The sequence below is a fragment of the Aythya ferina genome (genome assembly GCF_964211825.1).
Source record: "Aythya ferina genome assembly, chromosome: 2".
Classification (NCBI taxonomy): Eukaryota; Metazoa; Chordata; class Aves; order Anseriformes; family Anatidae; genus Aythya; species Aythya ferina.
The window spans coordinates 86,218,728-86,290,816 of NC_140297.1; the positions used below are offsets into that span (position 1 = coordinate 86,218,728).

Here is a 72,089-nt window from a genome sequence, read left to right on the forward strand (position 1 = left end):
GGCATCTGATAGTGTACCCAGGTGCTGGTACTGGGTGCTGTGGGGCTGGGGCTGCTGCATTAGATGGGGTCAGGGCTGCCCTGTGCCAGCTTCGGTGGCCCCAAAACAGGGCATGCGTGGGCCCTTTGGTACAACAGTATGGGGAAGAAAGGGCAGAAAACACCAGACAGGCAGAGGGTGGGGAGATAGTGGGAAACCTCAGGGTGAGAGGAAGGGGAGGTGCCCCATTTAGAGCAGGCACACCCCTGAGGGGACTGCAGCCTGTGCAGGACTCCAGAGCGTAAGAAAGGCATGAGAAGGGCAGCAGAGAAGAAACACTACACAGTTACCCCAACACTGTCTGCATCGCTCATTGCCTTCCTGAAGGGACCGAGTGTGAACTTCAGCACTGATAAGAGGGAAGGAGAGGTGCTTGAAGTGAAGTGGAGCCTGGGAAAGGGGGACAAGAGGTATTTTAATGTTTATTTTCTTTGTTCCTGAGTACTCAAACCAGTAATTAAATATTTATGGTAATTGGAATAAATTAATTAAATTCCTCAAGTCAAGTCTGTTTTTCCAGCAGCCAGAGAGCATTTTCCCAGACTTTACTTTGACCCGATACCTTTCTCACTCCTATGCATCTCCTTTTCTGCCTTATCCCACTGGGTGTGGGGGGTGCAGTGAGAAAGTATATGGGTGGGTGCCTGGCTGCCAGCCTTGGCCAGCAACCCAGAGAGTGATTTTAAAACTCTTTGACATTTTAAGCAGAGATGCTGAACTTTGAGCATAAACCAATTGTGAGAGAACAATGTTAGTGGAATCATACATTTTTGAATCTCATTGCTATTAATGAGAGTTAATATCATTGCCACTGATATGACATTGAGATATTTAGGGTTTCTGGAACTTACACTACTGCAACATGGAGATAAAACATGACTTTAGTTTACTAATGTTTTGTTGCCAAGTTTTGAACACTAAATAGAACACTACAAAGAACATATGCACTCAAAAATCTTTTTAAACCTTTTCATATGGTATGTACAAACCAATCTTGCTTATAGTCAACTGCCTTTCTAAAGATGATACGTAGCAGATGTATTGATAGAGGTGTTGTTATACCTTAAACATTAAAATTACACACCTCTGGTATTTGAAAAGCCATTTATTTATTTATTTATTTATTTTACAAGAGCATCTAAAATTTCCATACAGAAACTATTTTGGGCTCCATTTATATTTATATAAATTTAGATTTATATATAATAAAAATATATATAATAAAATATATTTATATTTCACATTTATATTTTTATCTTTGCTATATTAAAAGACAAAAAATGAAGTTGAAGAGAATGTAATTAATGAGGTTTTAAGTGCAAGACTGTGATTTTTGTTTTTCTTTTGCAAATTTGTTTTCTTCTGTGTGGGAGAATTTTTTTAAAGAAATTGATAGGCTTTTAGTTCAGAAAAAAAAATGATCCTAATAAAAAGTTTTACATCATATAAAATATACTATGACTCTTAAGAGTAATCCTGAAGTTTACTTTTACATTATAAAAATGATCTTTTGTTCATTTTTGGCACATCCATGCATGATGCCAAAATCTCATCTGGAAATCGCTTACAGGGAATTTTCATAAGAATTATGAACAAATGAATACCAGGTTCATAATAGGACTTTTATATTCTAGTGTAATATTACCAGGAATGATATAAAATTTAGCATCTCTACTAAAATCCAAATACTGTAAACAAGTATATATACCCACCATATATTGAACTGAGAGCTGTCTTTATTCACCTAGAATGACACCCTTTTCTGAGCCTTCCTAAACCAATGAAGCTTACAGTTCACACTTCTTAATTACAAATTGTATTAGTTCTTCTGCATTTTCCCAGAAACTTAGACTTTACAAGAGTACTAGTTTGTCAACTGTATAAAATCCTTGTCAATTTTTCTCATGTTGGAATCTGAGAGTATAGAATCATTAATGGATTTCAGATACAATGTATGAAGTCTAGCTCTGATCCCTTGCACGTATCTTCATGTAGAAAGTTGCACACAAGATTGAAAACTAATCTGAAAACCATGTTTTTACGATTAAAATAAACAACTTCCACTATTACTGGTAGATGATCTATTACTTAACTATCCCATTGAACTTGATTACTTAAATATATAATCTTTCTAAGTACAAAACCAAAAAAGATTTAAAAGTGTCCTGATTTTTATTGAGTTTCTCTATTTCAGATGTTCCTTCTTGACTGTGCTTCCCCCACAATCTAACACCAATTTTTTCCTATATAAAGAAAAAAAAAATAAATTCAAAAATCCCTACCTTTTCTTTTCTTTGCCTTGCCTTGCCTTGCCTTTCCTCTTTCCTCTTTTTTTTTTTTTTTTTTTTCTCTGTTACAAATCACACACCTGAAACATAGCTAGCTAACTGTCTTAGAGAGATAACCTTATTAAAAAGCCACTGCAACAGTTTGTGTAAGCCAGTCATCCAAGGAGAAACATTCACCAGTCTGGTCAATCTGAGAACCTGGCACAGATATACAATATTCTGTGGCCCACTACAAACTAAGTGTATAAGCTTGATGGTATGGGGAGAGAAAGCCTGCCAAACCACTATACTATTGCCCTCCATAATACTCATTAAAAGAATTAAAAAAAATAAAAAAGTCTTGCAACAGACCTGGTATCTGAATCTGACACTAATCCCCAGAATTAACATGTAATGAGACTCCTATGGAATGTCTTTGTGGCATTTTCAAATTCCAATTAGCACAGAGTTAATCCTTGTTGTGATGCTTCTTTTTTAATTATTATTATTTTTATATCAGTGCACAGAGTTACAATCTTCCTTAATTTCAGCACTTCTGACTTCTGAAGACTTGATTTTACTACATTACTCCTCTTTAAAAACACTTCTGGTGGCCATCTGTACTGATCACATTTTGAATGATTCCTAAAAGTATGGTCATAGTGTAAGGAATGTTTCAGCAATTCTTGTCAATAGAGGGCTTAAAGGGTAAACCTTGAGTCTCTGATATCTGGGGGGGGGGGATTCTGTGAAGTATTGTGACTATTGCATGGGACACTATGCAAGTCCCTGATATCTGTCCAAGAGATTAAGGAGAAGGGGAAAGCTGGAGGACGACTAAAAGACAAAGCTTGCATGGGACGCTGCGAAAGTCTCTGACGTCCGGCCAAGATGGACAAAGGAGAAGGACAAGGACAAAGCCTGGGAGGAAGGTCACGAGCCTTCAGCACGAGAGACCCCCAGAGGGACCACCAGAGACTGATACGCATACACCAGAGGGAGGGTTCGGAATCCGGAAACTAATAATAATAACAACCCTGCCTTTTCTAGAAGTAGTAATGAACATGTATTAGCCTAGGAGCATAAAAAGCAGTTGCCTGATGTAGCGTGTGTGCATGTTGGAGGAGCCCAGACTCCCCGCGCACCCAGCGCTCTTTACTTGCCTTTTATTAACCCCATAAATAAATTTCATAAAGCTAAGTTGACTAGGAATTTATAACAGTATGATGAAAAATGTTGCACTCCAAGTTGGGAAGGGGAGAGGAAAATGTTCATGTATATGTGACAATTGTACTCAAACAGCTGATTACACCTTTGCATACACCTTTTAAGGGAAAACTTTAAACCTGAGAAGCAACAGGCAATTTTCTACGTTTCCTGATATGATATCATGATATATGATATAGGTATGATATCAAAGGATGATATCATGCCTATAGTCTGCTGCAGGCTGAAAAGTAGCCTGTACCTCAGGTACCGTTTTATGCCTTTGCTTTTGTTACTACATCCCTGTAAGTCTTCAAAAGGGAAATTATCTTACCCAGAAGAAACACCGTCCAGAAGACACTTGAGTGGTTGGGGCTTGAATTCTCACTGAAACCAAAGGCAGGTATCTTACTGACCTGAAGAAAGGCTTGTTTAGTCCTGAAGGAGTGTGAAAGAGACATGTGTCCTTGTATCTGAAGAGGAGGTGAAGGAACAGCTGGTGCAAGGAACACACAAATCTGTTGCACCAGACTAATAGGTGGTTGGCTCTGAGCTGGGAGACTGCAACAGAAACACAGAATTATCTAGGTTGGAAGAGACCTCCAAGATCGCCAAGTCCAACCTCTGACCTAACACTAACAAGTTCTCCACTAAACCATATCACTAAGCTCTACATCTAAACATCTTTTAAAGACACCCAGGGATGGAGACTCAACCGCTTCCCTGGGCAGCCCATTCCAATGCCTAACAGCCCTTTCAGTAAAGAAGTTCTTCCTAATATCCAGCCTAAACCTCCCCTGGCACAACTTTAGCCCATTTCTCCTCATCCTGTCACCAGGCATGTGGTAGAATAGACCAACCTCCACCTCGCTACAGCCTCCTTTAAGGTATCTGTAGAGAGCGATAAGGTCGCTGCTGAGCCTCGTCTTCTCCAGGCTGAACAAGCCCAGCTCCCTCAGCCGCTCCTCGTAGGACTTGTTCTCCAGGCCCCTCACCAGCTTCATCACCCTTCTCTGGACCTGCTCAAGCACCTTGATGTCCTTCTTGTAGCGAGGGGCCCAAAACTGAACACAGTACTCGAGGCACGGCCTCACCAGAGCGGAGTACAGGGGGACAATCATTTTCCCAGCCGTGCTGGACACACTGTTTCTTATGCAAGCCAGGATGCTGTTGGCCTTCTTGGCCACCTGAGTACACTGCTGGCTCATATTCAGCCGACTATCAACCAGTACTCCCAGGTCCTTCTCTGCCAGGCAGCTTTCTAACCACTCAACCATCTTCAAACTTCCAGATCTAGAGGAACACTTTGGCTGCAGCCTAAAAGCCATGTGTACAGAAGCTCCCCCAAGCCAGCTAATTTTCTCCCTGCGACCTGCCAGAAAACAGCTGTCCTGGTTTCAGTTAGGATAGAGTTAATTTTCCTCCTAAGAGCTGGTAGGGTGCTATGTTGTGGATTGGGATGAACACGCTGATGTTTTAATTGTTGCAGAGCAGTGCTTACACTAAGCCAAGGACATTTCAGCTTCTCGCTCTGTCCTGCCAGCGGGCAGGCTGGGGGTGCGGCAGGAGCTGGGAGGGGACAGACCTAGGACAGCTGACCCAAACTAGCCAAAGGGTTATTCCATACCCTCTGACATCATGCTAAACAATATATAGGGATGGCTAGCCAGGATGGGGGGGCCGTGTGCTTGGGGATAGGCTGGGCATTGGTCAGCAGGTGGTGAGCAATTGCATTGTGCATCACTTATTCTGTACACATTAGTAGTAGCAGTACTATTATTATTATTATTGTGTTTTGTTTTGTGTTTTTTTTTTTTTGTTTGTATTCCTGTCTTAAGAAACTGTCTCTGTCTCAACCCACAGGCTTCGTTTTCCTATTTCTCTCCCCCATCCCAGAGAGGGAGGGGGGAGGGTGAGCGAATAGCTGTGTGGTGCTTAGCTGCTGGCCGGGGGAAACCACAACAACAGCAATGTAGTCATGTAACCAAATTAAAGCCAAAACTTTCAGCCTGGTCCTTGACCTGAATAGGGAGTGAGGATCCGGATCCTGGCATTTATACGTGATAGTTTATATGCAGCCAAAGTAAATACTGCAGTCAGAGGTCATGGCACTAGATTTTGAAAAGTCCTGTATAATGCAGAGATCTCAGAAAAGTAAATTTAAATAACATTAACATCAAGAAAAGTCTTTCTGGTTGCTATATTCTTTATCTGTTGTGACTAGACAGTTGAAAATCTATGACGGCAATTTTGCCTTTTAGGTCATTTTCTTTTTTCTTGTATTTATTTATTTTATTTATGTTTATTTATCTTATTTCAACAGGCTTTGTACTAATTTTCCTCACAGAATGACTAGCAGAAATATGACCCTTATGTGCCTTTTGTAATTAATTCATTAGGTCAACTCTAACCACTAAGTCCCTTGTCAGATTATTTCTATTAGAGATAAGGAGCAATTGAACCTAAAACATTGAAGCCAGGTTGATGAGCTTATTCCACAAGGTCTCTTGGCTCCACCCTTGTGAAGTGAAATCTGCCAGGTGGGGATCATTTGACCTTTGGAAGCATGAGGATTTATGGGAAGAATTGCTACTCCAGGGGAGTTTGAGGTTCAGATTACTTAGAGTGCTTTTCTACTGTCCTGGTGAAATGGACTTAGTATTCCTGGCTTTTTGAAGAAAAAGGCTGCTTTTTCTTCATGTTTTCTACCATCTCTGTGAAATAGTTTTGGAGACACTATGAGCTAGTTACATTGGTGGTGATGTCTCAGAACCAGGAAAACCCTGGTGGTGCTACTTCCCCGTGAAGTAGTTTGGCAGTGACTGAAGTTCAGAAGCTGACAGGTAAGTGTTCCTGGGTCCTAGAGTTGTTTTGTGTTGGGGAGCTTGAGGACTTCCTTCACCTTGTCTGTTTTCAGTGAAGTTACTTCCATGGATTCTCAGTGGGTCCCCCAGTCCGAGCAGGCTGCCCAGGTAGGCATCCAGGCAGGCCTTGAATATCTCCAAAGAAGGAGACTCTACAACCTCCCTAGGCAGCCTGTTCCAATGCTCCGTCACCCTCACCATGAAGAAGTTCTTTTGTCTGTCAGTGCACAACTTCCTGTGCTCTAACTTGTAGCCATTGCCCCTTGTCCTATCCCAATGAACCACTGAGAATAGGTTGGCTACATCCTTCTGTCCCCCACCCCTCAGATATTTACATATGCTGAGGAGATCCCCTCTCAGTCTGCTCTTCTCCAGGCTGAACAGACCCAGGTCTCTCAGCCTTTCTTCATAGGGAAGATGCTCCAGGCCCCATATCATCTTTGTGGCCCTCTGCTGGACTCCTCTCCAGCAGGTTGTCCCCCAGCCTGTACTGATACTTCGGGTTGTTCCTTCCCAGGTGCAGGACTCTACACTTGCTCTTATTAAATCTCATTTGGTTTCTTCCTGCCCATCTCTCCAGCCGGTCCAGGTCTCGCTGAATGGCAGCACAGCCTTCTGGTGTGTCAGCCACTCCTCCCAGTTTTGTGTCATCAGCGTACTTGTTGAGGGCAGACACTATTCCCTCATCAAAGTCGTCAATGAAGATGTTGAACAAGATTGGACCCAGCAGCAACCCCTGCGGAACACCGCTAGTCACAGGCCTCCAGCCAGACTCTGCTCTGCCAATCACCACCCTCTGAGCTCAGCCAGTCAGCCAGTTCTCAACCCACCTTGCCATCCACTCATCTATCCCACACTTTCTCAGCTTTGCTAGTAGGATGTCATGGGAGACAGTATCAAAAGCCTTGCTAAAGTCAAGGTAGATGACATCCACCGCTCTCCCCCCATCTACCCAGCTGGTGATGCCATCATAGAAGGCAACGAGGTTGGTCGAGCACGACTTCCCCTTGGTGAATCCATGCTGACCACTCCTCATAACCTTCTTCTCTTCCAATTGCTTGGAGATGGCATCCAGAACAAGCTGCTCCAATACCTTTCCAGGGACAGAGGTGAGACTGACTGGCCTGTAGTTTCCCGGATCCTCCTTCCTGCCCTTCTTGAAGACAGGAGTGACATTGGCTATCCTCCAGTCTTCAGGCACCTCACCCATTCTCCAGGACCTCTCAAAGATGATAGTGGTTCAGCGATCACTTCTGCCAGCTCCCTTAGCACACGTGGATGCATCCCATCAGGACCCATGGATTTGTGTGCATTGAGCCCACTCAGATGCTCCCAAACCACTCCCAGCTCCACCAGGGAGGAGCCCTCCATTTCCCAGACCCTTTGTCCTATTGCCAGGGGTGAGGAGTCCTAGGGGAGTGTCCCTGAAGCAAAGGCTAAAGCAAAGAAAGTATTCAGTATCTCTGCCTCTCTGCCTTCTCAGCGTCTCCTGTGACCAGGACACCCCCTCATTCAGCAAGGGACCCACATTGTCCCTAGTCTTCCTCTTGCTGTTTACATACTTGAAAAAACCCTTCTTATTATCCTTTATCTCTTTCACAAGCCTCATCTCTAGGTGGGCTTTAGCCTTCCTTGTCATGTCCCTGCAGGACCTGACAACACATCTATGCTCCTCCCAAGAGGACAGGCACCTTTTCCACATTTCATAGACCATCCTCTTCCTTTTGATCTTATCGATGAGCTCCTTGCTCATCCACATGGGTTTCCTGCCTCCCTTCCCCAATTTCCTATTCTTCGGGATGCACCGATCCTGAGCATGGAAGAAGTGCTGCTTAAATGTAGCCCAGCCCTCACAAGCACCCTTGCCTTCTAGCAGCCTATCCCATGAGATACTCCCAAGCAGGTCCCAGAAGAGGTCAAAGTTGGCTCTTTGAAAGTCCAGGGTAGCAATCCTGCTTTTAGCCTTCCTTTGCCTAGTTCCATCTGGAACTCCACCATCTCATGGTCACTGCATCCCAAGCTGCCCCCAACCTTCACATCCCTAACAAGGCCATCCCTGTTGGTAAGAACGAGGTCCAGGAGCACCCCCCCCACCTCGCTGGCTCCTCCACCACCTGCGTCAGAAAATTGTCCTCAGCACATTGTAGGAACAATTCGGACTGCTCGTGCCTGGCCAAGTTGCTTACCCAGCAGATGTCTGGGTAATTGAAGTCCCCCATGAGGACCAGCGCTCGTGATTGTGAGGCTACTGGCAGCTGCTCATAGAAGGCCTCATTGACTTCCTCCTCCTGATCTGGAGACCTGTAGTAGACCCCAACTGCTGTGTCTTTCATACCAGCCCACACCTTAATTCTTATCCACAAGCTCTCCACCTGTCCTTCACCTTCCCCCAGCTGGAGCTGGGTACACTCTAATTGCTCCCTCACATAAAGGGCAACCCTACCCCCTCCCTTCCCCAGCCTGTCTTTCCTAAAGAGGACATAGCTCTCAATAACAGCATTCCAGTCATGTGAGCTGTCCCACCATGTCTCAGTGATTGCAATGAGATCATGGCCCTGCGACCGAACACAGATCTCGAGCTCATCGTGTTTATTTCCTATGCTCCATGCATTGGTGTACAGGCACTTTAGGGAAGCAGCAGGTACAGTTACCCCTGGGGGGAAGCAAGAAGAAGATACTGGCCGGGGGATCAGGAACACTACCTTCTCTGAGGAGCCCTCAGACAATCCTACGGGAAGGCTCAGAAGTTTTTTCCCTGTCTTCAACAGTGACAGCAGTGATAACTTCCCCCAGCCCTTCTCTGTCACCTTTAGCTCCCCTTCCTTCCCCCATCAAACCTAGTTTAAAGCCCTGGTAATCAGCTCAGAGAGCTTGCTCCCCAACACACTTGTGCCCAACTTGCTCAGTTGGTGTCTGTCCGTAGCCCACATACTCGGCCTCTCAAAGGATGGCCCAAGATCAAAATACCCAAATCCCTGGTCCAGACACCACCCCCTCAGCCAGTCATTTACCTGTCCTGTTCTGCTCCTTCTATCTGCATCACAGTCATGCAGTGGGAGGACAGAAGAGAACACTACCTGCACCCATGATCCCTGCAACAACCTCCCCAGGGATGCAAAGAACTTTTTAATATTCTTCATTTTTCTAATAGCAGCTTCCCGGGATCCAACCTGAATGACTATGAGAGGATAGTAGTCCTCCAGTTTAATGAGTCGTGGCAGAGCCTTCCTAACATCTCTGATATGCACCCCAGGAAGACAGCACACTTCTCTGGCTAGGTTATTTGGGTGGCAGATAGGAGCCTCAGTGCCCCTCAGCAAGGAGTCCCCAATCACCAGGATTCTCCATTCTTTTTTTTTTTTTTTTTTTTTTTTTGTGGCACAGGTTACAATGCGGTGCTCCATCCGGCCCTGATCCTTATGTTTTGCACTTCCCCCAATCTTGACTCTCTTCTCGGGGTTGCTTCCCAGGTTCAGACTACTGTCCAGATCCTCAGCCTCTTCTGCAACCTCCCTGAGAGCCTCAAATCAATAGATTTGAGGGTGGTAGGTAGGTGGCACCATGGGTGTCGGGGGCAGGTATCTCTTTCTGCTCTGAGCCGAGACAAGGGTCCAGCCCCTTGTCTCTTCTGGACAGTCTGGCCCTCTGTTCTGCATGTGTACAACGGGGGCAGCCTCTACCCCTTGTCGGGACATAGGAGAGGGCTGCCGAGCAACAGCAGGGGCGGGCAGACCCCTCCTATCTGTCACCCTCAGAAAAGTCCCCAGTCCTGGTCCCCCCATAGACGGGCTCCCTGAAAAAAAAGTGTGAAAGGCGTCATTGTTAATAGTTTCTGAGGTAGGGTCAGGGGAAGATGTGTTTTCCCGCTTGTTCATTCTCCCTTTCTTCTCCTCCAGGCGAGTTATGGTAGCCTTCCAAAGCTTCGACTATCTTTGGGATGTTCAGATGAGCACGTTCTTCTCGGTATGTGTCCAGAATGCACTTGAGGTTTTGTCAAAGGTTAAAGAAATCCTAAAGCGTGTCATGCACAGATGTGTTGAGAGGTAGGAGAGTTATGTGTGGCAGGGGGAGAATATCTGGTCCCCAGAGTCCCAAGCGTGAATGCTGGAAGGCACTTTGAAATCATTGCAGGTTGTTCTTGTTGTCAATTGCCACGTAAATTAAGGCCATGCAAGTACCTTCTACTGTTTCCTATTCCCTTTCATTTTTTGTCTGCTTAATACCAAATATTACAGATTTGTTGAAATGCCTTAAAACAACATTACTTTTTAATTAACAACTTTTTTTTCTTTTTTCTCTCTAGGTCTGCCATTAGCTGACAAAGTAGAAAGGTGTGCTTTTCCCTTTTGTTCTTGTATAGAGTTAGAGGCAATGGCAATTTAATCCGCGACTGAGGTTCTGCAATGGTGCAAGTCTATCCTACTGCTTCAAGTTCAGTGATGCAACTTGAGTTTACGCTAATTAACTTTCAGGGATTGAACCAATTTAAAGCTTTTGGACTATGACAATTCTTGGAAAACATTCCCACAGGTTTATTTTCTTCTTTTACATTTGTTTGCTATCTCCATCTCTTTCAAAGCAGTCAGGATTGGTTTGCTTCTCTGTTCTCTGGAAGAGTTCTCTGCACTAGGAACCATTGTTAGAATCAGAATCCTGATCTAAGAGTATTGTAAGGAATGTTCCAGCAATTCGTGTCAATAGAGGGCTTGAAGGGTAAACCTTGAGTTTCTGTTGTCTGGGGATAAGAGAACAAAGGGGTCTCAGAATAACTGCTAACTATTGTGACTATTGCCTTGGACACCAGGCAAGTCTCTGATACCTGGCCAAGATGGACAAAGGAGAAGGACAAGGACAAAGCCTGGGAGAAAGACTTTGAGCCTTCAGCACAAGAGACCCCCAGAAGGACCACCGGGGACTGATATGCATATGCCAGTGGGAGGGTTCGGAATCCGGAAACTAATTATAATAACCCTGCCTTTTCTAGAAGTAGTAATGAATGTGTATTAGCCTAGGAGCAGAAAAAGCAGCCGCCTGATGTAACGTCTGTGCATGTTGGAGGAGCCCAGACTCCCTGTGCATGCAGCGCTGTTCACTTACCTTTTATTGACCCTATAAATAAATCTTAAAGCTAAATTGACTTGGAATTTATAACAGTCGGTTACTGTAAACCAGACCACTACTTTAAAAAATTCTGGGCAAAACCAAACACACTTTTGAGCATGTCATCTTCATTCATAATGCTTCAAGTAATTACAGAGAGCTGGGAAGCCAAAAAGCCTGAGAAGGACCTGAAGGGATAATGCTGAACATCTCTGGATGACAAGGCTTCCCAGATGGCTGCTCCCTCTTGATACTGAGCTCAGCACAACACAAAGTTCTGCAACTGAAGAAGAAGGATCCTGCCCGGCCTGCTGCCAGTTCTAGGATGCAGAGAAGCCCCTGCTCCAGCCCAAGGTCACCATACAGCACCAATGCAGTACCTGTGTACCTCAACCAGCAGCCCCCTCTTCTGACAGCCCTGGCTGATCAGGTTGGAAATATCTCACCTGTGTGATAGGTATTAGTTCAGACTTCTTCCTGATGTCTTATCTCAGCAGGAATTATAGGACCTTGTTTTTCATGGGAGTGAAATCTTCCTTCCATCTCAGAGAGAGGCAGACCCTTCTGCCTCCTGTGTCCTACCATACTCAGAAAAATCCTGGCTAATGAGTCCAGCTGCTACTGAGCTGGAACCATACATCCATAAATCTCTCACACAAATAACTGCAATAACTTTTTTGTCGGACATATTTAAGCACTATAATGTTATGGTGCTTTTACCCTGCTTGTCAGCTGAACTCCACCACAACAACTCTCTCACTCCCCCTCCTCAAAGAAAAAGGAGGAGAAAATACGATGCAAAGGGCTCAAGGGCTGAGATAAGGACCAGAGATCACTCAATAATTAGTGTCATGGGCAAAACATAGGAATATTAATATTCTTTATTGTCTATCACTAACAGACTAGAACAGTGAGAAAATAAAAGCAAACTACAACCACCTTCCCCCCCCCCTTCCACTCTCTTCTACCTCCTCCCCTCGAGCAGCGCAGGGGAATGGGGGCTGCAGCCAGTCCCTAACACTACATTTCTGCTGCTCATTCAAGGTCCCTCCCTGCCCCTGCTCCCCGTGGGGTCCCTCCCAGTCTGATTCTGTGGGGGCTGCCCACAGGCAGCAGCTCCTCAAGCACTGCCCCCACACGGCTCCATCCCACGGTGTCCGCCCAGCCGTGGGGGACCCGTGCTGGAGCAGTTTGCTCCTGGGGGATGGATGGATTAGCAACACTCTCTGTTGCTAATGCGTATGTCTCAGAAACAGCTAGAGAAGTATCACTATGCTCAAACTGACTTTAATTAGAGTAGTTCAAAAATTATTCCTTGCTCCCCTACATCTGTGGAAGGTGTGTGATAAATCTTTTCTTGAGAAAGGATTACAGACAAAAAGAGCTTGATTCTGATACGTAGCTCATACTTGTAGAGCAGTTCACCTTTTATTTCCATGTAAGAAAAAAGAAGGTGAAATCAACAATTCTCTTCCTCTGAGCTCGGAATATGAAATAACCCCAATTATCCAGGAAGCCTTAATAAGGAAACGATGCATTTCTTGTTTCTTCGGAAAACTATCCATCTTGTTTCTTCGGAAAACTTTTCCAGTCCTTTGCAACTGCGGTGGTCTGAATCGGGTGGGCAGCCGAGTTCCACCACGGCCGCTCTCTCACTCCCCCTCCTCAAAGGGAAAGGGGGAGAAAATACGATGCAAAGGGCTCGAGGGCTGAGATAAGGACGAGGAGATCGCTCAACAATTATCGTGATGGGCAAAGCAGACTCAGCATAGGGAGATAGTAAGAGTTATTGCCTACTACCAACAAGCTAGACACATGAGAAACAAAGGAAAGAAACCAAAAACGTCTTCTCCCCATCTGCCCTCTTCCACCTCCTCCTCCTGAGCAGCACAGGGAAACAGGGGACTGAGGGCTGCGGTCAGTACCTTATGCTTTGTCCCCGCCGCTCCTTCTCAGTCCCTCCCTGCCCCTGCTCCCCGTGGGGTCCCTCCCACGGGATGCCGTCCTTCCCCAGCTGATCCCACACGGGCTGCCCACAGGCAGCAGCTCCTCAAGCACTGCTCCCACACGGCTCCGTCCCACGGGGTCCATCCATCCATCCCCCAGGAGCAAACTGCTCCAGCATGGGTCCCCCACGGCTGGGCGGCAGCTCCCCCCAGACCCCCTGCTCCTGCGGGGGCTCTCCATGGGCCGCAGCCTCCTCCAGGCCACATCCACCTGCTCCACCGGGGGCTCCTCCACCCACGGGGGGGCTGCAGCGTGGAGATCTGCTCCATGGGGGACCCATGGGCTGCAGGGGGACAGCCTGCTCCACCGGGGGCCTCTCCCTGCACAGCCCGCAGGGGAACTGCTGCTGCCTGCCTGGAGCACCTCCTGCCCTCCTGCTGCACTCACCTGGGGGGGCTGCAGGGCTGCTTCTCCTCTCTTTCGCCCTGTGAAGCAGCTTTTTTTTTTCTTATTTTTTTTCTCCTTTCTTAAATATGCTCTCACAGAGGAACAAACAACATAATTTCTTGGCTTGGCTCTGGCCAGCAGTGGAGCCCTTATCTAACATGGGGCAGCTTCTAGATTCTTCTCACAGAAGCCACCCCTATGGCCCCCTGCTACCAAAACCTTGCCACGTAAACCCACCAGAGCAACTCTTTCGGTGAAGAAATTTTTCGCAATAACCAACCGAAACCTCCCCTGGTACAACTTAAGGGTTTTTGCTCTTCTCTTGTCACTTGGGGCTTGGGAGAAGAGAACGATCCCCACCTCTCTGGAGCCTCCTTTAAGCTTACTGTAGAGCACAGGAAGGTCTCCCCTGAGCCTCCTTTTCTCCAGGCTGAACAACCCCAGCTCCCTCAGCCGTTCCTCACCAGACTTGTTCTCTAAACCCTTAACAAGCTTCAGAGCCCTTCTCCGGACACGCTCCAGCACCTCGAGGTCTTTGCTGAACACAGTGCTCGAGGTGTGGCCTCACCAGAGCCGAGCACAGAGGGACAACCGCTTCCCTAGTCCTGATGGCCACTCTGTGTCTGATACAAGCCAGGTGTAGAGATATTTATATATATATATATGCAGCACTAGTACATGTTCCTTGGAAAACCGGTCAAACTCTCTTCAAACCCCATAAATTGATGGTTTCCTCTAACTGGCACTGACGCTTCAGCTGGATCCTCTAAATCCCATTTTACTGCTTCTGCTTCCTAAGCAGGTGACAGAAACTCCTAACCGGAGAGCAGAGGAGTTGTAGTTCTGTATACAGGAAATATGTGGAACTTTTGAAGATGCTTCCCTTGCTCAGCTGCCATCCCTACGTTAATCAATCACCCAATCTTTTGCCTTCCAGCAAAAGTCTTGATGCAGTTCTTAAAGTTATTTCTGAAAATCCTCAGCCACCTCTGTGCATGCCAAACCTTTCATGGCACTGTGCAATGCGCGGATGGCAGCGATAAATCAGGTTGTGGAATGAATGGCAACGTGTGGGGAGGGAATTTTCAGGTGGCTTCGCGCTGTTTCACAGGTCCCTGAATTAGAGGTAATGAGCAAAGAAGCGGTAGAAACAAAACCTTGAGCAAGGCTGAGATCAAGAATTGGCCACAGTGTTAAAGAGGACCTTTGGGCAGTGGGCAAGTGCTGGCTGGCTGTCGTGGTTCCGCTCGAGTGGGCAGCCGAGCTCCACCACAGCCGCTCTCTCACTCCCCCTCCTCAAAGAGGAATGGGGAGAAAATATGTGAAAAGGGCTCAAGGATTGAGATAAGGACGAGAAAATCACGCAATAATTATTGTAACGGGCAAAACAGACTCGGCATAAGGAGATAGTAAGATTTATTGTCTACAACTAACAAGCGAGAGAAGTGAGAAAACAAAGAAAAAAAAACAAAAGCACCTTCCCCCCATCCACCCTTTTCCACCTCCTCCCCCCGAGCGGCGCAGGGGAACGGGGAATGGGGGTTATGGTCAGTCTACAGCACTTCTTCTCTGCCGCTCCTTCTCGGTCACTCTCGTCCCCTGTGCTGTGGGGTCCCACCCACGGGATGCAGTCCTTGATGAACTGATCCGGCGTGGGCTTCCCACAGGCAGCAGCTCTTCCAGAACTGCTCCAGATATGGGTCCGTACCACGGGGTCCATCCCTCAGGAGAAAACTGCTCCAACCTGGCTCCCCTACGGGCAGCAGCTCCTGCCAGATCACCTGCTCCTGCGTGGGCTCCTCTCCACGGGCTACAGGTCCGGCCCGGAATCTGCTCCGGCAGGGGTCTTCCACAGGCGGCAGCCTCCATCAGTGCAGGGCCACCTGCTCCACCGTGGTCTCCTCCACGGGCTGCAGCGTGGAACCCTGCTCCACCGTGGTACTCCATGGGCTGCAGGGGGACATCCTGCTTCACCATGGTCCTCACCACAGGCCGCAGGGGACTTCTGCTCCGGCGCCTGGAGCACCTCTCCCCCTCCTTCCACACTGACCTTGGTGCAAGGCTGTTCTCCCACTCCCTTGACTCTCCCGGCTGCTGTGTGGCGCAGCGTTTTTTCCCTGTCTTAAATATGCTCTCACAGAGGCGCAAAACAACATCGCTTATTGGCTCGGATCTGGAAAACAATGGGGCCCTTCCCAAACATGGGGCAGCTTCTAGATCTTTCTCACAGAAACCACCCCTATGGCTCCCTGCTACCAAAACCTTGCCACGTAAACCCACTACACTGGCTCCAGGCACGTGTCTGAGGGTCTCTGACCAACTGTATGATAGATTTGGGCGCGTGGACAGCACGGGGGGCTAAGGGGAGAGGACATGTAGTAGTGAAAAAGGGCAATAAACGCCTCCTGTTCAAGAGCCATCAGGAGTCTGTGTCTTGCATCCCTTCAGCAACACAAATATTTAGCTCCAGATCCAAAATGTCATGTATTTGGCAATTTTATTTATGGTAGCACTCCCCACCCCTCCCATCCCCTCTTTTCCCTCCCCTCCCCTCTTTTCCCTCCCCTCCCCTCCCCTCCCCTCCCCTCCCCTCCCCTCCCCTCCCCTCCCCTCCCCTCCCCTCCCCTCCCCTCCCCTCCCCTCCCCTCCCCTATGCTCCCTGTCCCTACACTCTGCTACACTCCCCTCCCCTATACTACCCTACACACCCCTACACTCCCCTCCCCTATACTACCCTACACTCCCCTTCGCTACACTACCCTACATTACCGTATGCTCCCCTCCCCTACGCTCCCCTACACTCCCCTCCGCTATCCTACCCTACACTCCCCTAAACTCCGCTCCCCTACACTACCCTATACTCTCCAACGCTCCCCTCCCCTCTACCACGCTACACTACGCAACACTACGCTATGCTACCCTACGCTATGCTATGCTATGCTACACTACCCTATCCTAGCCTCCCCTAACCTCCCCTACACTATCTTCCCCTCCCCTGCCCTCCCCTGCCCTCCAATCCCCTCCCCTGCCCTCCCCTCCCCTCCAATCCCCTCCAATCCCCTCCCCTTCCATCCCCTTCCCTCCCCTTCCCTCCCCTCCAATCCCCTCCCCTCCCCTCCAATCCCCTCCAATGCCCTCCCCTCCAATCCCTTCCAATCCCCTCCCCTCCAGTCCCCTCCCTTCCTTTATTCCCTCCCCATCCCTCCCCTCTTGTCTTCTTCTCTCCTCTCTTCTTTCTTTCGGGTAACCTCAAATCGCTTCAGTCGTTCTCATAGCTCATATCCCTGGCTGATTCACGGGAACCCATCAGCAGCAACCAGAAGCGCTCCAGCTGCTGTGTCAGTAGGCGAGCAACAGTCTCCAACTGGGAATCGCTGACTTTGTTCTGTGGCTCAGACAGGTGCCTTTCAGTTCCACCGTGGCCTGGACGTGTCTTCTTGCTGTGTCCCCACCTACATCGCTGTTCTGCTTAGAAGCAGCAGCAGGGTTTTGAAGTAGTCCCACTGCTTCCATTTTCAATGGTTTAGCTTGGCTAGCCGGGTGGTGTCTGTCAATAGAAGACAACAAAGAGATTTTGGTTAGAAACAGCTAACTGAGTAGTTCCTTTGCACAAGGGCAAGGAATATTTACCCCTTCCTAATGGAGACTGCAGTGTCAGAGATAATGACGGGTCCTTCAGAGAGCTTTGAAATATCCCTTGGGGATGCTGAGTCCAGAGGACCAGAGTAAATCTGTCTAAAGTACACCATGGAAGCACTCTGAATTACTTCCTAGCATAGAAGCATCTATGCTGATACGGCTTCAGCTGGTTTCAGTGTTCTTCTTCACCTAATACCTAAATTCAGATAAGAGGTCTCAATGCAGATGGAAAGATTGAGAAATATAGAAGTCACTGATGTGCTTTGAGAACTTCTAAGAACTGAGAACTAAATAAATCCAATGTTGTAACATTAAGGATTGGTTAGAAAAGTAAACGTTGAAAACAAGTAAAGGAGAAGGACAAGTAAGCTTTCTTAAAGTATCTACTATATTTAAAGGATCTTTAAATAAGTAAATAAGTAATGAAATCTATATGCAGAGAGATAGATAGATAGATATACAGAAACCTAAGAAACTGCTGCGCAGGTTAGCTTCTTGCTCTCTTTTCTAAAAGTCCTAGTGAATACAGCATCTGTGTGCGTTACAAGCATTACCCTCAGTCCACCACAGGTACACACGAGAGGACAGCCTGCAGGTTCCGGAGGCAAAGAAACTGCTCTGGCTTGATGTGAAGAGCCAAGACAGAAGTTGCTGTCAGGGAGAAGATACACAGAGGGGATGAAAAACACGGAGTGTGCTTCCGACCTTCACAACTTTTAAGCAAGCGGAGAGGAGGTTGTGGAAGAACCAAATGAGCTGTTGATCGAGAAGCAGCCTGAAGATTGTCCTTAACCAGGGCCTTGCATTCTTCGTTTTTATAGCATTGCTTGCCTTCAAGTGCACGATCATGACTTTATTAACTTTCTACCACTACAGAAATGCACCGGATTCTTTCACAAAACTTACGCGTGGTAATTGGAAATACTGGTCAGCATTCTCTATTTCCTTCTTCATCTCAATTCTCTTTTGGCCTGTGAAGCTTTTCAGATCAGAGGAGAAGATCCGCTGTAATACAGAGTTTTGGATACTGCAAAGGAAACGAAGAATCGTACTGACAACTCTTTTCAACCTCACCTGCAACCATCACAGAAAAGAATACCGAAAGAACGCCGCTTTATCATGGGAAGCATAAATTTGAGCATAGGCATCCTATAGCTGAAGCGAGGTGAAGCAGGTTCCAAACAAGGTGAAGGAGCACACCCATAAGCATTTCCATAAAGCTGTGTTTTCAAACAAGTGGTTTAAAGACTTAGATTTTCTTACAAGTGAAGAATGAAAAAATAAAAAGAAAGAAAATTACCAGGACATACAGTTTTCCTCTAGCTTGCTTTGCTTCTTTCAGAATCTAGGGCTTTGATACTGCTGCCTGCTCAGCAACATCAGCAATTTCCTAGGAAAGCTGGTGTCCACCGGGTGACATAGGAACGGGAAACCCCTCTTGCCACAACTTCACACTCACACCAGAGCTGGCAGGACAGGCCGATGGACAGAGAAGTGTCTGTAAGAGTGTTAGAAAACAGACTTTAGATTTCCGTCAACCCAGGGAAAATTACTTGCTCATCCCTTCAAACTGAACTCTAAGTCGAAGGAGGTGATCCCAAGCTGCATTCCTGACATCTATGCTGCAAAGTCATCAAATGCGCCATGTTACTGTACCAGCCTGTTATGAACAGAAACAGGAGTTTGAGGTTATGCTGTTGGAGTAGAATTAAGCTCAAAGAGTTAGTTAGTCTTTTGGTATGTTTTTGTCTGCAAGTGTTTTCACTGTTTCCCAGACAATGTCTCCAGCAAGCTGGCTGCTTGCTTCATTTGTTCTGTTCCGTTCTGTTTTGTTTTGTTTTCTCAGCAAGGGTTCTTAGAGAAATGAGATTAAAGTGATCATATTGTATGTCCATCCCTCCCTCCCCTTCGCTTGTCCAGAGCTTTTACCTTGTCCACCAGCTTGAATGAACTCGGTCATAGGCGCAGTTGTGTCCAAGCCATTCTGTTGCTAGACATGTTGTGAAACCAGACAGCTAAGTAGCGGGGAGAGGACGTGCTGCTGTCTGCAGTGTGACCTCAGTGCTTACCAAACAGTAGGGAATACACAGAGAAGGGCGTTAGGAAAACTTCAAGCCCCAGATACATTTTATGTGGAAACCATATTTCCCAAGATAACACTGGACACAACTGCATAATCAAAATGTATTCATTTCTTGGTTCATCCAACTCCTAGGTTTTAGTTTTAAAAAGTTTCTGTCTTGGCTTAAAGCACTCTTCCAATCTCTATTTCCAGTTACTATGATTTCCTGAAATAGCTAATCCCATTTTTTTTCTTTGTACAATCTCCCAGTCTCTTTGTTTTCCTCTCCCCAAGAAACTTAGAACTGCTCTCTTCAGAGTTGACAACTAGATATGGAGCCGTATCAGCCAGAAGGAAGTTTCCTTCACACTTTCCGCTTCTTAGGGTATCTGGACTCTTACCTTTACTCTTACTCGCCCTTCCTACATTAGCACAAAGAAAGCTGTTTTGGAGATCTGACGTCTTGTTTTCCAGAAGCTACCCTGAATCACCCTTATGAGAGCTGTCCCACGCTGCGGGCATAAGTCCTGCAGTCTGGCCAGATATTTGCCTTCTAAGTCGATAATCAAATCTGTCAAGTTAAGAACATGTAATTAATGGAAAGGAAATCCTTTTATTTTGATCCAAATTCCCTTTTTTAAAAAAATTCTTTTTTTTTTCTTCTTTTTTTTCTAGACCAAGAGTGAATCGTGGGAAACCAGCAAAACTCAGGTGAAAAATGGAATGAAAAATGTTAAGGTCAGGCAGCTTGCCCACTGCAATTGCTACCCTGAAAGCAGATGGAGTGCATCTTCATACACCACAGCCTGAGACACTACTCGACAGGCCAGCCCCTATGATGAAGTCCATTGCTGTCCTGAATTTGAACGTGACAGGGGTACTCTTAAGCCTCTTGTTTATGCTTTAGTACTTGCGGTCTATGGGAGGACCACAGCACACTCTTCTCTGTCTACCCTTATTTCTTGATTGTCTGTAGGGAGAAGAGAACGTGCAGAGGCCCTCACTCGTACATTGGGTCTGTTCTCACTCTGTGCAGCTACATCATTGAGCAAAGTACCAAACTTGATGCTTCTGTAAGGACTTGACACAAACTACAGAATACTAAAATGAAGCATTCACAACAAAACCACATTGTTTTCCCCAGCCAAGCAACAAAACACTTACAGAAGGGCATGGGCCCTCTCTGTGCCCCTCAAGGTGAGATCCACAAATCCTCGTGTGGTTTCATCACATCCAGCACCCTTCTCTGTCCCTCCCAGCTAAACGTGCACAGAGGCAGCTGTTCCCAAAGTGCTGTGGTGACATAATTCAGTTCTGTTTCTGAAGTCATCACCACAGGCGCCTCGCAATGACAGCGCAACACTCTCTGTTGCTAATGCGTATGTCTCAGAAACAGCTAGAGAAGTACCACTATGCCCAAACTGACTTTAATTAGAGTAGTTCAAAAATTATTCCCTGCTCCCCTACATCTGTGAAAGGTGTGTGATAAATCTTTTCTTGAGAAAGGATTACAGACAAAAAGAGCTTGATTCTGATACATTGCTCATACTTGTAGAGCAGTTCACCTTTTATTTCCATGTAAGAAAAAAGAAGGTGAAATCAACAATTCTCTTCCTCTGAGCTCGGAATATGAAATAACCCCAATTATCCAGGAAGCCTTAATAAGGAAACGATGCATTTCTTGTTTCTTCGGAAAACTATTCATCTTGTTTCTTCGGAAAACTTTTCCAGTCCTTTGCAACTGCGGTGGTCTGAATCAGGTGGGCAGCCGAGTTTCCACCACGGCCGCTCTCTCACTCCCCCTCCTCAAAGGGAAAGGGGGAGAAAATACGATGCAAAGGGCTCAAGGGCTGAGATAAGGACGAGGAGATCGCTCAACAATTATCGTGATGGGCAAAGCAGACTCAGCATAGGGAGATAGTAAGAGTTATTGCCTACTACCAACAAGCTAGACACGTGAGAAACATAGGAAAGAAAGCAAAAACGTCTTCTCCCCATCTGCCCTCTTCCACCTCCTCCTCCTGAGCAGCGCAGGGAAACAGGGGACTGAGGGCTGCGGTCAGTCCCTGATGCTTTGTCCCCGCCGCTCCTTCTCAGTCCCTCCCTGCCCCTGCTCCCCGTGGGGTCCCTCCCACGGGATGCCGTCCTTCCCCAGCTGATCCCACATGGGCTGCCCACAGGCAGCAGCTCTTCAGGAACTGCTCCCACACAGCTCCGTCCCAAGGGGTCCATCCATCCATCCCCCAGGAGCAAACTGCTCCAGCACGGGTCCCCCACGGCTGGGCGGCAGCTCCCCCCAGACCCCCTGCTCTTGCGGGGGCTCTCCATGGGCCGCAGCCTCCTCCAGGCCACATCCACCTGCTCCACCGGGGGCTCCTCCACCCACGGGGGGGCTGCAGCGTGGAGATCTGCTCCATGTGGGACCCATGGGCTGCAGGGGGACAGCCTGCTCCACCGGGGTCCTCTCCCTGCACAGGCCGTGGGGGAATTGCTGCTGCCTCCTGCCCTCCTGCTGCAGTGACCTTGGGGGCTGCAGGGCTGCTTCTCACTTTTCTCTCTCCCAGCTGTTGTCACACAACAGTTTTTTTCCCCATCTCTTAAATCTGCTCTTCCAGAGGCCCAACAGCTCCCCTCCTGTGCCCTGGCCTCCAGCCCCCTCCCTGTCTCAGCTCCAGCCAACATCAGGTCCCTTTTGGAGCCGGTGGGAGCTGGCTCTGATCTGACATGGGGCAGCTGCTGGGCTCTGCTTCCAGAGGCCACCCCTGCAGCCCCCCTGCTACCAAGCCTTTGCCACATAAACCTAATTGAGGTACATGCCAAGGACCTTGCCTCTGAACACCCTGCAGATCCTTGCAATTACATGAAAACAACATTTTGGGTCACAACATAGCTGTCCTTTTAATGGGTGACGCTTCAACACAATAACAAAAACTATAGCGAATGATACCCTTAGCAAACATCCTTCAGGGGTTTACAAATAGGAATGGAATTTAATTAATTTCTCAGTAGAGTTTTGCAAAGGTGCCTAGGCATAACAGGCTAGGTCTGTAGAACCTGGAGAAGGCTGAGAGGGGATTTTATCAGTGTATATAGATATGTTAGGAGAAGGTGTCCAGAGCATGGGGTCCACACTCTTTTCAGTAGAGCCCAGATACAGGATGAGAAGCAGCAGGCACAAAGTGAAACAAGGGAAGTTCCATCTGAACATGAGGAAAAGCTTTACTGTGAGGGGGACAGAGCCCTGGAATAAGTTGACCAGAAAGGCTGTGGAGCCTCCTTCCCTGGAGATACTCAAAACCTGCCTGGACATGGTCCTGGGCTAGGTGCAGTAGGTGACCCTGCTTGAGCAGGAAGGGGTGCACTGGGTGTCTTAGGCAGGCAGGAGCTTCCCCCTGGAAATGCCCCTGAAGGCTCCCAGTCAGGAGCTACTTGTGATTCTTCCAACCAGACAGGAGAGCTCTTCCTCTGAACGAGAAAGCAGAGAAGCCACAAAAACTTTGAGAAGGTTTCTCCTGAACACTAGAGAAGAGAGCAAGGGTGAACCTCAGACTGACCCCCCCCACCCCTCCACCTCCAGGCCCCAAGGACCTCGGCAGCCCTCCCACAGACTGCCCGTGTTGTGGCGGCACAGCAGTGCAGAGACCAGGCGCTCTCCTCCCCCATGCCTCGGGGCACAAGCGATGGCACCTCTTCATGCTCTGGGGGCAGGGGTAGGTGTGGGAGATGGCCCCTGAGAAGGGCTCCCACAGCACTTGATCATCAGCAGAGCTTTTATTGACCTGGCGCCACCTGGCCATGTTTCCCTTGCCCATCTGCAGGATGTCTGGGTGCTTTGCCCCCTCTCAGATGCTGTCAGCATGGGGGGCTGCACCACTTGCAGGGAGCCCAGTCGGTGGCAGGGGGGTAGTGCAGGCCCTGCCCCTCCAGAAACACTGCTGCCACCATCTTGTGGCACAGAGAGCCCAGGCACAGGATGAGGAAGGGGCTGGAGGGCAGGCCCTGTGCCCGAGGGGCAGCCTGTCTCTCTGGCAGGCAAAATGGCCAGGGAGAGCCATCCCCAGGAGAGGGGCCCTCTGCCCCCCGACCCTCCTCCTCCTGCCTCGTGAGGGCGTCTTTCAGGCCACCGACACCTCTCCCAACACAGCCACGTCTGGCCATGCCTTGGCCACCGTCACAGAGGCTTCCTGATGTCACAGTGGCATCTGCCCCCCGGATTGTTCCGGGCCCTATAAAAGGCCCCTGCGCAGGGCCCGCCACTCGCTGAGCTTCCAGGCCCTCTGACGACAGCCATCATGGATGGAAGGAAGAGGACCTGGAGCGGAGGCTGCCCACGCTTGCGTGGGTCCGAAGAGGACTCAGTCCTCAAGTCAAAGAGAAGAAGGCCACTGCCTGTTCTGAGGAAGTGGAAGAGGTCCGGTGCCCGTGGCATAGGAGCGGTGCCCTGCGCTGTGGAGCCCATGGAGGTGGATCTGCCTCCGGATGAAGACCTGATGGAGGTAGATCCACCTCCAGATGAGGCAATGGAGATCGACGTGCCTGGGCTCCCTGCCGCCAAGATCCATCGGCGGCACCGCAGGAGCAGCCAACCAGCTCCATATGCACGGCCCGGCCGCCGTGCCTCATAGCACGGCCATCCTTCCCTTCCCTTCCCTTTCCTGTCCCCCATCCTCCATCCCCCACCCCCACCTCGTCCAGAGGTGTCATCTCTTCTGCACGGAGTCTCAAGGAGTGGACGAGAGGGGACTTGGCTTCCTCTGGGATGCTGCACCAGGGCGGCAGAAGGAACCCCTCAGAGAGCCACGGTGGACCTTGGGACCAGGAGCCCGGCGATGTCTCTGTCTGAGGACAAGAAGGCTGCCCCATGGCTGCTTGAAGACAAAGCCACACCTTCCATGGCAGAACACAAAGAAGAGCTGCAGATCAAAGCTGTTAGGGAGACAGCTGCTCCTCTGAAGAAGCAGAAGACTTCACGTCTGCCGGGAAGAAGTGCTGGAGCGCAGCGTCACTGTTCATTCAGAGAAGAATGAATAAGAGCTTCATTAGGAGCTCTTCCAAGACCGGGCAATAAATAGCAATAAAAGATAAATATATAGTAATAAAAATAACAGAAAACCAGTTTCCTCTCTTCTTTGGGGACAATTTAGTGACTGTGTCTGGACTCCCACATCCCCTTCTGGTGTTCCCAGTAGAGGAAAGATACTGATGTGCGTGCAGTGTGTGTAGTGTAGTGTGCCCAGCCCAGGGCATTCAAGACAGCGTGGGCCCGGGGCACACAGCGTACAAGGGCAGGCTGAGGGAGCTCCTTGGGTCAGCATTAAGGAGAGAAGGCTCAGGGGTGGACCCGACTGCTGCCTACAGCTGTCTACTGGGAGAGTGTAGAGAAGATGAAGCCTGAGACTTCTCAGTGGAAAGGCAAACACCCCCATGGCCACGCTTGCCGATGGAGACATCCCCATGGACAAAAGGAAAAGATTGTCCCCACAAGGGTGCTCAGGTAGAAGAGGTGTCCAGATAGGCAGCACAGTCTCTGTCCTGGAGGACACCTGAACTTGACTGAACAAGGTTGGATGTTCCCAGAGGTCATCTTGCCCTTGGTATGCCACTCAGGGATCTTCAGGCAGATGTAGTCCCTAGGCTTCCCAGATAAGGAGAGGAGGCTGGTCAGCTTGTTGCTTCTTGGACCCTCTGATTTGCCTTTCCAGAAGATGGTCCCAATGCTTGCCTCTTTCTAGTGCTCAGAAACCTGCCCCTGCTCCACGTGAGGTCCCTCCCACAGGATGCTCTCTACTGATCTTCCAGATAGATGGGGAGGACGCTGCATCCCATAGTCTGAGGGTAATGAAGAAAGATTTCAAGGCCTTGGGACAGTTGATGAGAGTCTGGGGCACAAATCATTTTCTCTTTGCTCTTTCCATTATGGGGTGATGACGTGAGATGGAATAGAAGGATCCAGTCCATAAATGGCTCTGTGACTGGTGCTACAGGCAGGGCTTTGGGTTCTTGGGAAATGGCTGATTTTATAAGACACCAGGCCTGACAGTAAGATGCAGGAGAGGTTTATCTCACAGGAGCAAAAAGATTCTGGGACAGGAACTAGCAGGGCTCATTAAGAAAGCTTTCAACTAGATCCAAAGGGGGACATGATTGTAGCTGGGCTTGCACCACTACATCACTGCATCACTGCCCTAGCAGTGATGAAGGCTGGGAGACCTCCCACCCCCTAGGGTGACATCAGCTTGCTCCCTGAAGTGCCTGTACACCAATGCAGGGAGCATGGGGAATAAGCAGGAGGAGTTAGAAATCCATGTTCAGTCGGGAGACTACGATCCAGTGGCAATTACAGAGACATGGTGGGACACCTCACGACTGGAATGTGGTCGTGGATGGGTATGTCCTTCTCAGGAAAGAGAGGCCATCAGGGCGAGGTGGCAGAGTTGCTCTTTACATGAAAGAGCGACTACTTTGTATTGAGTACTGTCTGGGGTGGATGAGGAGCGAGTTGAGAGTCTGTGGGTGAGGATTAAGGAGCAGGCTGGCATGGGGAATACTGTTGTGGGTGTCTATTACAGGCCGCCAGAACAGGATGAGGAAGTTGACGAGGCCTTCTACAGGCAGCTGACAGCAGCCTCGCGATCACAGGCCCTGGTTGTTGTGGGGATTTCAACTACCCTGACATTTTCTGGAAGGCCTACTCAGCCAGCCATTCGCAGTCCAGGAGGTTCCTTCAGTGTATTCATGATAACTTCCTGATGCAACTGGTGGATGTGCCAACTAGGAGAGGAGTGCTGCTGGATCTTGTCCTCACTAACAAGGAGGGGCTGGCTGAAGCGGTGAAGGTTGAGGGCAGCCTTGGTTGCAGCGCACGCAAGATGGTGGACTTTAGGCTCTCATGTGGCAGGAACAGAGTACCAAGCAGATCTGCAACCCTGGACTTCAGTAGGGCTGACTTTGGCCTTTTCAAGCTATTTGCTAGGGGAAATCCCATGGGACAAAGGAAGGAAAAGGGGCCCAAGATAGCTGGTTAGCGTTCAAGGACTGCTTCTTCTGAGCCTAAGAACAGAGCATCCCAACAGGTAGGAAATCAGGAAAGAGAGCCAGGAGACCTGGATGGTTAAACAGGGAACTACTGGGCAAACTCAAGTGGAAGAGGAGAGGCTACACATCATATAAGGCTGTTGTCAGAGGATGTAGGGAGGCAACGAGGAAAACTAAGGCCTCCTTAGAAGGGTCAAGGACAACAGGAAGAGCTTCTTCAAATACACGGCAGATAAAACTAACAGTAGAGGCAATGTAGGTCCACTAATGAATAAGGTGGGTGCCCTGGTGACAGAAGATAAAGAGAAGGCAGAGTTACTGAATGCCTTCTTTGTCCCTGTCTGTAATGCCAGAGGCTGTCCTGAAGAGACTTGTGCCCCTGTGGCCCCAGAGGAAGTCAGAATAAAGGAGTTTGCCTTGGTTGATGAGGGCTGGGTTAAGGACTGATAAAGCAAGCTGGACATCCGTAAGTCCATGGGTCCTGATGGGATGCATCCACGGGTGCTGAGGGAGCTGGCAGAAGTCATTGCTAGGCCACTCTCCATCATCTTTGGTAAGTCGTGGGGAATGGGAGAGGTGCCTGAGGACTGGAGGAAAGCAAATGTCATTCTGGTCTTCAAAGAGGGCAAGAAGGAGGACCCGGTTAACTATATACTGGTTAGCCTCACCTCCATCCCTGGTAAGGTGATGGAACAACTTCTCCTTGGTGTTGTCTCTAGTCATATCAAGGATGAGAGGGTTATTAGGGGCAGTCAGCATGGCTTCACCAAGGGAAAGTCGTGCTTGACACCAACCTGATAGCCTTTTATGAGCATGTAACCAGGTGGATAGATGATGCAAAGGCAGTGGACATGGTGTATCTTGATTTCAGCAAAGCCTTTGACACCATCTCCCACAGCATCCTCACAGCTAAACTGGGGCAGTGTGGTCTGGACAATCGGGTAGTGAGATGGACTGTTAGCTGTCTGAAGGGAAGAAGCCAGAAGGTTGTGGTTAATGGGATGAAGTGGAGTTGGAGTCCTTTATCTAGTGGAGTCCCTCAAGGGTCGGTACTGGGACCAGTGTTGTTCACTATATTCATAGATAACTTGGATGAGGGAATGGAGTGCACCATCAGCAAGTTTGCTGATGACACTCAGCTGGGAGGAGTGGCTGACATGCCCGAAGGCTGTGCTGCCATCCAGCAGGACCTCGACAGGTTGGAGAATTGGGCAGGGAGAAACTTAATGAAATATAACAAGGGCAAGAGTAGAGTCCTGCATCTAGGCAAGAACAACCCCAGACACCAGTAAAAGTTGGGGACTGTCCTGCTGAAGAGCAGTGAAGGGGAGAGGGACCTGGGGGTCCTGGTGGACAGTCGGATGTCCGTGAGCCAGCAGGGTGCCCTTGTGGCCAAGAAGGCCAATGGCATCCTGGGGTGTATCAGAAGGGGTGTGCTTAGTAGGCTGAGAGAGGTTCTCCTCCCCCTCTGCTCTGCCCTGGTGAGACCACAGCTAGAATATTGCGTCCAGTTCTGGGCCCCTCAGTTCAAGAAGACAGGGAACTGCTTGAGAGAGTCCAGTGCAGAGCCACGAGGCTGATTAAGGGAGTGGAGCATCTCCCTTACGAGGAAAGGCTGGGGGATCTGGGTCTCTAGCTTGGAGAAGAGGAGACTGAGGGGTGACCTTATTAATGTTTATAAATATGTAAAGGCTGAGTGTCAGGAGGATGAAGCCAGGCTCTTCTTGGTGACATCCAGTGACAGGACAAGGGGCAATGAGTGCAAGCTGGAACATAGGAGGTTCTGCTTAACCATGACACAAAACTTTTTTATGGTGAGGGTGACAGAGCACTGGAACAGGCTGCCCAGAGCAGCTGTGAAGTCTCCTTCTCTGGAGACATTCAAAACCCACCTGGATGTGTTCCTATGTGACATGATTTTAGGTGTTCCTGCTCTGGTCGGGAGATTGGACTAGATGGTCTTTCAAGGCCCCTTCCAATCCCTCACATTCTGTGATGCCATCCTTCCCAAACTGAGTCTGCGGGGGCTGCCCACAGGCAGCAGCTCCTCAAGCACTGCTCCCACACGGCTCCGTCCCACGGGGTCCATCCATCCATCCCCCAGGAGCAAACTGCTCCAGCATGGGTCCCCCACGGCTGGGCGGCAGCTCCCCCCAGACCCCCTGCTCCTGCGGGGGCTCTCCATGGGCCGCAGCCTCCTCCAGGCCACATCCACCTGCTCCACCGGGGGCTCCTCCACCCACGGGGGGGCTGCAGCGTGGAGATCTGCTCCGTGTGGGACCCATGGGCTGCAGGGGGACAGCCTGCTCCACCGGGGTCCTCTCCCTGCACAGCCCGCAAGGGAACTGCTGCTGCCTGCCTGGAGCACCTCCTGCCCTCTTGCTGCACTAACCTTGGGGGTTGCAGGGCTGGTTCTCATTCCTGTCTCCCAGCAGTTGTTGTGCAGAAGTTTTTTTACCTTTTAGTTCTGTCTGTTTTCCCAGAAGCCCAACCAACGTTCCTCCATGTCAGCTCCAGCCAGCATCAGGTCCCTTTTGGAGCCGTCGGGAGCTTTCCCTTATCTGACATGGGGTAGCTGCTGAGTTCTGCTCACAGAGGCCACCCCTGCCTCTGGTACCAAGGTCTTGCCAGGCAAACCCAATAAAAATATCCTATGGCAACCCTCCTTGTAGCATTTCTTCTACTGTGGTTCTGCTGTTGTGGAAGGCCAATGACCAGAATCATTATCATTGCATAGTAATACTCTTTGGCTTTACATCAGAGATTAATTTGTTTCCTAAAGCCTGTGCCATGATTTGGACATGACTCATTAAAAAGCAGTGGTCTACATTTATTTGTCTCCCTGCTACAGGCACTGAACCAAATTGTTTTCTGACTGTTTAAATGAAATCTGTACTCTTAAAATTAGGTCATTGCCCTGATAAATCCTTCCTAACCATATATCCAGAGAGATGATTAAAATCCAATCCATTTGACATTATAATTAAGTCTCACATCTAGTTTACAGTTTTATAATTACATCTCTGCATCCTGAGAAACATGAGAGGTCTCTCCTGTTCATCTGAGGGATCAGAACAATTCTGCTGAGAGCATCTGAGGGGAGGCAGCACTGGCCTTTGCACATGGAAGTGCAAAGAAAACAGACATCGGCTGCTGAAAGAGGCCCTTGTCAATTAGCAGAACTGCCCAGCTCTGCAGATGTGCCATGCAGGAGCAGTGCAGCACTTAGAATACAAGGGGAAGACTGATTTTTCAATGAGACTTAGCAAGGAGAGGTCAGTGACCAAAAGCAACACGGGCTGATTCTTCATTCTTAAATGTGGCATGATCCAGCTCTCCACAAACATGGAAGCAAACCACCAAATGTACTGTTACCCCGATTTTACCTGATTTTCCTGTCTGTTTTTCCCAGCCAGTCCTTGCTTTTTCATGTTTCTCAAAAACAGGTGGGGCAAGAGAAAGTGGGAGAGAACTGTCTGTAAAGATCCAAAGTTTTATTTCATTCTGAACTTGCTTAAAATACATCCAGAGAAAGCTTGTGCCTTTCTTCTTTTGGCTTCAATGACTCTAAAGTTATAAAGAAAACACTGGGAGAAGGCTGAGATATGGAGTCAGCACTATTACAAATTGAACAGATAATCACTACCCATCTTCCTGTAAAAGGCACAAAAATGCACCTAGGTTTCCCCTTTTTAATCAAAAGCCTCCTTTGTTCAGTCAAGTCTTCCTCCTCATCCTCATGTCTAGTGATAGGATCAAACCTACATCTGATGTTTTCAGCCTTTTCCAGTAATATTCTGGAGCTTTTGCTATTATACCATGAACTGTGGCATGAAGTTCTCCTTTGGCAGAGAGCAGTAGAAACTTGCAGTGCAAATGCAATTCATGTGTAACACCCATTGGGATTTCTCAAAATAGTTGCCAATATCTGGCCTTATGTACTTCAGAGATCGCTTGTCCGCTTATCCGTTGATCACATGCATCAAAAGCAGTATCGTTCACCATTACTGTGCTGTTTAGAATAAGTGTGAAAAGCACATGGGAGGAAAAATGAAATGGTGTCCATTTTCACTCCTCAGCATTTTACTTGTGTTTTACTTATGTTTTCTTTGCAAAACAGACTAGAGAGACCCTTTAAAAAAATCATAACCGGTCTGTCTAATAATCTGTCTAATAGTAACAGCCCGATAGTTTTTTTTTTTTTTTTTTCCCTTTACCTCTGTATTACACAGCATCATGAAGAACAGATGTATCAAATATTTTTGCCATTCAAAACACATGGTGCCCTACTCTTCATTACCCTGAGAAGCTTCCCAATTCATCCTAATCTAATTTCACTCTTAGCTTTTCCACTGTAAAAAATATACTAAACAGCACTGTAGTTAGCTCTCCAAATAAACCCATTTGTCAACTTTTGAAATGATACTGTTTTCAGAAAGTGTGGTTCTTCCATTCATAAAATTTTCATTTGTTTTCAATTGAAGTATAGGCATCTTTTAAAATTAAAATAATAATAAATTTATTCTTTTCATGTGCCTTGGTGATCAGTTACTTCAGTGATTCCAGATCTTTTTTTATTATTATTATTTTATTTTCAGTAAATACAAAGAATTTGGCAAATAAGAGGATTTTAACATCCATCAGTAAATCTTAAATAAGGCATTTCCTCTTACTTTATCAAAACATTGCTTGCCATATTTACCAGAATACTTTATGTGCTCAGATGTTGTATTGAAGAGACTGGGGAATCTCCTTATATCAGGGCTTTCTCCAGGTGACATCTCATTTCCTTTCTTATGCACAGTCCTGTACAGTGATGTTTCATAAATGTATTTCTAAATGTTTGCAACTCTGGAGTTATCTACCCTTTTTATCAAGCTAATCTATGCTTCAAGATGATATTAAGTGCTTTCTTTTCTGGTATGCTGTCATATCAATGGGCACTAGCTGCATAGACATATTTACTTTTTAAAATTAGGCTTTACTTTCTGCAAGCAGTCATTCACATTTAGGCTTCATCTTACAACCAGGCTTAATCAGAACATAAAATACAGCTTGTGTTACCTCTGTGATCTGTAAAATATTCTACAGTAAGATAAATAGGCCTTATGTTTTTGGTTTGTTTGTGTGGGTTTTTTTTTGTTTGTTTGTTCATTTTTCTTATGTGTATCTTTCCTCTTGCCTATTTTGATTGGCAATACAAGTCTCTTGCTCCGTGAGAATCCTCCCCACCAGTTTCTGACAGATTATTTTTCCTTGCTTCAGTTATATAACCCAGCTTGTCTTTACTTTTCCACCTTCTCTCTCCATCAGCTCTGACTGAATGAAATAGAGCTTAGGGATATGGTTTAGTGGAGGGCTGTTAGCGTTAGGTTGGAGGTTGGACTCGATGACCTTGAGGTCTCTTCCAACCTAGAAAATTCTGTGATTCTGTGTGATTCTGTGAAATGCATGCGGTCTATTACCTTCCAGCTACAGACACATAAGCAAAGTTAATGTAGTGTAAACTGCAGGTCCAAATCTGGCAGTCTGATTCATCCAAGTCACACCTTTCTGTTGGGAACCCACAATCCACTCAGTGTTGTTTCTCTCAAATACAGATCTGTGCAGCGAGGTGGCAATCACGGTGAAAAACAAAGGGGGGTGATCCCATTGTTATCATTTATTCTTCATCATGTATATCACTCTGAGTTTCTCTTTTTTCCCACTTTCTCTGTCTCAGTGCATGTGAAGAAGCTTTTCCCTGCAATCAAGCTTAAAAGAATGAAGAAAAAGAATGTTAGCTGAGTCTGTAAAGATGATTCTAAGCTCTTTTTCCTCAGTGCAATAACTGTAATTGTAGCCTTGTCTGAGAGGCTCAGACTGAGACAATTGTGCCTATCTGTTGTTCTGTGCAACCAGAAAAAACTTTTACAGCTACTTGTTTTGTATTTGCATAGGCTCAAAGATTTTTTTTTGTATCAGTACTAATGCTACTGGAAAAACAGTTAAGCAATTTCTAGCTAGGCAACTGTCTAAACCCCTTGTTCTGTGAGGCACCATAATTATATGAGGCACTATAATTTTAAGTAAATCATTAGTCCCATTTAACTTGAAGCTCTAATAGTCTTCTGCCCTACAGGCTTATATAGCTCACCTTCCCAAACGTTTGAAAGTGATATACTTTCATGCTCACATAAAAATAGAGGCTAACCACTATTGATGAAATTCTGTCATTGTTTGGCTGGCAGACAACTTAATCAAGTCTCTGCCTATTACCAATGCAACAGCATCATGGAGATAATAACTGCACATTGTTCAAAAATCTGAGTTAATTGGAAGAATAAAACTCTGTATTTATGCTTCAGTAACATTCCCTCCACTTTGACTTCTAAACCAAATGGATCCCACTAAAAATCTGCTTATAATGGAAAAGACAATGACAGCAAGCACATAGTCTGTGTTTAACAGTTACAATTCTTTTTTTCTACATATTAAGGTTCTGCATTTTCAGAGAGAAGATATAGTGAAAGATGGCAAGAGAATAAATGAACCACACAACAAAAATCTTTTATCTGTGCACTCCTGACTATTATTATGAAGTTTATAGTTGCATTTTTATGGAAGAAGTGATTTCTGGTATAGGTACCGTGGGAATTAAAAGAAGCAAGTGTGCAAAAGGAAAGAAAGAAAAAGAAAAAAAAAAAAAAGAGAGAGAGAGAGAGAGAAATGGGGAAGAAAGTACTATTTTAAACATTCTTTATATAACTTGTTTTCTAATTATTCACTTTCAGACGTCAAAAATGTTCATCTAATTAGTTTTTTTGCTAGCTGCTAAGCTTTTCTTAAAAAAAAAAAAAAAAAAAAGACAAACACAATGGAGGACTAATAACATTTTATCTAGCTAATGGGAATGACAAATTAAGCATGACTATCCAAGTGTAAAATAAATCCAGTCACTTGGGTCAAGTGTTCCTGATGTGCACAGGATTTTCAAAGGAGCTTTAACTGAGTCATATCTATTGCGACAGATGAACTTTTTAATACAAGCTTTCTTCTCTTGCTGACATCTCTTTATATTCAGGAATTTGAATATGAAGAAATAGAGTCTTGTGAAATAGAGAACTGTACCAAAGTTAGTGTCATCCTGACCAAATTGAAGCAAGAAAGTATGAGGCAGGAACATGTGTAACTATGCATGAGCAGCATCTAGTGGCTAACATCTCATTATGAAGCATGGAGGTACTGGACTTTATTCTAAGCCTATTTTTTATGATGAAAGCTCCTGGAAGGAAGTGAAGCATATGAGGGAAAAGGTAACACTGTCTTTTGGTGCAATTTCTGAACTAAAAATTCCCAAGTACTCCTCTTTACTCTTTCTTCACTTTGTGCCCTCAGGTAATAAACTATACATTTGAAAGATAAGCCTGTACGTGCACATGGCATGGGTTTTTGGGGTTGACTAAACAGGAGGGTGTGATGCAAAGGCCTTTCTGTGTTGAGTGCTATGGTAGTGCCTCATTCCTTTGGGAGGCTGAAACTAGTCCACAAATGTCCCCTCTAGCTGTGCAGTGAGAAGAGGAGGTGGGAACTCCTCATCCTTATTTTCCAGGAGTCATTTTCAGTCTACCTGAGCAGTTGGAGACTCCCAAATCAGCCATAGGTTGTGCAAAAGAAGAAAATGGTCCTATTACAATCCTGTCTCTTATGTCCTCATGAAGGACATAGAACTAGGGCTATTTTAAAAGTATACACAGATATTCTTTAATAAAGTTGTTTTTAAGGAGTTTCTGATTGCCTTGCACTGTCATCAAGACAAGCTTACCCAAGTGATCAATAATCCCCACCTCATCCCTTCAGAGAAACAGAAAATTTCCAGAAAATAAGACCTCAATGCCCTCATTTTCTTCTACCTAGGGGAAAAAAAAGTCAGTATGCAACCAATATTTTTGACACTTTCCAATAGAAGAGCAATGGGTTGCATATTCTTGCATGTCCATGGGCAATCTTAAAAGAATACTGTGAAAAAAACAGATTATACTGTATGGAACTGCTTCATGCTATTTTATTTTAAAAACTTTGCAGATGTACTAATTAATTAATTCTCCACATGAATCTGTGGTAAATATGAAGTAGGAACAAAGTCCCTTTGGCCATATCAGCTAATAAAAAATCTTGAAAAAATTTGCATACATCACTACATGATTGTACCTTATGAGATGACACCTAATGCATAATATACTCCAAAAGATACTGTGTTTTTTTTGTTGTTGTTGTTGGCTTTTTTTTTTTTTTTTTTCCCCAACAAGAATACTAGTTTTACCTTCATTTCTCCTTGATCTCATTTATGACTCCTTCAAAACCCATTTTCTCCCAGAGATCAGCTTGAATTTTTCCCAGTTGTATGCTAGAAGTGGATAACAACATGCCTTCCTTTAGCAAGAGTTATCTAAACTTTCAATAAAGAACATATAACTTCACTGCGTAAAATTTCTGTTTAAACTGTATCTTATACTACCACTGTTTGAGACAGAATGCTGCACTTATGTGGAACACTGGCTTGAATACATTTTCTGATTTTCTTACCTTCTTATTTCTTCACTAGCTTACTGTTAACAGCTTTATCACTCAAGTTTTTCTTTCTTCTATAGCTGTAGTAGATCCTTTTTTCATTCTCTTTTCTAAAATCCTAAAAGTTTTCTGAGAAGTAAACAAACAGCTATGTGAAGACTGTAATCTGAGGAGTCAGTACAGAGTCCTAACTGAAAATCTTAGAGAAATTAAAAGTTGAGCTCTGTTCACCTTCAGAAGAGGTGTTGGTGAAGACAGCAGGTTACATGACTTCCTTTGACCTAGTCCATACTATGAAGGCCTCTTTATCTTTTGATTTTGTTTGCAAAGAACTTAAAAGCCATACTGTGCAATGTACTCTAGGTAATCTTGTTTGGCAGGGAGGTTGGACTAGATGATCTTGAGGTCTCTTCCAACCTAGATAATTCTGTGAATTATAAGAGAGGCTGGCAAAGGACACAAGTCTTTACACCAAGATCCTTATACAATTCCTGTGCAGTGAGCCTGGAGCCACAGACTCTTTTTGCCAGGTTTTGATGTACAGAAACAGAGTTGTTTGTAAAAGACATTTTCAGGAATGGTATTTCAGTGTTTGTACATGGTTTTTCTCATAGGTTTTACTTTGCTTAGTTGCACACTGGAACATCAGTACCTATTCTATTCCTTGTGCAAACTCTGAAAGCACGGGAGAAACAAAAAAAATGCCACAACGGGAGAAGCTAGGATGCTGCTAGTACAAGTCATCCCTCTCTAGCACAAAACTATGCAGATACCCATGGATCTCTGCCAACACTGGTTAGCTATAGAGACATTTGTTGTGCTGATATGCACACAACCAATGAAAACTTCTCCTTCTCATGTACAACAGAAAGGCCTCTCCCCATGGCTGTTGAGCCCACCACAGTTTGGCAAGAACACACTATTGGGAATGCATTCTCTAATTTTACAATACAATGAACACAACACCTTTTATTCCAGCTTACTCTGCTCTTGGGAAAACTGCTCTGCTTGACTTAAACTAATAAAAGTAATTGAAAAGCTGTTTAGAAACTTTCCTTATCCCTTGTTATATCTCCTCCTGCTAAGCTTCCAGAGGTGACCAGCTGCACCAGCCATAATCAGGTAACTTCATTAAGCAGTTGTCTTTCCCATGACAAAAGTTTCTGGAGAAAAAGCAAATGGAAAAATACTTCTATATTAACTCTACGCTGTGAACTACTACCTTTCAGCATCCTAGTGAATTGTGGATTTAAAGGGATAATAGAGAAGACAGCAGACTCATTCTGAATAGGAGGCAGTGCAAGACAACCTCCAGAGCTTCTTCCACTTTCTTTAATGCTATGAAATAATCCCACACTGAGTCTTCAGGCTGGTGTATCAGCCCATAAAGAAATCCAGTTAGAAGCAGAATTCTGAACAGACTTCCCAAAGCAGTAGTTTTGTTCATTTGAAATCCTCAGAATATATCACCTAATTGCCTCCCATCCTCAGCTGTCATTTTCAGTCCTTCATACTAAAGCTCTAAATGAACTCAGAAATGTGCTACTCATTTTTCTGCAGGCATCTGTCAGATCATAGGATTTTATGCCATATAGGGAAGCTTTTTTATAAAGGGTCAACAACCCTCTTAGGCAGTGCTGAAGAAATATAAGCAAGGACCATGTTAAATTGCAATAGATCCCAAATTACACATTTTGCACTTTCAAAAAGTGATTCACAATTTTCTAGTTTCTCAGCTGACATGTTTTAAATTGGCATTTCAAAATGTCTGCTGTTAAGCTGACCTCAACACTGTCATCCTTGCAAAAAAAAAAAAAAAAAAAAAAAAAAAAAAGCAGAAGGTAGAAAAAGGAAATAAACTCAGGAAAGGATATGTGAAAATAGCAGTAAAAAAGAAAGCAAAAACGTAGCAGCACAAAGAAAAAGAAAAAGAAAAAAAAAAAGTAAAAGGAAAAGGAAAAGGAAAAGAAAAAGGAAAAGGAAAAGGAAAAGGAAAAGGAAAAGGAAAAGGAAAAGGAAAAGGAAAAGGAAAAGGAAAAGGAAAAGGAAAAGGAAAAGGAAAGGGAAAAGGAAAAGGAAAGGAAAAAAGGAAAAGAAAAAGAAAAAGAAAAAGAAAAAGAAAAAGAAAAAGAAAAAGAAAAAGAAAAAGAAAAGAAAAAGAAAAAGAAAAAAGAAAAAGAAAAAGAAAAAGAAAAAGAAGAAAAAGAAAAAGAAAAAGAAAAAGAAAAAGAAAAAGAAAGAAAAAGAAAAAGAAAAAGAAAAAGAAAAAGAAAAAGAAAAAGAAAAAGAAAAAGAAAAAGAAAAAGAAAAAGAAAAAGAAAAAGAAAAAGAAAAAGAAAAAGAAAAAGAAAAAGAAAAAGAAAAAGAAGAAGGAAAAGGAAAAGGAAAAGAAAGAAGTAAAAGAGTGGTAAAAATAGAAAGAAAACTGAGAAAGAAATTAAAGCCCAGTTCTGAGCTTAAGTTGAGCTCTTGGACCAATGGGCAGAGTATGCCATGTTGCCAGTTGGTCAGGAAAATTAAGGCCCAGTTGTGCACACAGGGACTCGATGTGTTGAGACTTTTTAAGTTTCTGGTTCTCAGCTTTGAAGCCTTCATTTTCTTTAAATATTGATTGTGATTTTCCAAGTCGTTTAACAAACAGTCACAACACAGTTGTCCTATCACATTAGCATCTTGCTCATCAACATGACTAACACCTCTAGAATCCTTATGATTACTACATTTGTATTACTGAAGGTAGGTCCTTGATAGTGCAATAGAAACAAGGGTGTCTGGCTTACAGAGTTTACAGAGTTTACCCACAATCTATCATGTGAAAGGAATAAAACATGCAGTGCCTAGTGAGAATGAAGACTCACGATGGATTAAAGCGTATCACCTGGAACAAAATCAGAAATTTTACATATTCTCCTCTGGCACATGTATAAACTGGGATTATTTTCAAAATTAACTTTGGGTAGCTTTTCAGTGGGCCATCAAAAGACATATCGATCACAGTTGCCACCATTTAGGACAGTTCAAGTGCTAGTATCAGAGCAAAGCAGAAATGAGAGAGCAAAGAAAAAGTCACTAGTGTATTAGGTTAGTTTCAATATTGGTTTAGTTAATACTGCACATTTCTTGGCATCCCATTGTCAGGATTTGCTCGATTCATTCCCAGAATAAAATCAGGTCTTCTCTTCAGCCTCAGGTGGAAAAGTAGCAAAGAGAGTTTCATTACCAGCCTTCACACTTGTAGAATTTAGTATAGACCTGACCCATAATGGAAAGAATGGACTAGAATGGAAATGCTCTGGTAAGATTAAGTAATGCTAACAGTGTCATCCTGCTACCCCACATAGTATTTCAATTAAATGTGTGGTTTGAAATCCTGAAGCTTCCATCTGTTATCTCTTCTACTGAGCAAAAATAGCCTGGGTGCAATAATATAGGACAGTGTTGCTTAAACAGCAGTATAAGCTTCTCAGTATTATCCCCATCAATGAACTCTAACCCTGATACTGGAAGCCAAGGCAATAAAAGAGAAAGTAACTTAAGAACTACGTCTGTTGTCTTATTCTCTTTAAGTCTACTAACAAAGATTGTATCAAGACTGATTTTCCTGAGTTTGCTAATACCCATCTTATGCCAATACATCTGCCACAATAGATTTAATTTAAAAAATTAATAAAAACATTTTCAAATCGTAATGTGCATGTCATTTAGTGCAAATATCAAATAAATTTGAAAGAACAATGTGGAGAAAAGACTGAGGGAGTTTTGGGGCTCTGCGCTCTCATTTCTGCCATAGACATATTAATACAGTTAAAAATGTTCACACTGAAGCTGGAACGTGACATGTCAAAATGAAGATAAAGAGGTATTAGCACATTGGTGTGGTAAGTCTGCATACCCTTATTTCATATTCTGTTTAGAAAGTAATTACTTCATTTTTAGAAGCAAATCTCTCTCCCCTTCCCCCACCCCCCTCCATATATTGAGGCAGATGATAATGAAGTCTATAAGTTTAATGTTAACACAATCATCCCTATTAGCAAATATATTAACAAATATTATATGTTTTCAAAAGATGAACTCCATATAGGATGAAATGTTTAACATTTCTAGTGTGTCCCACATACATCTGAGATAAAATATAAATCCTAAGTTTTCCCCCATATAATTATTTATAAATGGACAGTGACTAAGGACCAAATTTTGTATTCATTACTTGACACCATCAAAATTAGCATTAATATTTTTAATGCAAAAGGTTGATATCAAACTTTGGTTTTATAATCTAAGTAAAGTCAATTAAAATGTCAGCTAATAACAAGAATTAATTATTATACAAACATACATCTACTCAGAGGTTATATTCAATGATTCCTCTTCCTGCCTTTCTCCGCTGTTTCATTAAGTGAGATAAAATTCTGTGTGTTTCCAGCTATTACCAATGTGGAACTGCTCTATAATTATTTATGTACATTGATCTGGTTAGTTGAGAAGTTCATTATTCTTGTTCACATATTTGATTCAAGTCAACAAATGACTGTTCAGGACTAGCTCAAGCTATGTCACTCTTTGATAGTTTCTTGGTAGTAGTTAAGCCACCAGCTTTGAATATTTGGCCTCCTGTCCTGAAAGTCTACAACATTATTTAAACCATGTAGGGAAGAGACCCATGATGAATATAAAAATATCAAAGGAATTATGGTTAGTTTATGAAGGAAGATTTAGGCAGGATCAATTCTTTGAAGGAATGAAAAAATGAATCAGAACCCTCTCAGAATTACCTCAAGGTGTCTTGACATGTCTGGTTTACCTTGAAGTAAGCCCTTTCCTGTAAGAGACCAGTGCGTAGGACTTAAATGAACTTTTAGTTTTAGAATATTGCTTTATCCTTGTATTTCAATCTTAACAGCTCAAGAAGAAACATATTATGGACCTCCAAGGAGAGAATTGTTATCATCATAGTCTGGAAGCCAGTCTGGTTTAGTGGAGAATTGCAAGGAAAACCAACGAGCAGGGAAAGGCAAATTTTTCACCATGTGGGTAGATGAACTTTTTTTTTAAATTTTATTTTGATGAGAATAACAAGTTTTTCTTCATTTTAAACGCCTATACATTAAAAATAAATAAATATATATATTATTATTTACATCCCATTTACACATAGGATTTACCTGTAACTTTTTATTTTTTTCTCTTATTTTTTTTTTCTTTAAGGACAATTTTCCCTCTTGCATGGGTGCTATCCAAAACTATGAGCCTTACTATCTCATTCTTTTCTAGTTTCTAATGTTGTGTTCCACCTGGAAGTAACTCAGCAATTTCTCTGTATGATGTAATAAATGTCTCTCCCATATGGGTCAATCTTGTCCTTACTACTCTCCCAGAAAAAAAAAAAAAAAAAAGAGCGGCATGCATGTTTTATTCCTGATACGCTTTTATGTTGCCATGAATTCAGTTTAGAGGATAAAAAATTGCAAAAGAGTACCCTATACATGGAACAGTTTGGGAAATTTAGGTAACTCCAGTATCTTGATCTGGGACAAGCTCTTCACAGAATTTTGCTTCCCTCGCAGATGAATTTAATCATTGCTACAAACAGTACTGTTACACCTAAACAGAGTTACTGATTGGTATTGTAAAGCTTTAGGAAATCTCCTTATATAGGGCTTAGATTACTGTGTGGCTTCAAAGTGAAACCTGAAATTCTAGTTTACAAAGAAATGCAGTAAGATCTTTGTAGTCTGCAAAGGAGAAAAGCTACAGCATTTTTTTCTGTAAGAATAAAGTTCATTTTCCTCTATTTTTGATGGCAAATCTCACCAGTAGAGGGAAAGTCTATACATGATGACGTTTGAAAGACACAAATATATGTCTTTGTCTCACTGTTTTTTGGAGATATTCTCCATTCTTGATATTCAGTCACATCACTTCTCCCTTTGGTGCCTCTCATCTGGATGTATCTTAAAGACACATTAGGCACATCAGGTCAGGTTATTTGCACAGTTAGAAGTTTTCGGTAGTTGCTACGAATTAATTTGTTCAATTTTGAAGACTGACTATATAAAATAAAGGATGTATTGTATAAAAAGATGATCATTCCTATTAAAGCAAAATAAGCAACACTGCATATGAAAACCTTTGTGACAGTGTTCTGTTCTCACATTGCAAATTACTTCAAAGCCATAACATTTTTCTTTGAAGGATCGTATATATAAAACTCATTATTAACATATGAAATGTTATGGAACTCTACACTTAGAGTATTATGACTAACAGAATACAGACAGTGACTGTAAACTCAAGCTGTACTTTCAATGAAAGAGTTCTTCCTTTCTTTAAAGAATAAATAGGATTAGTTTACTAAATGAAAATCTTTAGTTTATAAAAAGAGCATTTTACTCCTCTCAACAAAAAATATTAATTCATGGTAAAACTTTCCACCATTTAAAGAATAAACAACGTATTTGGAACAAATTAAAATGTTTCAGCATTTTAATCTACTGATGGCAGAAACTAGCTTGAGGAAAATCATGTAGTCATATCTTGATGACCATGTTACACGGGGAAAGCAATAGACCAATGTGGGTGTTGGATCTTGCAACATTTCAGCTGAATCTTTGCATTAGAGAGATGCTAGCTAGCAAAAGTGATGTTATATAGTTGCCTGATATTGCAGCAGTTTGCTGAGCAGGCAACTATTGCTCACATTTGTGGCTAGAAGTACAGGTAGGCTACACTTAAACAGATACTCATTATATTAGATAATATATATTAGATTAAAAATATTAGAGGAAATGTCTTGGCACATACCCTCATTTGTGCCTTTTTTGGGGGAAAGATAATCTGTCTGAGTTACAAGAAAAGTGCTTTACGTCTCTCTAGGTGAGTCCCTGATCAGGACTGTCAGGGTGTCAGTGCTACACAAAACATCTTAGCATGAGCTGACCCTCCATTCAGTCTAGAAGAGGATGTAAAGGGTGGCCAGAAGCCATTGTTTACACAATTTTTCATTTACTTGAAACCAAAACTTTTATACTCTCCCATAGTCAGAAATGGACCTGATTCATTGCTTTAATCAACATTAATTCTTTTTAATTAGTGAATCAATACAGATTTTCCCATTGTCCTCAGTGTACCTGTATCATTCTATAGGGATAAATACAAATACAAATATAAATGTAAATATAAATATATGTGTGTATGTGCAAATATAAGCCAATTCAGATTTTGATGTTATTACATGACTGCAGAATACATAATTCTAGATGGGTTTTTATTCTCTTTATAAGTTTATCTGAGTTTGCTTGTCACCGCTGGTATTATTCTATAAGAACAGGACATGTTATTTCACTAGCTGTACCCCTCTCACATTATCATGTTTGGTCATGCTCACTGCTTCCAGACTTTGGGCAAGGAAATTGACTTCTTTTTTTTTTTTTAATGAAAACTTGGTCTTGTTTCTTTCTATATATTAAAAATTTCCCAATCTCGTTACTCTTTCTTTGTTCCCATTTCCTGCAAATCCTCTTTATGAAACCCTTTCTACGTACAGAACATCAGGTTTTGGAGGGGATATAAATAACATTTCTGTGTTGATATATGATGTAAATGTCACCTGTGTATTAACTCTGTTTTGTGTTTATGTTAGCACTAGAGAGAATCAATCACAAATGTTTTACCACATACAATATAAAAACAATACCTGGTTCAATATCCTTATAGCATAAGCGAAACTCTTTTCTTTATCGGTATTTGTTGATGAGTGGCTGTGTCAAAGAGATACATATTAATAGGTAAAGTCAAAGAAGGAAAGCCTAGCATTTATCGTATATATCTGAATAATTCAAGTTATGTAATTTCATTGATCTGTATAGTATAGTTTCACAAAGATTTTGAAAGAAATCAAGTCATTTGGCTAACCTGGCCAAATGAATTTTTTTACTCTGTTTTCTGCACTGTGAGTGAAATTCCAGAAAGAATTATTTACAACTTCAGTGGTCTGCATCTGTTCTCATTTTGCAATACTAACATTGTACGTATGCATATTTATAAATCATTTTATTTGGTATTTGTCTGCTATTCCTAATAATTCACTCCCACATTCACAAACAATTAATAATGCAGCCAATTCCCAAATTTATGGCTACAAAAACACTTCAGTGATCTCTCTATGTATAAAACACTAGCTAACCATGCAAATGTTACAATCAAATAAGCAAAGTTGTGAAATTCCAGGCAGCTTTGAAATTATTAACATTATTTATGATATTGTTGCAGGATCCATTACACATCTGAGAGTTGACATTGGTGGCAATTATATAATTAACTAGCTAGAAACATTGTTTATTAAATCAAATCTGGATTGAAAACAAAACAAAACAAAACAAAACAAAACAAAAACAGTTCAGAATATGAACATATTTTTTATATTGAGACTTTGAAGGAATCAAAAGTAATCAAAGTAATATTTAAACCTTCAAGAACATTGTATGCTATTTGTTCACAGAATTGAGCTGCTTAAGTAAAATGTATTCCCCAATGACACAGAAGAAAACAAGCTAAAGATTCTTCAACAAACAAGAAATGATAAAAGGCAAATTTCAGTTTTGATATGGAGAAACATTATGTAAGTGACTTATCAAAATTTGTTACATTGCCAATTTAAAAGGTCCTGTCTACCATTTCTTTTGTTCTAATCCTAGTGAAACATATCCCAAAAGCATGGATTTTGGCAAATGTCCAAACCACTTTACTGCATCTGAACTCTTACTCAAGGAACAATGAACATCTACTGATACTGTTGTGGTCTCTTGGGTCAGGAGGCTAGCCTTTGTTGCTTCCAGTTTCATTGTTAACAATGGGATATCAATATCCTCAAGAAACAATGAACTTGTATCTCTGGTTTTATTAAAGAATCTTTTGCTCCTCCCGTTGTGTATTGTGTTTCATTGCCACTTGTACAGAGACAAACACAGGTTTGAAAGGATTCACAGAGCTGGCCCAGACCTGTGAGTTCCAAAATCTGCCTGTCATCTTTCAGAATAGGTAGGTTAAGAGTTATCACCTCTTGGACTGCAGTAAGTGAATCAGTTCTTCAGATTAGTATAAATTATTCTTATTACATATCCTTTTAATGCATGATTTCATTGCCATGTTTAATTGCTGCTTTCTTGTATTGAAACATGCCTTTCATTTAGGGATGCTTCTGCATGGAAGATACACCATCCAGTGGTGCTTCTTCCTCATTTTTTTTTTTTTTTTAGCTAAGTCTTTGAGTCTTAAGAAGACATGTTGTATATGCGATCATTTTATACTAGAACAAGAAAGGTGTTCAAAACTTTTAGCAGGGTGGAAGATGACCAACTATTAACACTCTTCTCTCTGTTTTTAACCATATACTGACAGAAAATTATCTTCCATATGCCTGAATGAAGCAATTGTTTCACTGCAAGGCAGATCATATTCTTTCATTTGTACCATAAATATAATTGAAATACTGTTAATGTTGCTTCTGTGAATTCACCCCCAAGTGGACGTCAGTTTCTTCATAAGTACATGTACCTCTAAGAGGAGCACAGTGATTGTACCATATTAATGTCAAAAGAAGAGAAACAGAGTATTATTTTCAAAATACTTTGCTTGACAGCCTGTAATTCCTTCCATACCTTAAAGAGGATGCAAGATATGTCTAGTTTTAAAAGCTGATGAACATCGCTTGATTTCTCTTTTCTATCTGTTGCTTTGGGGAAATTTTGGTACTTGAAATGATGTCTTCTAATTTCATGTAAAGGATCCAGAGAGCCAGGGACATAGTTATCTCTCTTGGATTTTATGTAATAACAACATAAAACATGGGAGCACAGGGAATATTTTTTAATTTTTTTTTTTTGGCGTGCAGTAAAGGTCAGAGATATACCTGGTTCCAATGCCAAGAACCATCCTCAGTAAATCATGGTATGGAACTACATTGGGTGCAGGTGCTTAGGTGCTGGCCCTGGTGAGGAATGCTGGGGCAGCCTCTCTGAGCAGAATCAGAGACTGCTGACACAAGTCCTTGCATATGCGTGCAGCATGTAGATTTTTACTGATGTTACATTGCTTCAAACAGCACAATGCTATTAAATGCAGAGAGACAAAGCATTGCTTCCTCCATCATTGGTGGCCTAAATTATAGGTACAACATTTTTGTATTTTTATGGATAATAGTATATTTACAAAGAGAAAAATAAATCTGTTTAAAAGAGTATCCATATATGTATGTATGTATATATGTATCTTTTTGGAATACATAATGGAATACATTTTTGGAATACAGAATTACTATCTATAGCATCCCATGCAGAAAATATCAAGCTAGGACTTACATATTTAAAGCAAAAAATATGGAATCATTTCAACCTTAATTAATTTGGTAATTAAAAGACCTCACTATCTATTGTCACCATTCTTTTCCAAAGAACAAGCCAGAGCAGGTTTAGTAGGATAGAATTAGATAATACAGTGATAGACACTGTAAAGTTAGCTCAAGCTTCTTTAAAAAAAATAATTAAAAAAAAAAAAAAAGGCACAGTCTCAGTGAATGATGAAGTAATGAGAAAGGAGACAAGAAGACAATATATTTCACTCAAAAAAAAAAAAAAAAAAAAAAGAAAAGAACATCTGTTTTATATTTGTAGACACTGCCTAACTCTTGGCTATTTTATAATAAGCAAGTAGAAGTTTTGTCCATTATACATAGCTATTCCAAATGAAGTCATGAAATATAAGGTAATCAAAAATCAAAAGATACATTAAAAAATAAGTGAAGAGTGGATAAGTATCGATAATACCTGGAGAAATTTATGAAACTTTACTCATAAGATAAATGCATATTTATACTATTTTGCTGGTTTGGATATTTTTAGAATAGATTTTGTTCCCTAAGTAAAAATGGATAAAGGAAATCTGATAAGTAGAAAACTGTTTTCCATGTTGTTGTTGTTGTTTGTGAGTGCATGACAATCAGACAGTGACCTAAAAATCATAGTCATTTATCCCTTTATAAAATGGGCTTGCATCTTTGCAGAGTTCACAAAGCTGTTTAAAAAACTGAAAAACAACCCAAAACTTATTGAGTGGAGTGAATACGAATGGTGGATAAATACAGAAAAAAAATAAAAATATATATATATATACACATATAGTATATATATATATATATATATGATCTTGCTTGCATACACCCAATTAACAGAAGAAGCAGATTTAGCTGAGTCATCTTCAGTCCTAAGCAGCCTTACTTCAGTCCTAACCAGCCTTACTAAAATTATATGACTTCCAACGTCACAAAAATTAAAATTAATAAGTTTTTGAAATAATGTTTCTATTCCCATTATACCTGTAATAAACGTCTCTTGCATTGAGCAGCTGTATCTGGACAAATTATTATTAGAGCCTAAAAACAGCTTTTAGATTTTACCATCACGAACTGCACTTCAAAACTGCATAGCTAAAAAATTTATATACTGTAGCTTTACTGAAGCGAATTTGTAAATCTTCAATATTTATCATGAAAATGCACTACCATCTTATTTATTGATGGGTTTTATGTACTTTTGTCCAAAATGTAACAGGAACAGAAATTTAAGATATGATCATTTTATATCTGAGGCTTTTGAGAGCAAAATGTACAAAATACCTTATCCTTTTGCTCTAAACATAATTACTACCTAATAAGAGTGTTCATTCCGATGGTACTCAGACTTCAAGAATGTAAAGGATTATGTATTGTGTGAAAACAATTATTTCTATTAAAAATTGTCTTTCACTTTCAAATCAAGGAACAGGAAAACTAGCATCCACTGTGAAATATTTTTATGAGGGAAGATACGAACATTCAGGATTATGAAAACAAAAACGAGAGCAAGAAAATAATATATATATAAAAAAAAAAAAAAAAAAGGAAAAAACAAGCTTGGAAGTACCCCAACATATGGAGATCTATTGGAGATCTATAACTAAGCTGTCTAAAATGACTAGTTATGTCCATGCAACTAGAATAGTAATAATTATTTTTTTGCCTTAAGTGGGATACCAAAATATGTTATCTTCTAGCATGTCCCAGTGTCCTTTTTGGAGACAAGAGTAAAGACGGAGTGCATTTTTCTGATGTAAGATATGAGTTTACAAATAGTGCCCAGAGTTTTACATGGGGCCACACTAGAAAATTAATTTAGAATACATTAGTTCAGTTGGAAGGGATCTTCAGAGATCATCTAGTTCACCTGCAGGATTTGTTTGATAATATATTTGATAATACTAATAATATATTTGATAATACTACATATTCACAAAACTTCACATCCTTTTTCATGTTGCAATTCACAAATAAATCAATGTAACACAAGAATATAGTTCAAATTTTTGTGCCATGATGGCAACACTATGTTAATCTTTTATTTTGCCTTGCTTGGTTTGAAATAATTTCACTTTGAATGATCAGCTCTATTTCAACTCTCTCTTTCAGGCAACACATGAAAGCTTAAAAAAGGACAGATTAAAACTAGAGGGATAATGTATTTTTCTCATTACATAGATGCATAGATAGAATTAATATATATGCATCAAGACAGAAAACTTCAGTATGTCTTTTGTCATGACATAAGTGAAAGAATAGTGACATACCTGCCATTTCTTTGATTTTCAAGAAGCCACATAACTCCATGGTCTGTTGAAGAAATTTAATTTGTGATTATGAGTGAAAGATTACATTTTACCAGATTCTGCCTTGGAAGAAAGCTCTGTTCTCCTGCATAGAAGAAACATCCTTCTGAAGGAGAACTGGCTTTTTCCTGCTTTTAAATGCAGAGCTGACTCACATCATCACATAAAAATATTAGTTAGGAAAAACTGAGAATGTAAAATAAAGCCACAAATATAAACATTCTGACAATTTTCAAGTTTTTACACTTCATGAAATCCAAGGTAAAGATCTCTATTTCAAGACTAAATTCCAATTTCAGAACAATTTATTTTGCCACGAGCATAACATTTTCCATCTACAGATCCTCTAACAAAGTAGTTACTAGTCTTTCCAATGCTGCATTGTAGTTTTTGTTTGTTTGTTTCTTGATATTCTTCCTCCAACTATGCCACTTGCAGGCTGAAGAACTTACCCAAGTTTTACAGTATGCTAGAAATAGAACCAAGAATAGAATCCGTTTTCTTAACTCTCAAGCTAGTGCACAATGCTTTGGGTCACCCTTCTGTGCCAGCAGGATGGATGAAGAACGGACTGGTGGCATTATCATGTTGCTAACATTTTTACCTCATGACATTGTTATATGAGCAATAGAGAGTCCTCTCAGAAACCCGTCAACCAGCAGGAAACAATTCTATATGTAGTGATTGTTTATTTGTTTCTATATGTGTGATTGTTTCTCCCTGTTCAGAAGTTATCAAGCCTACCATTTCAAGTAGAAATCAAATGGCAATTTCATAATGCCATAAGTTTCCTTGTAGCTTTTCTCTGTTTTACTTCAATGGACTAAAAAAAATATATTCATAAGACAGGATGTACCAATCCATGTAACTCTGTCTCCTGTGCTTATTGACTGTGGGTCAGTTTCCGACAGAGAATGACTGTGATATAGTTCTGCTTTTCAGAGTTAAAGAAAATAAACTGCAATTGAACTTTAAATATGAAGTCAGGAGTGAAATCTTACATTGGGGTGAAAATTTGAAGATAATTCATTTATATGCCAGTCTGAAGTTCTAGAATGACAAATATGGATTAATGCATTCCGTTGATAAAGATCATCATGTAAGAAGCTTAAACTCCTCTCATGATTTTAGACTGTATTTGTATTTCTGAATAATTTGTGCAGGTGTCGTTTTGAACTATCTTTACTACCTGTAGAATGTGTCTAAATTACTTTATTTCACTCTTGCATTTCAAGTTCAGAAGTAATCTCATTTTTCATTAAAAATAGATTGAAATTACTTGGATATAAAAGCATCAAAAGAGGAAACTATCACACATAAGAACCATATGTAATTAGGAGGCTAGGAATTTTGAATTAGGTGCTTGATGAATTGCTGCACGTACTATACATTATGTGCACGTTATTTACTAAAGTAGATTGAATCAGTCTCAGAAGCTATTTACATTTAAATGCAGCTTAATGTTTCAGTTTACCACAGGGATGAGTGCCTGTCTAAAACAAGAACTGACCCAAGACAAGAGTGTTTCTTTAAGTTTTAAATGATTTGATTAGTTCTTTCTTATCTTCATTGTTATTTTTGTGGATTTATCCTGGTTTTTAAAGGGTTGGGAATTGAAAATACGAATACAATGAAAAAAAGAAAAAGTGACAGAGAATCTCAGATCATGCACATAAGTGCAACTTGCTGAAATCAAAGGAAGTTACAAGTGGTTGCCTTGCCTGTGACCCTTGCTTACTGTTCTTATAATGAAGCCTAAAGAAGCAGTATTTATAGTTTATCAAGACACGCACTGTTACTAGTTGCTACTGAAAACAATACAAACAAACACAAAAAAGTGAAACAGAATAACATATATATTTCTGCTATTACTTACCACCTTATCCAATAGCTTAAGAAAACTTTAGGAAAAAAAGAAAAACAAAAGAGAGAGGAAACAAATAAGATGAACACCATTCTGTTGATCCAAGCCAGGGGCACAAAAGCTTCTCTTGCATCTAGATGATGCTGTTCATCCAGTTATTATTAAAATATTTTCCTCTTCAGAGGAAAAAATCAGAAGCTTGTTATGATTATTAACTTGCACAGGTTTCCCATTCTCAGGAAATAACTCTGGTTTGGGATATTAAATCCATAGCCCATAGAAAGGTTTCTTTCTATAAATATCAAACTCTCTACTGGTGATGCATGAAACATACCTAGCAACATAAGATATTAAGATCATCCATCAGCAGACTTATAGTAATCAAAAAGGTTTCATAACTTTCTTTCTGTTGGTTGGTTTTCCTAAAGGCCAAGTAGAACTTATGGGGATATTCATACCTCAGAGGAACTGTGGGTCATTGAACACATCCCTGTACATTACGATTCATGTGAGAAAATGTTGACATTTTCTCTGGCAGGAATAGCACTAGTTAAAATGCTCTGCTTCCATTCCTAATATTTCTTTGACCAAGAAGGCAGGATTTTAAAAACAAATAATTTTATCAAACTCCTTGTGCTATTGAAGTTCTTTGTTTCATGCAGATCTACTGCAGATTAACTGAATAATGAGGAAGAGAAACATTACATTATTATCTTGCCTCTCTGACTCAAAAGTAAATATATATATATTTTTTTTGATTCCTGATAAAGAACTGTGTGGGAAAAGGCGTATTTAGGTGTATAGTCATGTACTCCTAGAATGAATGCTTTCTCATGAAATCAAATGAGGGAATACAAATAACTTCAACGTTTAAAATTTAATTTTGCTAATAAAAAATGTATTCATTCTCTACTTGCACTTTACTCTTTTCCTATAGTCCAGATTTGAAAGGTCAAATTTTTTTTTTTTTTTTTTTTAACAGTCTTTTCTACATTGTAATTTATCAAACCAGTAACTAAAGACGTATTATATCAAAGTATTTGAAAACAATAACAATTTTCATATTCCTGTGGCCTGTGTTTGCTGATGTTTGACCAAGTTGATTATATCTTGCTTCTTTACATATTTATACAGTAATTGCTAATGTGTTCTTTTAGAAGGATGGCTGCCAGAAGGACAGAAGAAATGGCATAGAGAATGCTAATGGGACTTGGACTTGTAATCAGTTGCTTTTAAATGTTTGTGACCTGTCATATAAGAGTATGGTACTTCTGCATTTTAAATAAGAGGTGGAGAAGATGTGGAAAGCACTTGTACTAGTACTAAATCTATATGGCATAGCTAATATTATTTATGATTCACAGCAAGCAGGAGGTGTTGTCCTAAAGCTCATTCTAATACTACATGACAATGAATATGTTTATACATTGTCAGATCAATAAGTTTAAAAAGTGGATTCAGATTCAGTTGAACATTTGTTTATGTTCAGTGGGCACATGCTTTTATAAAACAATGAACTTATACAATTTTGTATATAAAAGTGAGAAAATTTTTAAGGTGGTACAACTTAGTCACTCTGAAAGTGACATAAAAACACAATTGCTAGAAGTTTGGGAGAGAGTATTAATTAACAGTTTATTTCTTCACAGCTGTAGAATAAATACAATTCCAAATTTCTTATTAGATCAGCTACAACGGATTGCAGGGTCTTGAATTTTTAATACCAGCTTATTGACATTCATGTAGGAAAGTGTTTGGAGCCAAATCTTAATCAAGGAATGCATATAAAATAATAAAAATGTCAATTTATACAACTTGTAAATTCAAAGATATGCTCTGCATAGACATCCAAGGGGAAAAAAAAAATAAAAAAATGTTATGCTTGAGTAGCAAGTAGCATAGTATTTATAGTGTATTGTTTGTTTTGTCATTTAAACACAAAGATGCAGCTAAGCACTGCAACAATCTAACTGTGGTATTCTATGTTTTCTTCTTCCCAGCAATGTTGAGTAGATAACTGGTAGAGCATGGTGGAAAAGGTCATTTTTAGAGCTGAGTGTTTTATTACCAGTATGTCTCATAGCAATTAAGCTACTGCTATTTCCTAAGCAAAGCACAGTCTTAGAAAAAGATCCAGAGTATATTCAGATGCCTTACAGGAGAATAAAACAGACTTTAGCCTTCTCTTCTGAAATTCTGTTTCTGAAAAACCTAGTTCAGTTGCCAAATATTCATTCCCTAAGATGTATAAATTGTGGAGGCACCTGAACTTGTTCTGTGACCTTAAAAATATTTTTTTTCTATAGGCTCTCAAAACAACGTTATACACAGAACAGATCTTAATACCAATCTTTTTATATAAGGCTAATGAAATGTAACTAAGAAACTAGAAACTAAGGAACCTTTACATCTTTTCCGAGAGACAAATGTGACAGGTTTATGCTGAAAGTGTAAGCTGAAATAAAATATAGCTCTAACCATGACTGAATTTTAAAATTGTGAAGGTGGTCCAGCTTAACAGAGTAATTTCCACTAGGAAAATCCCACACCAAGGTTATGGAAAACCTAGACCTAAAGAAAGGAATTAAGAACAGCTTTGGGCATGACTTTGAAGACTAATGATTAAACAGGCAGGAGGCAAGGGAATCTTGACTGTCAAAGTCTACTCAAAGAACTGGCAATTTTCTCCATGTAATGATCTCATCTTTGAATAATACTCAGATTTCCAGTTGAGGATATCATTTTGGTCACGCTTGGACTACCCTGTTTCAGATAGCATTGAGCCAAAGACAAAAGGAAATGAAGAATAGACTCAGAAGACCCAGGAGATGACTAGCAAAAGTCCAGTAAAAGTACAGTTCTTGTGTTTACTTGACAGTGATATTCTTGTGATTATTGGGGTGCTTATACGTTTAGTTTTGTAATTAAAAATGCAGTATGTGTTATATCAGCATATCAGATAATATCCTTTGCTTTATCTGTCTCTTTATGTGATAATTTTATAGTACTTCTGATTCTGCAGCATAAAACTAAGATTACAATCCACTGTTAAAAACATCTAGTTTGTATTGATTGCACTTTTGTAAAAAGGGTGTGAAATTTTATGGTACTAAAACACTTAGTTAAGCATCAGCACGCAGCCTCTTTGCACTGTCTTACAATTAGTATCAATGGCATTCTTCTGACACATCACTGGTTTTATCCTTTTTTCTTTGATATCATTAGTATGTTTAAGTATAAAGCTAATAATGAAATTCTAAGATTGTGGATTTCACTAAGCCACTGGAAACACTGATCAATCAAGACCTAGGCAGAGATGAAGCTGATCTGCTTCAATACCACTGAAAACAGTCTGCCTATACAGGATGTATGACCTACAATTTAACAGTTTAAATGTTCCCCCCTGGTGAGTTATTGTATTTTATGAGTTTTGTACAGAAGATTCAGGGCAGTAGTGTCTGACAAACAATGTATGTTATATTGTGATATTTTAATACCTTTAGGGTACTCATCTACCATAAATTCCAATTCTTATCTAATTAGCTATGGGAATAACCTAAATGTGGGAATAATTTTCCATTCTCAATACACTGAGCTCAGTGAAACAGCAATGGTAAGGGTAATGGTGTGTTACTGCCCACATTGCTGCTTTCAGAGAGTTCTTTCAATATAACCCTTTCTAGCTAGACTGCAAGTCTCATAATTTTGATTAATGTAATTGTCCTTCCAGAGTTGCCCAAAATACTTACTGTCTCAGGAGTATGAAGAGCATGGCAAAAAGCTATTCTTTTTAACACAAAGATAAAATAAATAAGTCCTCAAATGAGAGTAGTTTAAGTTAGCTTTCTAATTCTAAGTTACATGAAAAAAGTTATTTAATCATATGCATTTGACTTAATGCAAGAATGTAAGAACTTGAATACAATGATGAGCATCTCTCTGCAGTATAGATATTGATTTTCAATAGTGTTTGGAACAGTGGTAAAGATCAAAAAAAAAATAAATAAAAATAAAACAAATGCTGTGTCCAAATTTTGAAAGAATGAGACAGCCTAGAGAAATGGTCCAACAGGAACCTCCTGCAGTTCATGAAAGGGAAGTGCAAAATTCTACACCTGGGAAGGAATATATATGCACCACTACATGCTGGGGGAGGTCCAGCTGGAAAGGATGTTTGCAGAAAAAGGCCTGGGTGTCCTGGTGGACAACTTGAATAAAAACTAGCAATGTGTCCTTGCTGCAAACTGTGCTAATGGTATCCTGGCTACACTAGCGTTGCAAGCAGGTCAAGAGAGATGACCCTTTGCATCTACTCAGCACTGGTGAAACCACACCTGTAATGCTGGGTCCGGTCCCTCGACCCCCAAGTACATGAGAAACACAAACATTCTGGAGAGAGTCCATCAAAGGGTCGTGGAGAGTCCATCAAGTGCCTGGAACACCACTCCTATGAGGAAAGAATGAGAGAACTGGTAAAATAATAAGGGGTAGTCTTAAAATTAAATCCTCAGTTAATATTTTACATTTTGATATTGTAAATATTCCTTTATTTTCATCTTTCTTGAAGAGGATTCAGAAAAAAATATACTGTGGTCAAAAAATTAAATAAATTGAATTCTGTGCTTTTGTAATATGAAACTTTATTTAACTATTAAAAAATGTATTTGAGTAGGTTGAAATTGCCATTGTTGTCATTCTAGGCCAGTTTATTTCATCAAAAGTATGACAACAGTTCCAAGTACAATGATTAATCTGAAGGAATAATGTAATACTCTAATCTATAAACATGAAAATCTCAAAAAATAGCAGACTGAGCCTTTTACCTGTGAATTTGGCACTGCAGCAAATGCTGAACACAGTGACTGTCACAGGAAAAGAATAACACAGATACATAGGAGCTGGATAAGAAAAGAAGAAATGAGAGTGATTTAAGATATGGGAGATATTTGTGGAAAGATATCTTCCAGCTCTATCCAATGAAAAGAAGGTTAATAATTTTCTTGATCATAGTCCTTAGAGATACCCAAAGAGAAAGATTCTTTTAATTATTAAAGGTATTACAGGAGCCCATTGCTGAAAACTGACTCTGGGAAAGTGTAGTCCAGAAAGAAGTTGCTCTATTGTAGCAGTTCTTATTTTACACATGAAATTAGACTATTATATCACAGCACTCTGTGCCACTTTTCCAGCCTGTGACCTGAGCCATACATCTGTGTTGAGGTATGCAGAAGATTCAGAATTCAAAGCAGTAACATTTTTTCATTCAATTTCCTCTCCCAGCCCCTTGATGAAATGGGCAACTTATGCTGGAGCTTCAGATTTGCAACATAACACTTCCTGTATATTGCTCAAGTGGCTGGAGTAGAACCTAGATACAGCATTCTATCTCTGTACTCCACAAAAGAGTTCGTAACATTTCCAGAAGAACTGAATGGATAAGAGTTTGTAACATTCGTAGAAGAACTGAAAGAATTAAAAAAAAAAAAAAAAAAGTCACCTGAGTTACATATGCTCCAATATGGATATTTATTTTATTTTATTATTTTATTTCATTTTTATTTTTTTCCATTGCCTAACCTTTGGGTTTATACATTCTAGATTATAACTTCAAGAAAATCTCATGAAGATCAGTGCTTTTAGCTAACTAAGAAAAATGATCTCATAGATAACTTCATTTCTTTAATGTGGAATGGCTATTATTCATTTAAGCCTATTCAACTACATATTCAAATATTTATTACAAAATAATTTTCCAACCTGTATATAACAGCTTAACCATATCTGTATTATATTAATTGTGACCACTTAAATAATGCTACTTACATAGCTTGCCCAAATTTTCATAGTTTAAGCTTTGAAGGATATCTACAGAATAGTGGACAATTTATATTTCTGTTATATTTTTGGTAGCAGTCTCATTCATATAACCTGAGTATATACATACACCACCAATGAAACTAATGTGATATTCATTATGTGTACAGAAAGACATTTTCCAGAACCTTCATGAATTTATTTCAGCTCATATATTGAAATATATATAGTGCTGCATCCATGTTCTGAAGACTAAGGCAAAAGGCAAGGTGGAGCTATAGGGTCCTATCCACCACATCAAAATCTGTAGGGCTAACTCAAAGAACGAGGCATGAAAATATTTTTCTCTTATCTGCTGTTTCTATATAATCTTTTCTTTAACAGCTAGACCTCTGGTCTCACGAAACTTAGTTAGGCCTTATGTATGGGCTACGCAGGACTGCAGTGTCAGCAGCTGCCAACTTACTTTAGCCAGATGTTTTGTCTCTAGACAAAACTTAATTTTCTTTCCTGTAAAGGTCCTTCTGCATACTCTATAGGAAAAGAAAGAGCACTGGTCTTAACATATACTTCTCTCCATCTTCTTGTCTTTCTGACTAAAATGCCTCATGCACATGCATTAGCAGCTTTCAGATTAAACGTGTGGGCTAAATATGTGATAGTTACTCATAAAACATCTGTGAATGAAGCTGGTAGGTCAATGGGAATCTCCTTCTCTAGCACCAGTGTATCGAAACTAATTGTACTTTCTCCACAAACATCTACTGAAAATATTTGATTAAGGGAACATCACTACTCTCAGCTATTCATTCTGCCTGTGAGGTTACATATTGTTTACGCAGCTGTTGACTGATGTGGTTCACCCAGTTAATGTACTGAAAAACAGACATGGGAGAAAGATAAGTATCTGACATATCTAGATATGGCACAGCAAGAGCCCAGGAACTCATAGCTAGGGTAGGGTGAGAGGGAGAATAAATGAAGACTGTCTTCTTTCAAGAGATTTTTCTGTTATATTTTCTTAGCATTTGCATCATAGGATACATCAGTATACATAGATACATAGGATATATCAGTACCCTATGACTTTACCCAAGGCTAAGAGAACTTTTGAGTTGCATTCTCAAGTTTGATTTAGCTAACTAAATTTATGTAGGAGGTTTATGATGTTGCTGTTAATCACCACATTATTCAAGTTCTTCCTGTCTAAAGCCAATAGTGATGCTACTGTTGTCTGCATTTGGGGTTGGGGAAGTGCTATATCTGGAACAGGATTAGATTTCTGGTTTTGTTAAATTTTATTTAACTTACTCTGTGAGGTTAATTTGGGTAATGGGGGGAGGCAAGAATATCAGGTTCCAAATTAGGAGAAAATAGGTAAATATTTAAAACAGCTATCAATGGCATGTCTGGAGAATTTGTTTAACATTGAACTTGCTGCTAACACTTTCTGAACAACATTGAATCTGCCAATATGTATGATTTTTATTACTATTAATACAGTTTTCATCCTGTGGAGTGATAACATACTTAGTGTAGGCAACCACAGGCTATTTTCATACTTATTAAATGGATCATCTTTGTCAGAAGAATAGGTAACATTCATTTTTATTCATGTTAGACAAACATTGCAGGTATAAGTAAGAGGTTGTGTCTTTCTCCTTACCTTATCTGCATAGGTAAATCCAATTTTACATATTTTAGTCTTCTCAGAATGTATAGTGCATTGCACAGAATAACAAATATATTCAGCTAGTTAGTTACAACTATTATTAAGTAATATTATTAGTAATGTCTGAAAGAAAATCAACAAATATCCACTGAATTGTTAGCCCTACATTTCAATCCAAAAGAAACAGAACTAGAGGAAATATTCTGTTTTGGCACAGGCTGCACAGTGAAATAAGCAATGGGGAGAACTGTTTAACTTTTCAATAGTAGGTAATACCGTTCAATATTTATATTTTCCTAGCTGTGCAATCTTGCTGATTTCCCTACAGAAAATTCATATGCTAACAATGATATTTAGGTAGAGATTTTTTTTTGCACACAATTGACAGAAATTCCATTTACTGCTTCTCCTTTTCATGACTTTTATCTGAAGTGCAAACACATCTTGTATTAACTCCTGATGCTTGTCCAATCTCCTGTGAATATTTACTGAATGTCAAAGGAAAAGAACAATGTTCCCTGAAGCTATGGTCTCAAAGGACATGAACTCTCTAAACTGTCATGCTTAGGATGCCTTTCCAGTTTCTGCAAATACTGCAATGAATCCTTCTTCAGCATCTATAGAATTATGCCTTTATCCATTGCTGACTTAGTAATAATTATGAGACACGATGATATGGCAGTAAATAGAAAGCTAGTACAATTTCTATTTATTCATTTTATTTTATTTTTTCATCTGGCCGGAGGGTATTTTTTAAAGCAGTGATCTCTCTGAGTGAAAATGAAGGTCAGCAAAGAGTTTGTCTCTTTTCCTCTAATAGTACATTGCATTTATTTTGCCTAAATACTTACCTTCTGGTTCAGTTCTTGGTCCACCACTTGTCAACGCTATAAATATATGAGTTCAAAACTGAACTCTCTTTTGGATTGGAACAGCTAGTTTCCTCTGAGACAAAACCCATCTGTGATTCTGAGCAAGGCAGAATGGGAAAAGTGGGCTCATTCCAGAGTATTCACTATCCAGGTGGTGTAGCTGAAACTACACCATGACTGCTTCCTGATCTTGGCTGGAGTATGTACATTGTTTACTGGTCCCAGAAACAATCCTCATGTCCATAGCACTGTCAGTGAATTAGGTAGTGAAATTTCCCCTGAATTAATTTAGAGTCCAAAATTTGCCTCACATGGTACTTTGGTTCCTCTTACTCTATGAATCTTTATGAATTCAACTGGGGAAGTGTGGTGTGGTCCGTTTGGTAAATGAGTTGATTTGGTCAAGAGTTGTAAAAAGGCCTTAAATAATTGTGGCACAGCTTGGCAGATGGTCAGGCAGTCCAGATGTACTCTGCAGAAAACCAAGCCCAGTTCCTAACAGGAAAACTTCAGAAAATCTGCTTTATTCTCTTAAAATAAATTAAAAAAAAAAAATAAAATACGTTAGGTATTCTACTGTTGACATTTCCAGTTTCTTCATTTCATAATTAGGGAAAGACTGAACACTGACTTTCAACTAACATTCACTATACTTTATGTTAGTCTCATTCTGAATGAGAGACAGTATACTGGTGCCCTGACTTGAGATAATAACTGGCCATATGTTGAGAGATTTTATCTGATTTTATGAGTAAAGTCCACTTTACTCATAAAGCCAATTAGAACTTTATCATTTATCTTACTGGGAACACGTCTCTACCTATATTTCTAGTTTTATACCTTTGGTATATCACTAACTTAATTTCTGTTTGTTTGTATTGCCTTTTATAGTTGTTTTGAAATTATTTCCAAAGCATATTCAGCACTTCAGCATTACAAGGAACATTTCCCAGAGTATTTACTGATCATTGAACTATAGTACCATGATTACAAAACTGTTTTCATGTAATTCCATGTCACTTGAAAAGATTAATGCAACTGCGTAATATGTCTCTGCTGCCTACTGTTGTATGGATCTGCAAATTCTCCTTCACTTGTGACCTCTTTCTTCAAATACATCCATTTCTTAGACTTAATACTAAAAGTCTAGTCATAAAATGTTCTGAAAGAATTTTCCTCTGGAGCTATTCTGAGATTTTTCCAATTAAGTTAAAAAATGACTGACACTATAAAGGTCACATATTCCATCTCCTCTTCTGTAACAGCAGAATGTCAGAGAAGTGTTTATGATAGTTCCATACCATAGGACCTTTTTCTTCTTAACAATTTAAAAAGTTTTTATTATTTAGATGTAACAAGATCACACTGCAAGAAAAGAGCAATGATTTAAAAAGAAACAAAAAGAAAAGGGGGGGGGGGAGGAGGAAGAGAGAATGAGAGGAAAAAATAAAAAAAGGAAAGAAAGAAAAAAGAAAAAAAAAAGAAAAAAGAAAAGAAAAAAGAAAAGGAGTCTTCGTTACAGGAAAGGTGGTCTCACTCATATCAGACATTAGAGAATCCAATCACAGGCCTCTTTCACAGAGAGCAAGGTTGCATTACTGCTTTTATACATGTAATTAATCATTTTATTTAAATCTTTTAGCCCGATTAAAAGCTTAAAAGATATAAACAAATTCAGGAAAACTTTCTTCAGAAAACAGACATTGGTTTCTGCCAGAAAAGGCAGGAACAGAAAGGGATGTGCTTTTTAATTAAATTCTGTCTTTGATATCAAACTGTAGTGGTATTTTCAAGTTTCAGTATGGTTTCAGATTCTCAGGTACTTTATGTGAAAAACTTCACGTCAATAAAACATAACACAATAACAAAGAAAGCAGTTGTTGGATTTATGCATAGCTTAAAGAAGGTATTTAAAAAATAAGGAGAATTTCTGCAGTTGTTTCTTAAGTGTTATATTTGGGTAAGCTATGCTGTGCTTCACCTCTGTTTTGCTTTTTCTTACGATAAGAGATTTCTGTCATATCTACATTTTATCTCCATATCTAGCCATTCTCACCTAACCTGTCTGTATTTCCTTGCCAAGACACAACACAAAACATCACCAGATACGAACTCTATTGCTAGTGACCTCCATTAATTTCTTCTCAAATACGAAGAAGTTAAAATATCCTTTTTGGTTGCCAGTGGCCCTCTTATTAGTATTATTATTTGAACAAAGTTTTAAGTCTGCTTCAGAGGGGATATAATCAGAAAGTGGGGTGGAAATACATGTATTTCTGGAGGAAACCTACTAGTTCCCATCATGTCTCCTTCTCAGCACATTTAATAAGATATAGTCACTGGGTCAAGCTCTTATATTGAAAGCAAAATGTGGCTTCCTTGACACACATCAAAGGTCCACTATCAAAGCAATCTCACTGGAAATATGAGACGCTTTTTTCTAAGGTTGGCTTCCAAAGCCTAGAAGCTGAAAAAGCAAGAAAGTTAACAGTACACTGTCTGTTCATAATGCTGTCTTATACCACCAATATGACCTAGCTGACTACCTGGGAGTAGTTAAGGATTCAATTAGGTTTATTGGAACCGTAGGCAATATTTGACAAACACTTAGAAATATAATGAAACAGATAGAAATAACATTCTTTTTCCATCAATTCTTTACAAATAAAGATGGTCAAGATGACATGCTAATGTATATTTTGGACAGCATTCTGTCAAAAACTCAGGAGAGAGGATTCTTTCATTGACTGGAGAGTTCCATGTTGTTACTGAATTCTTATATCACTAAATGCAAGGTGCCATATATTGTATTAAAAAAAAAAAAAAAAAAAAAAAAAAAAAAAAAGCTTAAAAATCATAAAAATTGAAAAGAGATTTGGAAAAGTCTTCTGTTGGAAGAAAGAGCAAAATACATAATTGGTCAGATGAATAGTAAGACATATTGCAAGCCTGATGGCTAAAATTTGCCTATGGGTACTATATTTCTGATCTTCAGATAAACACAAAGAATCTGTGAAAAGCTGTGGAAAAATAGAGTGTTTGGAGAAAGCAAGGGGGAATTCATAAAGAGGATCTGTTTCTCTGAAAAGAGGAAAGAAAAAGTGACTGAAGTACTCTGTGTAGGACACATGCAAAAATAAAGATGTGCCTGTGTTTTTTTAGCTGTTGATGATGGAGGAATTAAAACTTGATTGAAATATATTTTTACAGAAAATGAATACTGTTATGAGAAAACACCTTAACTAATTGTACCTGCAGTGAGGTATACCACAACACCATGTAGTCTGCTTCAGTGACCACTTCCAACCCCAATTGGTGTGGGGAGCAAAACACTAACCAGGCCAGGTTTGTCTGTATCATGCCCTGGATAAATAAAAAGTGGCAGGTGGTGCCAGAAAACGTATATCAAGTCTTAACCCAGTAAAAATAACTGTGTCTTTTCAAATTCAACTATCAAAATGCTTTGGTTGCTACATTATAAATCAATCAAAGCACCTGTTGCTATATTAAAGAACATCCAGAACAGTTATGTTACTTTTAAGAGCAATAAAATATTCTGCAGTTGATGAGGGGAAGACTGAGATTGAGAATTGTACTCTATTACTTCCTGAGAAACTTCACCATGAAAGAAATGGATTTTTTCTATCAGTTTTTAAAAATGATGGTTGTGAGAACTTCACTGAAATCTGTTTTTCTCCACGAGCAGTTTTGCAGGTAACTATTCTTCTGATTTAACTCTATTTTCATCTTATCCCTTTAAACTCTGCAGATCTTTCAATCCCGAACACATCGTGACATACTGAAAGCAGTTTTTCAACTTAACACTCTGATTGAATTTAATATTAATAACATTAGCATTCTAGCTATGCAAGGAAATATAATGACACAGGTTATTAAACTCCATGCTGGAGGGAGGAAGCTAATTGTCTGTAGAGGTCAGGAAGGAAAATCCCTTTACTGCAGTTTATCATCTCACAATAGGTTGTTGTATTACCCAAGAGTTCACTTTCACCTAGATTGCCAACTTCAACCTCTCTCTCAGGGGAAGATACCAGCTAAGATAAGCCTATGTTCTATTCTTTTATATGCAATGTTACATATTTTTTTACGTGACAATTTGTTTCTTATCTATTACTAATAATATTAGGCCACTTCATATTTGATGCCCTACATCTTATGAACCTTTGTTCCACTCAGTTACACAGGAAACATCTCTTATGATCTATGATTTTTATTGAGAATGCTGTTTAATTTAACGTCCTACCTACCCAAAATCAGGTTGCTGAGGAACTGTAAAACCCCCTTTGTAACACAGAATAAAAAGTATTAAGTACTATACAAAATATTTGGCATTGTTTTTTCAGTTTACTCTTGTGTATTATGCCATTCATAGTTATTAGTTTCAGAAGGCACAAAGCATTTATGTATGACACTAATCACATGTACAAACATGTGAAGCAGTTAATTCCTTATTCCAGAAGAACAAATTAAATATAACAATAATAGAATCAATTTACTTTCTAGTTATATGTGCATACAACTGCTAACAAAATTTAAAGTTCTGATAGGGAAACGAACTGATACAAAGAGGTGTTTTTATAAAGAAACATGTAGAAATGTCTACCTAACTCATGTGAGTAGCTGAAACACAAATACACCTTCAAACAGTTAATATTTCTTCATTAAATAATTCCTAGTAAGTTTAATGTGATGTCAATACTCCTTGCTGTTATTTGTAAGGTTTTAACAACCTTGATTGTGGGTGCCTTAGAGACATAAGGGACCAGCTCTCCCCTGTGCCCAAAGACTCAGCTGCCTGTTAGATGTAGTCAAATACAGTGGACTCTGGGACTGTGAATCTGCCTGATTCACTAGAAATATAGTGAGTTCTTCCTGGCCCCATAGAGATGCACACACACACACAACACGCCTACAACCAGCCATGCAGAGAGCAGTGACTTTTACAGCACCCACACAAATGCATACTGTGTTCTGTTGAGTACAGATGGACTGAATGCGTTCCTTCTCTCCAGCTGATTAAAATCAGTGTCTGCTAGCAGGATACACAGGCATACATGCAGAGATCTCTCCAGTAGCTTGCCTCAACCACAGATCTTTAGGCTCCTTAGACCTTTGGTCTCCATCCAATGACTGACACCCAGGCCTCTTTGCCTTCTTGCCAATTAGTTCCACCTGAAATTTGCTAGCAGATCACATACATATACACAGAAAATAAAACACAGAAAATAATTAAGAGTAGAACTTGATTTGATTAGTACCTAGTGACCCAGTCCTAAGCACATAACATAACACGGCATGTGTGCTGGATACAGTTGTGCAATGAAAGGCACTTCCTGTTATAGTCTAGATAAGAGACTGAGAAATGTGTGTGGCATATACACAAGTATACAAAGTATGACTCTTTTCCTAACATTATTTTATCTTTTGGGACACACTTCACTATCTTTTGATGCTGGGAGAAGTGACTGATTGTTTGCTAGTTGTTTTTAATTCCTGAGAAGACCATTGCCTACTCTAGCCAATTAGAGTTATTGTAGGATGGTTAAATTTGCACTGAGATCAGGGAACTACGACAAACCCCTGTTGATATTTACCTTTTGTTTTCTGCTTCATAGGGGACAGAGCAGAGACTTTAACCTACCAAATGCAACAGAAGTGCAGGTTCTTCTAGCACCCTCTTGCAGACCTTTAATCTTTTCAAGGATCCCAATAGATCATGAACAAGATACACGTAGAATACATTTTTGTGTGTTTAAAATGTACTGTTATAATCAGGAGAGATGGAAAGCTACCTCACTGAAGAAATGTCCTTGTCTGTTATGTTAACTGGTTTTCAGTGATACAGTGCACTGAGTGGAGCACTTCAAGCTCTCTCTGTGGACAGATTAACAACTCATTTTGCTAGAGCTGAGGAGATTTTTTATAGATGAGCTTATTACTCTGAACAAGTTCATAGCCTTTTCTTGACAATTTATTTAGTAATTAAAAAGGTTTTCCTGTATGCAGTGATATAATTTGTTTTGTCACAGCGCTACCTTTTTGTTAGCACAAAAGATCATTATAGCACCAGTTGGACTGACTAGATATGGAAATAAAGGCAGTTACTTGTCAGTAGTGAAACTGTATTATTAGTATATTCAGAATGATTACAAGCTTTAAATTATTTTGAAATTTGATGGAGAGCTTAGTTTCTATCTCAGATATTGAAAGCACAGAATAGGAAAATGCATCTCAGCATATTTGCCAATGATTTGTTACAGCAGAGCCTGGCTTTACTAGTGGCTGTAAAGCTTCTTTTACTTTACGTATCAGATAAAATATATATATATATATATTTAAAAGCCTGTATCTTCCCCACCTTATATGGAGGTCCTCAAACATGCAGACTGGGTTTGCAATAATTTATTTGAAAACTTCAGAAGTAGGGGACAATATTACACAACCGAGACTATTTCTCACCTGAAAGTAATTTATGCATTCACTTGCCAGGCTTTTAACTGAGATCATACAATCATAGAAGGATTTAGGCAGGAAGGTCCCCCTGGAGGTCTCTTGGCCACCCCAACAGCTAACTTCAAAGCTATTTCAGGTTGCTTAGGACCTTGCAGTAGAATTTGAAGATCTCCACAGATGGAGGTTCTTCAGCTTCTTTGATCAACATTTTCAGTGCTAAACCATTCTCCTGGTAATTTTTTTTATCTTCATCTGACCAGATGACCAACTTGTCAACTATTTATACATGTATATTTGTATTGCAGAATCATATCCAAAAGCTAACTGACATTAAACAGACATGTAAGAAAGCAATATTTATAGCCCCACTGAGAAGTGAGAGAGGAGTATAAATGCAAAGAAAGACAACTACTAAAGTAACTTCATGATAAAGGTGTTTGTCTTAGGAAGCAGCTAGTTGCTCCTTACAGGCCTTTTTCCAAGGGAAAGCAGTCATGACTAGCTAATTATTGAATCCAAAGGTTTTTTGCCTTCAAAGCAGCAATTCTGAACATAAATGAAAACTGTCAGGCAGTTGACAGAAGATTAAGACAACAAACCACAACATCCAGTTCCCATCTCTATCATATATTTAGTTTGTTTTGTAACAGTGTAGTAATTTGTCATGTAACTTGGTTGACATGGTGTTGACTTCCAACATAAGTCACTTTCTCTTCCAGTTGTATAGTTGGCTTCCCAGTTTATGCTCAAAATGTCACAAATTTGTCACGCTTAAGTGTCCCCAATCTGCCAGCCTATAGCAAATTCACCAAGGTACTTGATTGTCTGTGATCAGCCTGGTTCCCAAGTTAATACTCCTTCTAGCATCGTGTTAAACAATTTAAATGTTGAAGAGAATATTAAGTGACCAGTGTTGTGACCTTATAAAAGAAATATCATCTCAGAAACTCAAATCCAGCAGTAGCCAAATGCTGACTTTTTTAAAAAAAAAATCCTTGTGCTTGAAGCCAGAAGGTTTATTGCTAAGTCATACTAAGTATCACACAGAACATAATCATGAACCAATTACTTTCATTTATTGCTGCATCCCAAGGGTGTGAATCCTGGCAGAACATCTGAATTTTATCCAGCATTGATGTAGTTCATTGGTTTTCTTAGGTGCAATTCTCACAGGGAGGTTTACATCTGCTTAATTAGGAATTGTCTGAAGCCACCATCTTAAATAACATTTTATATGTTCTTTTCTTCCAGAACTATAATAGATTTTAAATTTAAAGCAGTGACATGTTTTCTTGATACCATTGAAAGAAACACTGGAACACCTTTAGAAAATATTCAACAGCTTATATTAAGGAAGATCTTTAACTGCTAGTAATTAGAGAAATGTTCTGACCCTCGGTCCAACTTTGCTCTTTGTACTGAAAATAATTGTTTCTTTCATATTCTATGCAACAACTTATGTATTCCCCTGAACATTCTTTCTCCCTAACTATGACCTAACAGGATCCAAAAGATACCAGTCAACACTCCAACTGTGACCTGCATTTCAAAAAGGGAAAGAAGAGAAGGTGTTGCTTCTCACATTACTGCATGCTGATAGAAGTCCTACTGTACAATTCAGTCTGATCTATTGTGTTTTTTCATAGTCTTCCTCTCTTTTCATCCTTACATAGAATGCATCACCTGACTAATTTCTCTGTTACACATAAGCCACACAGATCTTTCCTCTCATATGGTGCAAGGGACACAACAGATCTCTGTAGGCCAGTGCCTAATCATCTTTATCTTGACAAACCAAAACCACTGCCTGAGCACATTGCTATCAGAGTCATAGAATTGCAGAATATCCCAAGTTGGAAGGGACCCACAGGGATCATCGAGTCCAACTCCTGGCTCCACACAGGACCACCCAAAAATCAGACCATGTGTCTGAGAGTGTTGTCCAAATGCTTCTTGAACTCTGGCAGGCTCAGTGCTGTGACCGCTGCCCTGGGGAGCCTGTCCCAGTGCCCAACCACCCTCTGGGTGCAGAACCTTTTCCTAACACCCAGCCTGACCCTCCCCTGTCCCAGCTCCACGCCATTCCCTCAGGTCCTGTTGCTGTCCCCAGAGAGCAGAGCTCAGCACCTGCCCCTCCACTCCCCTCATGAGAAAGCTGTAGAATGCCATGATGTCTAAAAAAAAAAAAAAAAACAAACAAACAAACAAAAAAAAAACCTACATCTAAGAAACATTTCAGGCAAAGGTCCATTCAACCTTCCTGCCTCTTTCCTAGAGCAGCACTCACCTTGAGAGTTGCTCACAGGGTCCAGAAAGCTCAGAGTGCTCAGAGGGTCCAAGAAGAAGAAGGAAGTCCTTGAGGCTAGGATGCAAAACCCCCAAAGGTCAGTCACACAGCATCTCCTGGGGTGCACTGGGATAAAAGTGTCCTCAATCTGCTTTTCCTCTATCAGGGTGCAGCTGAAGCTCTATGTCCAGCTGTGGGTAATGTAGATTGCAAAAGTTTGTAGTGAGCTTTCTCTAACTATTCTGAAAGCTGAAGGAATTAGTCTTTCTTGGAGAAAAGAAGAACAAAAACAAAAATAAAAAAAAAGATATCAAGAGAGAGCACTAAATTTGCCCTTGTGACCATGGGAGAAAGCATAGGAAAAAAGAAAGGCAAGTGTTCTTCAGTGTTTGGGACAGACCAGTCTGTCATGGATGGTTTCCCTTCTCAGTGCCTGGGGATAAGTCTACATGATCTCAGACAAGGTCACTTCCAGATCTCCAATTCTGTGACTTTGTTAATGATGCTGTAGGAAGTGATTCCTGCAAAACTGCAAACAAAACAGTTCTCCTGCTGAATATTCATGCATTTCAAAACACATTCTGAACATACAGCTGTTTTTGGTAGGTAACCACAGCAAATACAGGGTAAGAAGGATGTGTGAAATATCAATGCTCTTGATGTATAGTGTATTTGAGCTTCATTCACCTACAGATAAACTTATATAAATTATAATTTCCAATAAGTGATGAAAGTGATTGCAATTACATTTAACTACCCAGAGACTGGTATGTTATTAAACTTGCATGATATTCAATTATTGTTACAGCAAGCTGTAGTAAGATAGACAACCACCAATGGAAGATCACAAATAAACTCCCAGTGGGAAAAACAATGTTTCTCAATGACAAACAGTAAGAACTCTTGTTTAGCTCACTTGAAATTCATTTATGCATTCTTACACTGATTTATGCACTCAGTTATTGCTTAACCTTGAATAATCTTGGTAAAAAGCTTTTTTATTTAATGAGTGTGCATGGAAGGGTGAAGGCTAATGAGGTATTAGTATGATTTATCCACTTTAAAAATATTTAGCTCTAACTATTCTTCTTAAGGTGCATCAGGCTTATCTGTTTTGGTAGCACTAAAAAGTCAACACTTATGGTATATCTGAATCACATAAATCATAACTATATCAATGTTATAAAACCATTATTTTGGTAAAACTAATACGTAGAGACATTATCCTAAAAAGTATAAAAAGCCCTGAAAACATTTGCACCATTGCTTCAGAAAATCTGTTAATTGCTTTTTGAAAACCAGCTCCTAATAAAAAGAGATTTAATTGATTTTGCAAGCACTTTCAATTAAAACACCAGTAGAGAAAAAAATGATGTTGAACTCTATTTTATTTTTTTTTCAGGCAAGTGAGTATCTTAGAATTATTTATAAAGGATGTTGCTATTAGAGGTTCTTCATCCATAACAATTTACGGGCCAAGACTTTCTCATACAGGGTTAATTCCTCAGATGGTGCAAACTGTCATCAGTAAATTCATAAGCATGAGAGTGTGCAGGGACTATAGGAAAAATATAACAGTTATGACAGAGCTCTTTATGCACTATTAGGCCTTAATTGCCCCGATCAGCCTCACCCAGGATCTCCACTCCTATACCTTTGCCTGTGGGTCCAGAAGGTCTTGGGCCTTTCAGTTCTTGCCTGCACTACACCATTGGTATAACATTGTCTCCAGTCTTTCTCTGGCTTTATCTTCTGGATGAACCTCAAATCCATATAGTAGCTTTGTCTCCAGTTCTGTCTTCAGCCATGTCTTCTGGATCTATGCAGTAGCCATGTTTTCAGTCCAGTCCCTTGGTCCATCTCCTGCTATCCCTTATGGGGCCCCATGGACCTGATGCATCACCTTGCCAAGCCAGGTCTGACGAGAGAACCTGTTATCAGCACCCTGATCAACCTATCCTGCTCAGATATTGTGGGGCTCCACCTAATTTGGTGAATGCATGCAAATAGTAGTAAAGTACTCTTTCTTATGCTCCTCATCTCATAACTTTTCTTACTTAGACATTATTTTCCCGATTCCCTTGTGGCTAAAATGTACCATAGGTTGTCTTCAGGGACCAATTTAAATTGGTTGATCAGCCGAAATTGTCTGATGATTCTGAGACCCCAAACTTTCTATCATGCACAGAGTGAAGTAGACATTGCCACAAAATTCTCCCTCCCAATGTGCAGTTATTAACTTCTGCATGTACTTCCCTTTTTTTTTACAGAGAACTGCAATCCAGAAACCACAAATGAACTGTCAGTTATATTACTAAACATAACAAAAGTGGCACGGGCACTTGACTTAATTCGAATAGCCTTCCTGCAAACTTTCTAAGTAGAACTGAGCAGAAGACTAAAAGAATTAATACAACAAGAATATAGGAGAGTTAACAATTTACAATGTGAAAAGGGTATACCAAACCCACACATGCATGAGTTTCACCTAGATCTCATGGGGTTAAGTGATCTTTTTTCCCTGCTTTCTACACATACATTTCAGAAGTACTGTTTTCACTAGATTTGAGACTCTTGTTTCCTGTAATCTTAACTGATACTGAATTTACCTAATTATTATTGTAATAATCTTAGTCCAAGGTAGCTCTCTACAACCACATTATAAAAATTATGATCAAAGGTCTTGCTTATTTTCTTTTGAAGGAAAAAAGAAAATGTTTTTGTGTGAAATTCTCTCATTTGAATGATTCATTTAATAGACTGTAATTCACATCATGTCCTAAGAAGAGTGGATCTTAATGCTGCTACATTTGATTCAGGTTTGTTTTGAAGGATTGATTTCTCTGCTCTGACAGTTACTTCCAAGAACCTTTTAAAAACGCCACCAGTGTGTATTCTCTACCAGGTCCCTTTCAGATTTAGGATTTCTTATGTTTCCTTTTTGTGTGTTAAATTTGCCTTAAAGTTCGCTGCAGTTATCAAACACAGAAACACTGGTTAGTTATTAGGCTTCATGTCATGACCTCAAATCCACTGTTCTAAATCAAAGTGATAAAAATCTTTCTGCATCAGATAGTTCAAGTCAGTATTCATAGACTATCATGACCACCATTACAACAGAAATCTCCGGAATTAAGCAGCTTTCTGAAAAAATTTCAATCCACTTATCTTGCTTTACTTTCTAATGTGTTACAAGAGATCTAATAAAACTATTAATTATCATTTTTTGTCAGTACTTGTTTTAGTATTCATTAACATACACTTTTCATTCAGTGATATCAGAAGTAATCTTCTTGATCCATCCCTGCTAAATCAAGATAATTGCAATTCCATTTGAACAATATGAGAGAAGCCCAGAACAAGCATACACTGTCTTTTTCTCTGTCTTACATATGAGACATAGTCATGGGGGAAAAACAAACAACCAAAAAAACCCCACATTTTATCTTTAGAAACAGTCATTCACTTTCATACATTTGCAAGTCTGTAGACACCATGGACTGATCTAAAATAAAATTACATTTTCTCCAAATAAGAGAATTTTCTGCTTGAAACATTTATATTTTCCCCAGTATTTACATGTTATGGACCATCCTCTCTTGCAATACCTTGATTTGTGGCACAGTTGAACAGAACTTTTCACACATGAAGGCACATAGCTGGAAAAGACACCTCAGAAGATATTTTTTTACCTTTCTCATTATCAGTGGTCATTATGCTCATGCTTATTCTCTGAAGAACACATACTTGTATAGAGATAGTGGTACAACATATACAGACTTATTAGTTTATTGGTTTCCTACACTAGAGAAGTACTATATTTTGGTCTTCTTTTATTCAAACCATCTCTAGTCTGTTTTTTTTATAGCTTAATAATACTGTGTTGTTTTTTGTTTGTTTGTGTTTTGTAGAGTGCAGTGGGACTTATTGGTGAAAAAATCTATATAAAAACTTCATGTTGTATTTACTGGCTATGTTCATTTCACTGATATATGAGAGCAAGAAAGAGAGCAAAAAAGGTGAACATGCTCTCTGAAGGATGTCCCCTTTGTGCTACAATTAGTGCTAAAGTGTGTGTGTGTGGGGGTGGGGGGGAAGAAGAGACAAGTTACATATAATTCCTCTGAATTTTTTAAAGGAGAGTGGAAAACTACAATAAGAGTTTATTGATTTAAAGTTGATTTAAAGAATTCTAAGAGTTGCTTTTTGTTAGTTTGTTTGTTTTTGTTTTCTTTCACTAAAATTTACCTTTACTGAATGTCTTCATAATTTAGGGAATAAAGGAATTAGTTTTGTTTTTTTTTTGTTTTTTTTTTTTCATCTTTCATTCCATTAAATCTTGTTTTTGGTCTGTTTTGAACTTTCAGACTGAAAGATGCATCTGAGCTTCCTAAAGTATATATGGTCAATACTCCTTTGAAAGTAAGTGCCAGACCTGTAGCTGTAGAAAGTAATAGGTCTTCTGATCAGATACAGAAATTCATCTTACTTGGGTATTGCAACTTGGGTATTGCTGGGGTAAAAATGTCACATGTAGTATGTCACAAGGACACATAAGGAATCAAGTAAAATTATTATTCATGCAGGAAATGGGTGATTAAATTAATTACAACATCTTTAACACCTTCTGCAATTAAAGAAATGTTTGTAAGTATAGATTTATCATAAATATAATATTATTTGAAGTGTAAAAATGACTTTTTTTTCATTAATATGATAGCTTTTGGTATAGAATTAACTGGTTATCTTTGTTATGGAGTAGATAGAATGTGTGATTGTTGTACAAAACTTCCCTTGCAGGAAGAAACAAACTTTTTACTGTTGTAACAAACCAAGGTGTTAAGAGCTTTACCCTCCCTCCCTCTCTCCCTTCCTTCTTCCCTTCCTTTTTCCCCCAAGAATCTTTCCTAATAAAAAACCTCTGGTGGCGTTAATTGACAATGTTCTGAATATTTCCTTTACAAACTGACCAAAGCAACCAAAGAACTGGGCCACTCAGTCCTCCTTGTCTCATCTCTTTTCTTTACTGTCCTCCAGTAGGACTTCACAAGTCACGTATGTCTGTCAGAATTCAGCAGATGGGGGAGGTCTGTGTAGCATCTTTCTGGACTGCTGACCTGTTCTTTTGTTTGTTTCTCATCCTCCCTCATGATGGTTCCTGAAAGGGTCCAGGATTCAGGCAATGACCAGGGAGGATTTAAGGAGATGTCCAGGAACTTTACTTGGTACACGCAGAAGAAATGTCTGAAAGAGT

General features: G+C 40.6%; 1 protein-coding gene and 2 long non-coding RNA genes across 4 annotated transcripts; 2 read left to right on the top strand and 1 right to left on the bottom strand.

Moving 5' to 3' along the window:
• The first annotated feature begins 226 nt into the window (after positions 1 to 226).
• LOC311432416 lies at positions 227 to 11,513 on the top strand. Its single transcript, XR_014690047.1, has 3 exons — positions 227 to 449; positions 10,273 to 10,339; positions 10,680 to 11,513. It is a non-coding gene; the product is annotated as an uncharacterized lncRNA (long non-coding RNA).
• A 5,605-nt stretch (positions 11,514 to 17,118) lies between these two features.
• LOC311432075 lies at positions 17,119 to 21,003 on the top strand. The gene is made up of 2 exons (XR_014689809.1): positions 17,119 to 17,270; positions 20,247 to 21,003. It is a non-coding gene; the product is annotated as an uncharacterized lncRNA (long non-coding RNA).
• On the bottom strand, positions 17,880 to 24,529 carry LOC311432074 (uncharacterized protein). Of its 2 annotated transcripts, XR_014689808.1 has the most exons (5): positions 24,258 to 24,529; positions 22,874 to 23,036; positions 19,973 to 20,142; positions 18,810 to 19,007; positions 17,880 to 18,536 (listed from the first exon to the last, which is right to left on the bottom strand). XR_014689808.1 is itself a non-coding variant. In XM_084510128.1 (4 exons), the coding sequence occupies exons 1-3, from the start codon at positions 24,432 to 24,434 to the stop codon at positions 19,994 to 19,996; spliced, it is 489 nt and encodes a 162-aa protein (XP_084366254.1). In that variant the 5' UTR covers positions 24,435 to 24,528; the 3' UTR covers positions 17,880 to 19,007; positions 19,973 to 19,993. The 2 variants fall into 2 exon arrangements, 1 of the variants encoding a protein (XP_084366254.1); XM_084510128.1 differs by having other exon boundaries at positions 17,880 to 19,007; positions 24,258 to 24,528.
• Positions 24,530 to 72,089: the final 47,560 nt, after the last annotated feature.

Coding starts and splice junctions, on each gene's coding strand:
- LOC311432074 (XM_084510128.1), bottom strand. CDS start 24,434: ATGGGGCAGCCTTCTTGTCCTCAGACAGAGACATCGCCGGGCTCCTGG. Junction 23,037..24,257: donor AGATGACACCTCTGGACGAG/GTGGGGGTGGGG, acceptor TTTCTCGTTCAG/AGGAAGAGCTCTCCTGTCTG. Junction 20,143..22,873: donor TAGCCCAGGACCATGTCCAG/GCAGGTTTTGAG, acceptor TTAACTTGACAG/ATTTGATTATCGACTTAGAA.